General features: G+C 46.4%; 1 protein-coding gene and 1 pseudogene across 1 annotated transcript; both read left to right on the forward strand.

Annotated features, from left to right (window-relative positions):
• The first annotated feature begins 36,579 nt into the window (after positions 1-36,579).
• Positions 36,580-37,889, forward strand: LOC124700844 (histone H1-like). The gene is made up of 2 exons (XM_047232908.1): positions 36,580-36,843; positions 36,937-37,889. Exons 1-2 carry the CDS (start codon positions 36,646-36,648, stop codon positions 37,600-37,602), a joined length of 864 nt encoding a protein of 287 aa, XP_047088864.1. The 5' UTR covers positions 36,580-36,645; the 3' UTR covers positions 37,603-37,889.
• An 8,388-nt stretch (positions 37,890-46,277) lies between these two features.
• Positions 46,278-50,791, forward strand: LOC124697700 (annotated as a pseudogene).
• Positions 50,792-63,592: the final 12,801 nt, after the last annotated feature.

Raw genomic sequence — 63,592 nt, forward strand, 5'->3', positions numbered from 1 at the left:
ATTCATCATCTAGCCCCATGGCATTTCCTACCAAGCAAATCATCCGCCAATCTGTCTTCTAGGCATGTCTACCAAACATAGAGAGGGAGAGAGGGGGAGGAAAGGTTTAACGGAGGAGGAAGCCATGTAGGAGGGCAGCCGGCCGGAGCTCCAGCGACCAGAGGTCGAGGGAGGGATCAGAGCGGTGATGAGCGCAGATTGCACACCGTTGGGGAACCCCAAGAGGAAGGAATGATGAGCATAGTAGCAAGTTTTCCCTTGGTAAGAAACCAATGTTTAATCGACCAGTAGGAGAAAGGCATGACTTCTGAAGGTGTTGCTAGCTGACTTGTGGCAGGGCGCACTATCGGCGTCAGCAACAACGTGGAACCTGCACACAACACAACCAAAAATACTTTGCCCCAACTTACAGTGAGGTTGTCAATATCACTGGTTTTGCTGAAAACAAAGGATTAACCGTATAGTGTGGAGAGAGATGTTTGTATGCAGTGGAATGAAAGAGAACAGTGCTTGCAGTAAGTAAACGAAACAAGATGATTTATCAGTGTAAAAGAAAGGACTGGGGTCCATAGTTCACTAGAGGTGTCTCTCCATAAAGATAAATAACATGTTGGGTGAACAAATTACAGCTGGGCAATTGACAGAATAAAGACCATACATGACAAGATGATTACTATGAGATTCGTTTGGGCATTACAACATAATACATGGACCGTAATCCAACTGCATCTATGACTAATAATACACCTTCCGGTTATCATCCGAACCCCTTCCAGTATTAAGTTGCAAGCAACAGATTATCACATTAAGCAATGTGTGTAAAGTAAACAATAGAATTATCCTTAGACAAAACATTGTTGTTTTCTCCCTAGTAGCAACAACACATCTACAATCTTAGAAGTTATTTACACTCTTCCAGATTACTAGAGGCATGAACCCACTATCGAGCATAAATACTCCCACTTGGAGTTACAAGCATATACTTGGTCAAAGCATCTACTACCAACGGAGAGCATGCAAGATCACAAATAACATATGACAAGTATATAATCGATCTCAATATAGTATTCAATATTCATCGGATCCCAGCAAACACAACATGTAGCATTACATAAAGATGATCTTGATCATGATATGCAGCTCACAAGATCTAAACATGAAGCATAAATTGGAGAAGACAACCATCTAGCTACTGCTATGGACCCGTAGTCCAGAGATGAACTACTCACGCATCACTTCGGAGGCGGGCATGGCGATATAGAGGCCTCCGGTGATGATCTCCCTCTCCGACAGGGTGCCGGGAAGAGCTTCAGAACCCTCCCGAGCTAGGGTCGGCGATGGCGGCCGCGATGGAACTTTACATGGATGGAGGCTCGGGTGTTTAGGTTTTTCCCAAGATCGTGAATAAATAGGCGGAAGGGCGAGGTCGGTGGGTGCCTGGGGGGCCCACACCACCCCATGGCGCGGACAGGGCCTAGGCCGCGCCATGGCCTGTTGTGGCTGCCTCGTGGAACCACTTCGTCTCTGCTCTAGACTCCGTCTTCGTTATAGTAAAATAGAAACTTCGGCTTTTGTTTCGTCCAATTTCGAGAATATTTCTTGTCCGACTTTTCTAAAATACAAAATAGCAGAAAACAGGGAACTGGCACTGTGGCATCTTGTCAATAGGTTAGTGCCGGAAAATGTATAAAAGTGCAACGAAGTGTAAACATAACATATCTAAATTGGTGTAAAACAAGCATGGAGCATCAAAAATTATAGTTACGTTTGCAGCGTATCAGGCGGCAACTTCTGGGCTAGAGCGGCGTCGGCGGCGGCTAGAGCGACGTGTGGGAGGAGAGGAGCACGGGGGGAAAGAGGGAGGTTACCCTAATTTTCCCCTGGCCCTTTCACTTAAGCCCACGCGCCAGCAGCAGTGTCGGCCGACAATAATCGGCACTGCCGGGGTGCAACCACTGGCAGTGCCGGTCAAAACGCCCCAGGCCAAAAATCCTATTTTTCAAACATCTAGTGCATATAGAGTGTGGAATGTTTTCTTTGATGAGATGGGGCTTGGGATAGATGATCCAAACCGTGAGATGATACATGATCACTCATTTTTGCAAAAGTTTGCAAATAAAGACCAAAGACGAGTGATTTCCCATACGAACATGTAGATGGCAAATAAAATCCATTAAGATCCAAATAACACCAACTCTTCACAGAGAAGAGTGTGGTGACCTAGGCCACCATGTATGAGTGTTATGGTATGTCACCGCGAAGATATATCTTAGGTCCAAAACCAATACTCGTCATTTAAGCTCACGTATCAACACATGATATAAAGAGAATGATTTTTATTAGTACTGGCATTATGGGGGAGGGATAGCTCATTAATTTAAACTGTACCCCCTATCTCCATGCCCACATCTAAACCAAATAAAGTTTTCAGAAGAAGGTGTGTTTGCAAGATGGTCAAGCTATACTCCTCGAATCAATGATATTTAGTTCATTTCTCAAATAGCAAAACCTTGCTTCATCAAGAGGCTTCGTGAATATATCGGCGAGTTGGTCTTTGATTGGAACATAGCATAGCTCAATATCATCGCGGGCAACATGATCCCTAATGAAATGATTCCGGATCTCAATATGCTTCATTCTTGAATGTTGCACCGGATTATAGGCAATCTTGATGGCACTTTCATTGTCACATAAAAGAGGAACTTTGTCACAAGTGACACCGAATTCCCTTAAAGTTTGCCTCATCCATAACAATTGAGTGCATCCACTTGCGGCGGCAACATATTTGGCTTTGGCGGTGGAGAGAGATATACAATTTTGCTTCGTAGAAGACCAACATACCAAGGACCTACCAAGAAATTGGCAAACCCCAGAAGTTGATTTCCTATCATCCTTGTCCCCCGCCCAATCCGCATCTGTGTATCCATTAACAAAGAAACTTGAGCCTTTAGGATACCAAAGACCATATCTTGGGGTATCAACCAAATATTGAAAGATTCTTTTGAGAGCAATTATGTGGCTCTCTTTAGGAGAAGCTTGATACCTTGCACACACACCAACACTCAACACTATGTCTGGTCTAGATGCACAAAGGTAAAGCAAGGATCCAATCATGGAGCGATATACCTTTTGATCCACATCTTTACCATTGGGATCTAGTGCAAGATGACATTTGGTAACCATTTGAGTGGCTACACTCTTGATGTCCTTCATCTTTAACCTTTTGAGCATGTCTTGGAGATATTTTTCTTTATTGGTGAAAGTCCCTTATCTCAATTGCTTGATCTCAAAACCAAGAAAGAACCTCATCTCTCCAATCATAGACATCTCAAACCTATCGGTCATAAGCTTTGAGAATTCATCATTGAAATCTTTGTTAGTAGAGCTAACGATAATATCATCAACATATAATTGGCAAACAAAAAGCTCCTCATTGACCCTCTTAGTAAAAAGAGTGGGATCGATTAGCCCAACATCAAACCCACGGTCTAACAACAATTCTTTAAGGTGCTCGTACCAAGCTCTATGAGCTTGTTTGAGACCATAAAGTTTTTTATGAAGCTTATAGACATGGTTAGGAAAGTCGGGATCCTCAAACCCTGGGGGTTGCTTAACATAAACCTCTTCATGCAAAGGACCATTAAGAAATGCACTTTTCACATCCATTTGTTGCAACTTAAATTATGATGTGATGCATATGCAAGAAGGATACGGATGGACTCAAGGCAAGCCATGTGAGCATAAGTTTCACCAAAGTCAATTCCTTCATTTTTTGAGAAACCTTGAGCTACCAATCTTGCCTTGGTCCTCACAATAATTCCATGCTCATCTTGCTTATTCCTGAATATCCATTTAGTGCCTACAACATTGCGGCACTCCTTTGGCTTCTCTACTAAAGTCCATACTTTGTTGCGCTCGAAGTTGTTGAGTTCATCGTGCATAGCATCCAACCAATCCGGATCTTCAAGAGCTTCAAATACTTTCTTTGGTTCCACTAAGGAGATATAAGCATGATGATTGCTAAAGTTAGCCAATTGCCTTCTTGTGGAAACTCTGCCTCTTACATCACTTAGAATCTTCTCATGAGTGTGTTCAAGAATTTCCAGATTCCTATCTCTTCTAGCAAGACGATGGGCCTCGATCTCTTCCTTGGTTCTTCTAGTCCTTGGAGGGATCACTTGATCAACTTGATCATTTGGGTCCCTGTATTGACCATCAACTTGAGCTTCCTCGATTTCTTGAGTTTGCTCAACATCATGTGCTTGATCTTGGACATCATTCGGTGAGTAGCAAATAACAAATGGATACTCATCGGGGCCATCATGAATCCTTGGTTGATCTTGTCCTTGATGTTGCACACTAGAGAGAGGGTCTTGTTCTTGTTCTTAGGTTGGTGCATCATTAGCTTCAAGAGTTGGAGCTTGTTAGGGTTGTGAGGATGAGGGATCCACAATAGTAGAGCATAGTCCTTCCCGAGACGGCATAATGTGTCCCTCAATGGGGCGGAAAAATCGCACACCCATTATTTTTATGGCATCTTGAGGTATTTCATCACATGCACAAACATCAACTTGTCCCACTTGGGAGCCATGATACGTCTCCAACGTATCGATAATTTCTTATGTTCCATGCTACTTTATTGATGATACCTACATGTTTTATGCACATTATATGTCATATTTATGCATTTTCTGGAACTAACCTATTAACAAGATGCCGAAGAGCCAATGTCGTTGTTCTCGCTGTTTTTGGTTTCAGAAATCCTAGTAAGGAAATATTCTCGGAATTGGACGAAATCTTCGCCCGTGGTCCTATTTTTGCACGGAGCTTCCGTAAGACCGAAGAGGGAAGGAAGTGGGGCCACGAGGCGCCGACACCATAGGGCGGCGCGGCCCAGTGCCCCGGCCGCGCCGACCTAGGGTGTGGGGCCCTCGTGTGGCCCCCCGCGTTGCCCTTCCGCCTACTTAAAGCCTCCGTCGCGAAAACCCCGAGCACCGAGAGCCACGATACGGAAAACCTTCCGGAGACGCCGCCGCCGCGAATCCCATCTCGGGGATTCGGGAGATCGCCTCCGGCACCTCGCCGGAGAGGGGATTCATCTCCCGGAGGACTCTTCATCGCCATGATCGCCTCCGGAGTGATGAGTGAGTAGTTCACCCCTGGACCATGGGTCCATAGCAGTAGCTAGATGGTCGTCTTCTCCTTGTTGTGCTTCATTGTTGGATCTTGTGAGCTGCCTAACATGATCAAGATCATCTATCTGTAATACTATATGTTGTGTTTGTCGGGATACGATGGATAGAGAATACTATGTTATGGTGATTATCAATCTATTGTTTATGTGTTGTTTATGATCTTGCATGCTCTCCGTTATTAGTAGAGGCTCGGCCAAGTTTGTACTTTTAACTCCAAGAGGGAGTATTTATGCTCGATAGTGGGTTCATGCCTTCATTGACACTCGGGACAAGTGACGTAAAGTTCTAAGGTTGTGATGTGCTGTTGCCACTAGGGATAAAACATTGATTCTATGTCTAAGGATGTAGTTGTCGATTACATTACGCACCATACTTAATGCAATTGTCTGTTGCTTAGCAACTTAATACCGAATGGGGTTCGGATGATAACTCTGAAGGTGGACTTTTTAGGCATAGATGCAGTTGGATGGCGGTCTATGTACTTTGTCGTAATGCCCGATTAAATCTCACTATATTTATCATATCATGTACATGCATTGTTATGCCCTTCTCTATTTGTCAATTGCCCGACTGTAATTTGTTCACCCAACATGCTTTTATCTTATGGGAGAGACACCTCTAGTGAACTGTGGACCCCGGTCCTATTCTTTACATCGCATACAATCTACTGCAATACTTGTTTTACTGTTTTCTTGCAAACAATCATCTTCCACACAATACGGTTAATCCTTTGTTACAGCAAGCCGGTGAGATTGACAACCTTGGTTTCTTTCTGAGGGAAAACTTGCTACTGTGCGCATCATACCTTCCTCTTGGGGTTCCCAACGAACGTGTGAGTTACACGCCTGTTGGCGTCAGAAACCCACCGGCGGGCAGCGACTGGCCAACACGGTAGAGCCGGGAATGACTAGGGCTGCGGCTGGCCCCAGTCCCTCAGAGCGACGGCCCGCAAAGCCTCCTGGTCGCGCGCCGATGCTGGGTCGCAAGGGCGTGCCACCTGACCTATACCCGGTCGGGAAGGTGTGGATGATGCCTCGCTTAGTTTCCTGCAGGGCACACACGTACACGTTAAATACGAGCCTCGATCGGCTCTCGGGTTGTCTCGTGAATCGGCTCGTGGAGCCGATTCACCCATGATTCGTCCAAGGTGGCCGAATATATGGTGGTCCCGCTTGATCAAGATAAAGCATATGAGATCTACGACGATTTAGGGTTTTCACCGCATAATCGGATCATCCTACTCACGATTGGGCCTAGCGCTCGCGCACGGTGATCGTAAGCCAATCCTAAACAAGGCCTAAAAACCAACACGAAGTTGATCCTCGGAACGTCCCGTCTAGGGCCAGCAGACTACACCCTACACGCCACCGGATCCTCCAACCCTTTGTAAGGCCTAACTATTGCGGATGTTAAACTAATCCTTGATGAATCAAGGAGCAACCGTAACGGATCAGATCTACTAAACTATGATCAAGCGGGGTGCCGCCCCTACACCTAAGATAGGTGTAAGGGCGGCTAGATATGCAAGGGTTGCACTACGATAGCATATTACACGAAGAACAGTGCTAACCCTAACATATCTAAGATAACTACGCTGCTCGCCATCAAAAAGGCTTCAGTACGAGCAACGCATGAACAACGGGGATAGGCATTACGCTGCCTAGATCGCAAGATGCGATCTAGGCAGCATGGTGCTTACTCGGTAGAAACCCTCGAGACGAAGGAGTTGGCGATGCGCCGAGATTTGTTTGTGGTTGAACGTTGGTTGTTGTTTATTCCATAAACCCTAGATACATATTTATAGTCCAGGGGACTTTCTAATTGAGGCGTGCACCTAACCGTGCACGGGTAAAACTCTAACTTCTAAATTAAGATGCGATCTACTATAATACAGATACGGGGGCAATTTAGCCCAAACCTGGGTACACAAGGCCGATTCACGTATTTCTTCCATGTATATTCTTCAAACCCATCTTGATCGCGGCCCACCTCTCGATCCGGTCAAATTCCGGTGATAACACATGCCCCCCTGGTTTTGGAAATGACATTTCCAAAATCATTATGCTTTTCCTTCGTCGGGTCATGTCGTGGCGGAGCAGAAACTGCCGATTGTTAGCTGGATCGATGCCCAATGAGCCGATAGCAACGCATTGGTCTCTCATAATCTGTCCTTCATCTTCTTCGACTGATGACTCTGAGACCTGGTGACACTCCTCTGCAAAATTCATCATCCTCGAAGAAGGTTGCTACACAGGACCAGCCGATGATACTCCAATTGGCTTCTAGAAACAGAACATTTACCAGGTCGGTTGCCCCTCGAGTCTCGGTCAAGGCGAAACGGAGACGAGGATACACAAATTAGCCGAATGGACCCGGGCTTGATCATGTCCGAGGGCACTATCATGCGAGCTAGCCGATTTGAACGAAATCGGCTCTTCGAGGAGAGGACCTTCGGGGTGAGCTGCCCCCGAGTTTCTTCGGTCCAAATGTCATTACTACATATTCAAACAAGCCCATTGAACCCGGTACTCTGAATGCGATCTTGTGTATATCTTCCGGATATTGTCAACATAAAGTAATATAGCAAGTGCAATATGCAAGTATGTAGGAATCAATGCACAGTTAACACAAGTGTTTGCTTTTTAGATAGAAGGAAATGGGTAAACCGACTCAACAATAAAAGTAGAAGAAAGGCCCTTCGCGAGAGGAAGCATGGATTGCTATATTTGTGCTAGAGCTTTTATTTTGAAAACATGAAACAATTTTGTCAACGGTAGTAATAAAGCATATGAGTTATGAAAGTTATATCTTACAAGTTGCAAGCCTCATGCATAGTATACTAATAGTGCCCGCACCTTGCCCTAATTAGCTTGGACTACCGGATCTTTGCAATGCACATGTTTTAACCAAGTGTCACAATGGGGTACCTCCATGCCGCCTGTACAAAGGTCTAAGGAGAAAGCTCACATTTCGGATTTCTCGCTTTTGATTATTCTCAACTTAGACATCCATACCGGGACAACATGGACAACAGATAATGGACTCCTCTTTAATGCATAAGCACGTGGCAACAATTATTATTCTCATATGAGATCGAGGATATATGTCCAAAACTGAAACTTCCACCATGATCATGGCTTTAGTTAGCGGCCCAATGTTCTTCTCTAACAAATGCATGCTCCAACCATTAAGGTGGTAGATCTCTCTTACTTCAGACAAGACGGACATGCATAGCAACTCACATGATATTCAACAAGGAATAGTTGATGGCGTCCCCGAAACATGGTTATCGCACAACAAGCAACTTAATAAGAGATAAAGTGCATAAGTACATATTCAATACCACAATAGTTTTTAAGCTATTTGTCCCATGAGCTATATATTGCGAAGGTGAATGATGGAATTTTAAAGGTAGCACTCAAGCAATTTACTTTGGAATGGCGGATAAATACCATGTAGTAGGTAGGTATGGTGGACACAAATGACATAGTGGTTGGCTCAAGGATTTTGGATGCATGAGAATCATTCCCTCTCGATACAAGGTTTAGGCTAGCAAGGTGTTTAAAGCAAACACAAGTATGAACCGGTACAGCAAAACTCACATAAAAGACATATTGAAAGCATTATAAGACTCTATACCGTCTTCATTGTTGTACCTTTATCATCATATCGAAGCCGATCGCTTGAAACGGCCTCCTCTTTGTCCTTGCCATGGCGGTAAACAGAATGAGCTACCATGTAGCTAACTTCTGGCGCGAGCTGCGGGTCCGTTCTTCGGAGGGGTGGACGGATCTACTTGGTCGAGGGCACCCTCGGCCGTAAAGCCGCTCCACCCGATGCCATGAGAACGGGTCTTCGAGAAAGAGCCGATTAGATCGGCTTCAAAGAGAGCCTTGAGCTCATCGTACTTCTTCTTGTGCTCATCAGGCAGCTCTGCGTACGTGACTGAGTCGCCAGCCATCTCAGCTGTGGATGTCGACATGGTTGCTGAAGAGTGTCTTCCGCCATCTCAGATGTAAATGGCGATGCGGTGGATGTCGAAGATGGTCCCACCGGGCGTGCCAGAATGTGTTGGCGTCAGAAACCCACCGGCGGGCAGCGACTGGCCAACACGGTAGAGCCGGGAATGACTAGGGCTGCGGCTGGCCCCAGTCCCTCAGAGCGACGGCCCGCAAAGCCTCCTCGGTCGCGCGCCGATCGCTGGGTCGCAAGGGCGTGCCACCGACCTATACCCGGTCGGGAAGGTGTGGATGATGCCTCGCTTAGTTTCCTGCAGGGCACACACGTACACGTTAAATACGAGCCTCGATCGGCTCTCAGGTTGTCCTGTGAATCGGCTCAGGGAGCCGATTCACCCATGATTCGTCCAAGGTGGCCGAATATATGGTGGTCCTGCTTGATCAAGATAAAGCATATGAGATCTACGACGATTTAGGGTTTTCACCGCATAATCGGATCATCCTACTCACGATTGGGCCTAGCGCTCGCGCACGGTGATCGTAAGCCAATCCTAAACAAGGCCTAAAAACCAACACGAAGTTGATCCTCGGAACGTCCCGTCTAGGGCCAGCGGACTACACCCTACACGCCACCGGATCCTCCAACCCTTTGTAAGGCCTAACTATTGCGGATGTTAAACTAATCCTTGATGAATCAAGGAGCAACCGTAACGGATCAGATCTACTAAACTATGATCAAGCGGGGTGCCGCCCTACACCTAAGATAGGTGTAAGGGCGGCTAGATATGCAAGGGTTGCACTACGATAGCATATTACACGAAGAACAGTGCTAACCCTAACATATCTAAGATAACTACGCTGCTCGCCATCAAAAAGGCTTCAGTACGAGCAACGCATGAACAACGGGGATAGGCATTACGCTGCCTAGATCGCAAGATGCGATCTAGGCAGCATGGTGCTTACCGGTAGAAACCCTCGAGACGAAGGAGTTGGCGATGCGCCGAGATTTGTTTGTGGTTGAACGTTGGTTGTTGTTTATTCCATAAACCCTAGATACATATTTATAGTCCAGGGGACTTTCTAATTGAGGCGTGCACCTAACCGTGCACGGGTAAAACTCTAACTTCTAAATTAAGATGCGATCTACTATAATACAGATACAGGGGCAATTTAGCCCAAACTGGGTACACAAGGCCGATTCACGTATTTCTTCCATGTATATTCTTCAAACCCATCTTGATCGCGGCCCACCTCTGATCCGGTCAAATTCTGGTGATAACAACGCCATCAAGCTCTTTTTCTGGCGCCGTTGCCGGGGACCTGAAGAAAAGTTATACCACAGAGAATTGCCTCCCACGGCAACAGCTCTTTTTCTGGCGCCGTTGCCGGGGAGATCAAGACACGCTGCAAGGGGAGTCTCCACTTCTCAATCTCTTTACTTTGTTTTTGTCTTGCTTTATTTTATTTACTACTTTGTTTGCTGCACCTAAACAAAACACAAAAAAAATTAGTTGCTAGTTTTACTTTATTTACTGTCTTGCTCTCCATATCAAAAACACAAAAAAAATTAGTTACTTGCATTTACTTTACCTAGTTTGCTTTATTTACTGTTGCTAAAATGAATACCCCTGAAAATACTAAGTTGTGTGACTTCACAAATGCAAATAATAATGATTTCCTATGCACACCTATTGCTCCACCTGCTACTACAACGAGAATTCTTTGAAATTAAACCCGCTTTACTCGAACTCTGGTTATGAGAGATCAATTTTCCGGTGTTAGTTCCGATGATGCTCGCTGCCCATCTCAATAATTTTGTTGAACTTTGTGAAATGCAAAAGTATAAGGATGTAGATGGTGATATTATAGAATTGAAAGTGTTTCCTTTCTCATTAAGAGGAAGAGCTAAAGATTGGTTGCTATCTTTGCCTAAGAATAGTATTGATTCATGGACTAAATGCAAGGATGCTTTTATTGGTAGATATTATCCTCCCGCTAAAATTATATCTTTGAGAAGTAGCATAATGAATTTTAAGCAATTAGATACTGAACATGTTGCTCAAGAATGGGAGAGAATGAAAACTTTGGTAAAGAATTGCCCAACCCATGGACTGACTACTTGGATGATCATCCAAACCTTCTATGCAGGACTAAATTTTTCTTCGCGGAATTTATTGGATTCAGCTGCTGGAGGTACCTTTATGTCCATCACATTGGGGGCGGCTACAAAACTTCTTGATGATATGATGATAAATTACTTCCGAATGGCACACGGAAAGAGCTCCACAAGGTAAGAAGGTAAATTCGTTGAAGAAACCTCTTCCTTGAGTGATAAGATTGATGTGATTATGTCTATGCTTGTGAATGGTAGATCTAATGTTGATCCTAATAATGTTCCTTTAGCTTCATTGGTTGCTCAAGAAGAAAATGTTGATGTGAATTTCATTAAAAATAATAATTTCAACAACAATGCTTATAGGAACAACTCGGTAATAACTATAGGCCATATCCTTCGCTAATGGTAATGGTTATGGTAATTCTTATGGGAATTCTTACAACAATAATAGGAGTGTACCCTCTGGTCTTGAAGCTATGCTTAAAGAATTTATTAGTACACAAACTGCTTTTAACAAATCGTTGAGGAAAAGCTTGATAAAATTGATATTATTGCTTCTAGAGTTGATAGACTTGCCTCTGATGTTAATCTTTTAAAATTGAAAGTTATGCCTAATAATGATATTGATAATAAGATTACTACTACAGCAAATGCCATCCAAGTTAGAATTAATGAGAATATAAGATTAATGGCTGAACTGCGTGCTAGGTGGGATAGAGAAGAAAATGAAAAACTAGCTAAAGAGAATAATGTAGCTAAAGTTTGGACTATTACCACCACTAGTAATGCTAATTCTTCACATGTTGCTGCACCTCCTACTATCAATGGTAAAATAATTGGTGTTGGCAATGTTTCTACTCCTAGTGCAAAGCGAACAAAACTGCTCGAAATTGCTAAAACTGCTGAAACTGCTTGTGATAAAACTGCTGAAATTTTTTCCAACCTTGGGAACAATGGTCCCATTGCTGTAGCTCATAATGATTTAGATTTTGATGATTGCCACATCTCTGAAGTTATAAAGTTCTTACAAAAACTTGCTAAAAGTCCTAATGCTAGTGCTATAAATTTAGCCTTTACAAAACATATTACAAATGCTCTCATAAAAGCTAGAGAAGAGAAACTAAAACTTGAAACTTCTATTCCTAGAAAGTTAGAAGATGGTTGGGAGCCCATCATTAAAATGAAATTCAATGACTTTGAATGTAATGCTTTATGTGATCTTGGTGCAAGTATTTCGTTATGCCTAAAAAGATTTATGATATGCTTGACTTGCCACCATTGAAGAATTGTTATTTGGATGTTAATCTTGCCGATAATGTTAAAAAGAAACCTTTGGGGAGGATTGATAATGTGCACATTACGGTTAACAATAAACTTGTCCCCGTTGATTTTGTTGTCTTGGATATCGAATGCAATGCATCTTGTCCTATTGTGTTGGGAAGACCTTTTCTTCGAACCGTTGGTGCTGTTATTGATATGAGGGAAGGTAATATTAAATATAAATTTTCTCTCAAGAAAGGTATGGAACACTTCCCTAGAAAGAGAATGAAGTTGCCTTTTGATTCTATTATTAGAACAAGTTATGATGTTGATGCTTCTACTCTTGATGTTACTTGATTTGCACTTTCTGCGCCTAGCTGAAAGGCGTTAAAGAAAAGCGCTTATGGGAGACAACCCATGTTTTTACTACAGCAATTTTTTTGTTTTGTTGAGTCTTGGAAGTTGTTTACTACTGTAGCAACCTCTCCTTATCATGTTTTTGTGCCAAGTAAAGTTTCTATGTCAAAGTTGATGTTATATTTGGGATCGCTGCGCAGAAACAGCATTGCTGTCTGTCACGAATCTGGGCACAGTTCTCTGTAGAAAATTCGAAAAAATCTGCCAATTTACGAGCGTGATCTTCAGATATGTACGCAACTTTCATTAGTTTTGAGTTTTTCCATTTGAGCAAGTCTGGTGCCAGCTTTAAATTCGTCTTTACGGACTGTTCTGTTTTTGACAGATTCTGCCTTTTATTTCGCATTGCCTCTTTTGCTATGTTGGATTCATTTCTTTGATCCATTAATGTCCAGTAGCTTTATGCAATGTCCAGAAGTGTAAAGAATGATTGTGTCACCTCTGAACATGCGAATTATTAATTGTGCACTAACCCTCTAATGAGTTTGCTTGAAGTTTGGTGTGAAGGAAGTTTTCAAGGGTCAAGAGAGGAGAATGATATACTATGATCAAGAGGAGTGAAAGATCTAAGCTTGGGGATGCCCCCGTGGTTCACCCCTGCATATTTTAAGAAGACTCAAGCGTCTAAGCTTGGGGATGCCCAAGGCATCCCCTTCTTCATCGACAACATCATCGGGTTCCTCCCCGAAACTATATTTTTATTTCAGTCACATCTTGTGTTCTTTGCTTGGAGCGTCGGTTTGTTTTTGTTTTTGTTTTTGTTTGAATAAAATGGATCCTAGCATTCACCTTGTGGGAGAGAGACACGCTCCGCTGTTGCATATGGACAAATATGTCCTTAGGCTTTACTCATAATGTTCAAGGCGAAGTTTCTTCTTCGTTAAATTGTTATATGGTTGGAATTGGAAAATGCTACATGTAGTAATTCTAAAATGTCTTGGATAATGTGATACTTGGCAATTGTTGTGCTCATGTTTAAGCTCTTGCATCATATGCTTTGCACCCATTAATGAAGAAATACATAGAGCTTGCTAAAATTTGATTTGCATATTTGGTCTCTCTAAGGTCTAGATAATATCTAGTATTGAGTTTTGAACAACAAGGAAGACGGTGTAGAGTCTTATAATGTTTACAATATGTCTTTTATGTGAGTTTTGCTGCACCGGTTCATCCTTGAGTTTGCTTCAAATAACCTTGCTAGCCTAAACCTTGTATCGAGAGGGAATACTTCTCATGCATCCAAAATCCTTGAGCCAACTACTATGCCATTTGTGTCCACCATATCTACCTACTACATGGTATTTCTCCGCCATTCCAAAGTAAATTGCTTGAGTGCTACCTTTAAAATTCCATCATTCACCTTTGCAATATATAGCTCATGGGACAAAATAGCCTTAAAAACTATCGTAGTATTGAATATGTACTTATGCACTTTATCTTTTATTAAGTTGCTTGTTGTGCGATAACCATGCTTCGGGGAACGCCATCAACTATTCTTTGTTGAATATCATGTGAGTTGCTATGCATGTCCGTCTTGTCCGAAGGATCTATCACCTTAATGATTGGAGCATGCAAATTGTTAGAGAAGAACATTGGGCCGCTAACTAAAGCCATGAATCATGGTTGAAGTTTCAGTTTTGGACATATATCCTCAATCTCATATGAGAATAATAATCATTGCTACATGCTTATGCATTTAAGAGGAGTCCATTATCTGTTGTCCATGTTGTCCCGGTATGGATGTCTAAGTTGAGAATAATCAAAAGCGAGAAATCCAAAATGCGAGCTTTCTCCTTAGACCTTTGTACAGGCGACATGGAGGTACCCCTTTGTGACACTTGGTTGAAACATGGCATGCAAAGATCCGGTAGTCCAAGCTAAGTAGGACGAGGTGCGGACACTATTAGTATACTATGCATGAGGCTTGCAACTTGTAAGATATAATTTACATAACTCATATGCTTTATTACTACCGTTGACAAAATTGTTTCATGTTTTCAAAATAAAAGCTCTAGCACAAATACAGCAATCGATGCTTTCCTCTTTGAAGGGCCTTTCTTTTACTTTTATTGTTGAGTCAGTTTACCTATCTCCTTCCACCTTAAGAAGCAAACACTTGTGTGAACTGTGCATTGATTCCTACATACTTGCATATTGCACTTGTTATATTACTTTATGTTGACAATATCCATGAGATATACATGTTATAAGTTGAAAGCAACCGCTGAAACTTAATCTTCCTTTGTGTTGCTTCAACACCTTTACTTTGATTTATTGCTTTATGAGTTAACTCTTATGCAAGACTTATTGATGCTTGTCTTGAAGTACTATTCATGAAAAGTCTTTGTCATATGATTCACTTGTTTACTCATGTCATTACCTTTGTTTTGATCGCTGCATTCATTACATATGTTTACAAATAGTATGATCAAGATTATGATGGCATGTCACTTCAGAAATTATCTTTGTTATCGTTTTACCCGCTCGGGACGAGCGTAACTAAGCTTGGGGATGCCGATACGTCTCCAACGTATCGATAATTTCTTATGTTCCATGCTACTTTATTGATGATACCTACATGTTTTATGCACATTATATGTCATATTTATGCATTTTCCGGAACTAACCTATTAACAAGATGCCGAAGAGCCGATTGTCTGTTTTCTGTTGTTTTTGGTTTCGAAATCCTAGTAAGGAAATATTCTCGGAATTGGACGAAATCTTCGCCCGGGGTCCTATTTTTGCACGGAGCTTCCGGAAGACCGAAGAGGGAAGGAAGTGGGGCCACGAGGCGCCGACACCATAGGGCGGCGCGGCCCGGGCCCCGGCCGCGCCGACCTAGGGTGTGGGGCCCTCGTGTGGCCCCCGCGTTGCCCTTCCGCCTACTTAAAGCCTCCGTCGCGAAAACCCCGATCACCGAGAGCCACGATACGGAAAACCTTCCGGAGACGCCGCCGCCGCGAATCCCATCTCGGGGGATTCGGGAGATCGCCTCCGGCACCCTGCCGGAGAGGGGATTCATCTCCGGGAGGACTCTTCATCGCCATGATCGCCTCCGGAGTGATGAGTGAGTAGTTCACCCCTGGACCATGGGTCCATAGCGAGTAGCTAGATGGTCGTCTTCTCCTTGTTGTGCTTCATTGTTGGATCTTGTGAGCTGCCTAACATGATCAAGATCATCTATCCGTAATACTATATGTTGTGTTTGTCGGGATACGATGGATAGAGAATACTATGTTATGGTGATTATCAATCTATTGTTTATGTGTTGTTTATGATCTTGCATGCTCTCCGTTATTAGTAGAGGCTCTGGCCAAGTTTGTACTTTTAACTCCAAGAGGGAGTATTTATGCTCGATAGTGGGTTCATGCCTTCATTGACACACAGGACGAGTGACGAAAGTTCTAAGGTTGTGATGTGCTTGTTGCCACTAGGGATAAAACATTGATTCTATGTCTAAGGATGTAGTTGTCGATTACATTACGCACCATACTTAATGCAATTGTCCGTTGCTTAGCAACTTAATACCGAATGGGGTTCGGATGATAACTCTGAAGGTGGACTTTTTAGGCATAGATGCGGTTGGATGGCGGTCTATGTACTTTGTCGTAATGCCCGATTAAATCTCACTATATTTATCATATCATGTACATGCATTGTTATGCCCTTCTCTATTTGTCAATTGCCCGACCGTAATTTGTTCACCCAACATGCTTTTATCTTATGGGAGAGACACCTCTAGTGAACTGTGGACCCCGGTCCTATTCTTTACATCGCATACAATCTACTGCAATACTTGTTTTACTTTTTTCTTGCAAACAATCATCTTCCACACAATACGGTTAATCCTTTGTTACAGCAAGCCGGTGAGATTGAGAACCTCACTGTTTCGTTGGGGCAAAGTACTTGGGTTGTGTTGTGCAGGTTCCACGTTGGCGCCGGAATCCATGTTGTTGCGCCGCATCACATTTCGCCACCATCAACCTTCAACGTGCTTCTTGGCTCCTCCTGGTTCGATTAAACCTTGGTTTCTTTCTGAGGGAAAACTTGCTACTGTGCGCATCATACCTTCCTCTTGGGGTTCCCAACGAACGTGTGAGTTACACGCCATCAAGCCATCATTTTCCTCGAACTTCACACTACAAGATTCGATGATAAGCCCGGAGGCTTTGTCAAAGACTCATATTTTTGTGAGATTCGGCACCATAACCAAAAAATATACCCTCCAAAGATTTAGGAGCAAATTTAGATATAAAAAACTCCCTTGATTTTATAGAAGCACTTACACCCGAACACCTTGATGTAGGAGATATTAGGCTCGTTCCCGGTGAGTATTTCATATGGATTCTTGTTCAAGCCCTTACGGAGATAGGGCCGGTTTGAAGAATGACATGCGGTGGAGATGGCTTTGGCCTAAAAAAATAGAGCCATTTTGAAGAATGACATGCAGTGGAGATGGCTTCGGCCTAAAAATTGTAGAGGGATTTGTACTCCGCCATCATCTTGCCATATCCATAAGAGTCTGTTTCTTCCTCTCCACAACACCATTTTGTTGAGGGGTGTATGCAGCGGAATAGTGATGTCTTATCCCCTCGTCACTAAGAAAAACATTGAGTGTGCAGTTCTTGAACTCGGAGCCATTGACACTTCTTATTGCCAATATAGCGAGGTTGTGTTGACGTTGCACCTCGGTGGCAAAGTCGATGAAGATTTGTTGAGTTTCATCTTTCCTCTTGAGGAAATAAACCCATGTATATCTTGAATACTCATCAACAATCACCAAGCAATGTTTCTTCGCACCAAGACTTGCATGAGTGGTAGGACCAAAGAGATCCACAGAGATTTGGGTGGTTGAGGGAGGAGATTTGATGATTTTCGTGTTTCTTGTGGCTCAACAATGGTGGATGAACTCTTGGGGGTATGAGCAACTTTCGAAGGTAGGAGAAGGGTTCCTTAAATACCCCTCAACCATTTCTGCCTGTTGTGGAGGATTCAACGGCAGTGCCGGCCTCCAGACACCGGCAGTGCCGCCTTGTAGAAACCTAGGTCACCTGGTCAAAGGAGTCCAACCAGCAGTGACGGGGTGCATCCACTGGCAGTGCCGAGGTGCGACCATCGGCAGTGCCTACCTCCTGTCACCGGCAGTGCCGGCCTGGGGCAGTTTTAGCTCAACCCTTTTCTTCCTTTTTGGGGGATCGATTTTATCAACGGTGACCATTTACTTTATCTGTCACGCACTTAGCAACATGTTAGATCATCACCGGTGTTGTTATCAAACAAAAAAAAACCCTAGAGATCATGAAATGTTCTTTCACATTGGTCAGCCCATCAACGACACTGAGTTCTCCTCCTACCTCCTCAATGGTCTTGACAAGGAGTACGACAACTTTGTCGTGGTGGTTAATGAGCATGACACACCGCTGCCACCGCACGCTCTTTACTCGCGGCTTCTCGTCACCGAGCAACGCCTTGAGGTGCGTCACTCTCCAGGAGGCCATGTTGACCTTGTTGCACACGCGACGTCTAGGGGTGGATATGTGCCCCCTCCGCCGCTCCTTCACCAGGCTCGGGCAAGATGCCCGCGTCAGCGCCATTCAAGCCAGCTGCTCCCGTGCCGTCCGGTTACTCGGGTGGTGGTCGCCCGCCTCGCGTTTGCCAGCTCTGTGGGCGTGAGGGCCATCTTGCCTCCAAATGCCACCAATGGTTCCAGCACAACTTCCTCGCCCTCGGCAATGACGACAATGGCATCAGGAACAACGAGCGCCAGGCTGCCATGGCTGAGAAGGGCTCGACAGGGTCATACAGAGTCCTACCGTGTTGACCCACGCTAGTACATGGATATTGGGGCTACGGATCGTCTAACAAACGATCTCGACAAGCTTCACAAGCGTGACACCTATCACGGCTCGGACAAGGTTCACACCATGAATGGGGTAGGTATGCACATCTCTCATATTGGTCAAGCATCTCTCTTAACTAGACATGCCACTAGACATCTGTTACCTGCCAAAACCCACCGGCGGGCAATGGTTAAGCAACACGAAGAGCCGGGAGGCTCCCAAGGCCGCTTAGTGGACCCTAGCACCTCGCGTCGTCCCGCAAGTCTTCCAGCCACGTCCTGGCGGTTGCTAGGGTGTGCCACCCGACCTAGACCCGATCGGGAAGGTGTTAGAGTGCTTCGATTGTTCCCGCATGGTAGACACGTAAACATTAAATACGAGCCCTATCGGCTCTCGAGTTGCCTCGTGGATCGGCTCAAAGAGCCGATCGCCCCATGGTTCACGTTGGATTTGCAATGACATGGGGATCCTGCTTGGTCAAAACAAAGCTAAAGTGATCTACGACAGTTTAGGGTTTTCACCGCATAACCGGAACGTCCTACGTGTGATCGGGCCTAGCAGATACGATAGATGATGCAAACTACCCCTACGAGAGGCCTAAAAACCAACATAACGTTGATTCCCGGAACATCCCTTGTAGGGACGGTAAACAACACCTAACGCACTACCGGATCGTCTGACCCCAGCATAAGGCCTAACTATGCAGATATTAAACTAATCCCTGCGGAGCAAGGAGCAACTATAACAGATCGGATCTACAAAGTAACGAACAAGCAAGATGCTGCCCTTACACCCGTATAGGTGTAAGGGCAGCTAGGTGTCGAGGGACGGCATTGCCACGCATGTATGCACGAGAAAGCACCAATGCAAGCCCCTAAACACCTGAGGATAAATAGTGTTGCTCGCCATCAACAACGCTTCAGTACGAGCAGCACAAGGTAGACGAATAAACGTGTACTGCCTAGATCGCGAGATGCGATCTAGGCAGCATGATGCTTACCCGGAAGAGAACCCTCGAAGGAAGGGGTGGCAATGCGCCTGATTTGTGTTTGTTGTGAACGTGATTGTCCTCCTTTTCCGATAACCCTAGATACATATTTATAGTCCAAGGGACTTTCTAATTGAGGCGTGCACCTAACCGTGCACGGTCCAGACTCTATCTGTTAATTCTAAACACGATACGATCTAATAATATTACAGATACACGGGCAATTTAGCCCAAACTCTTAGCGCAAGGCCGCTTCGAAGATGCTCCACGTGTAATCTTCAAAGCCCATCTTCACTTACGGCCCATCTCCTGATTTGGCCAAAATCTGGTGATAACACATGCCCCCCTGGTTTTGGCAATGATAATTTCAAAACCATCTGTTTTTCCTCCGAGGGGTCACGTCGTGGCAGAGCAGAACCGTCGCAGTATTCTTCATCATGACGACTTGCCTTCCCAACTTCTCTGCACGATTTGACAGTTTTGGCACCATGTCCTCAGAAACTGCTTAAGCATTAAAACGCTATATCCCCTTTTATTTAGCCACTTCTTGCAGTTCCCTTCTTCATCCTCCTCGCACTAGCACTTCCAAAAGCCCTCCTCTGCCACCATGCCTTCTTCTTCTTCCTCCTCATCGGATCTTTCTGCGCAGTCCTCCCCCTTCCGCGAGCCGACGCCGGAATGGAACCCGGAAGAGGCCCATGCGGCCAACATCCGCCGCGCCATCGAAGCCGGGGACGAGCCGAGCCACAATTTCTCCATCTGGTCAGAGGACGACCAGTCCCTGACCGATGGGGAGAGCGTCCTCCGTTGCCTCGCCAACGGGGCAGCGGAGGAAGGGAGCGACGACGACCTTCCCTGGGAGGGTGTCACCTCCTCCGAGGAGGTGGAGGAGGAGGAGGAGGAGGAGGACGATAGCTCCTCCGACGAGCCGCCGGCCAAGCGCCACTGCCCCTGGCCCGGGAACCTCAGCGACTTCGACAGCGATGAGGACGACGCTGACGAGGAGGACGAGGACAACGAGGGTCCTGTCGGCGGCCGCTACGGCAGTGATGACGAGCCGGCCGGGAGCAGCGCCGACGATGGCGATGATGGTGACGACGACGACGAGGGCAGCAACGGCCCCTAGATAGGATCTTAGCCTAGGGCCAGTAGTAGTAGATGGGCAATGTATCCCCTAGGACATCCTTTTGAGAGCAATCAGCTCTTCATGTAAGAAATCTCGTTCATCAATGAAGAATTTCCCAATTTGATTTTGCCGATTTCCTTTATGATAATTTAGCCGATCGTCCCTCGTACTGAGTCTGCCGATTGTCAACTCGGTCAATGCTCAACGAGCCGATTTCCATGCATCGGTCCCCCACGATCTATCCTTCACCTTTTCGACCGACGATCTGGAGCCCTGATGGACAGTGAGGCAGGCCAATGCCTTCAAAAGAGTCTTAAAACTGCCTCTCAAACAGCTTGCCGTTGAAACCGAGACCCCTGTAGTACAGATATCCCCTGTTCTGTTCCTTTACAGCAACCAGATAGCCCAGAGTCCATTCTCCATCGGTGATGATGGACCTTTCTTCTGCAAGAACTCATCGCCTTTGAGAGGAATTGCGTTGCAGGACCAACCGATGACTCTCCAATCGGCTTCTAAAAAACAGAGCATCCGCGAGGCCAGCTGTTGCCCCAAGCCTCAGCCGAGGTGAAAACGGTGATGGGGGCACGTAATTCAAACGACTAGACCCAAGCTCAGTCACATCTGAGAGAGCTATCATGCAGGGCCAACCCGCCAATCGCCTTTCCTCCGTTGACAGCCGATACCGTAGCTGACCACCAGCCAATCCAGCAAGCTGGTAACCTGGTTGTGGGCAGGTGTCTTCGATAGAGCTCTGGGCCTGTCGCTGAATCGTCTTGCACTTTGGAACTGATAATTTTGCAGCATCAGCACCATTCCTCAGACAAGTTGTGACGCCGAGCCAGTCGATTCCGACAAGAATCGGCTTCCTACAGCAAAGGATCATTCAGGGCAAACTGCCCCCCGAGCCTCGATCAGGGTGAGGACCATAGTGGGCCAGCCAGATGGGCTTTCATCGGCCTCCAAGTTGTAGGGCAGAATCAGCCGATCCAACCCAATCGGTTCTTCAGAGCGAAAGAAATTTCAGGGCGCGCTGCCCCCCGAGCTTTTTTCAGCTCAGTTCTCGCGCCTTGCTGATCAGATCGGCTCATCCTCTTGGGAGGCTAACGCAACTGCTAGTGGGGGTGTTTGATGAAGCCCTGACGTCCTTCCCAACTCTGGTCGTAACATCCTCTGAAGGTAATGTCTACCAAGTTGCCACCTTGACCAAGTCCTCAGGCAGAAATGCTACAGCCGATTGCTTCATCATCGGCCGTCCTCACGGTCCTAGAGGAAGTATGTTCCCTTCGTCGGGCCCATCCTTAACCTGACTTGCAAGTTTATGCTGCTCTTGTTGTTAGTCAGGGTTGCAATCCTCAATCTTGCAGAAAAACATCAGTGGCTTTAAATGGGCCAAGGTAATGTTGGACGCCACAAGCGATGCTCCTGCCAGTACTGCTGCACCTGATGGCTCGCCAAGGAGGAGTTCCTCCATGTAATTTGATAACTACTCCATCGGGCTTCTTGAGTCGATGACCACGCACCGGCTTTTTATCCTTGAGTCGATGTCTGCGCATCGGCTGCTCTTAAAGGTTTTTTTTGAAATTTGAAATTTTCTACGGCCGATTTACTCATGTAACGGCCCCCACTTTATCAGAGAATACATCCTGAATTGCTCCAAACTCCGTATCCTCGTGTTCTATCCTTCTATGTGCCCCCCGAGCCGATTCTGTCAGGTATTTGATGGTATCGGCTCTTCAGGCATCTGTTGGATCAACGTTGAACACAGACAAAACGCATGTTGAGGATAATTTTGGCCGATTGCGGGAATCGGCCTCCCTCTTCATTGCAATGCTTGACGATGGTTTGCAACTTCTCGGATTTCCAATGTAGCTACGTGGCATGCTGGAGATAAGATCCTTTGCTTTTCATTTTTTGAGGGCCGATCTCAGGGATCGGCCTTGCCACGTACGTCCAATGTCTTGAACTCGCTACTCGTTAGGCCGGTGGATAAAACCAGCCTTACCCCATTTTTCGAAGCTTCGATGCGCTCACAACCCTCTAAAGCTGATTCCAGAGAGCGGCTCTTGGTTATCTGCTTCCCACACGCTCATGGCAGCTAACGATATCTCGATTGAGTCATCCGCCTGAACGACTTCCACTTCATCTCCATCCCACTGTATGATGCATTGGTGCATTGTAGACGGAATGCAACAGTTAGCATGAATCCAATCCCTTCCTAATAGGACGGCGTAATTGCTTTTGCTGTCGACGATGAAGAACGCGGTAGGTATGGTTTTCCGGCCTACAGTAAGCTCTACATTCAGAACACCTTTCGCTTCTGACGCCTGGCCGTTGAAGTCGCTTAATGTGATGTTGGTCTTGATCAGATCATCGTTGGAATGCCCCAAACGTCGTAGCATGGAATACGGCATTATGTTGACTGCCGCTCCGGTGTCAACCAACATCTTGCTGACAGGCTGCCCGTTGATGTAACCCCTCAAGTATAGGGCTTTCAAGTGCCTATAGCTTCTATCTCGTGGCTTCTCAAAGATAACTGGTCGTGGACCGCAGTCGAATTGAGCCACTGATACCTCCTCGTCGTTTGGAGCGCGAAACTTCGGCGGGAGTATGAACACCATGTTTGTGTCAGCCGATGTTTCTACATCGGCATTAGCCGATGCCTGTGCATCGGCTTTCGTCTGTTTAGGGCGCCATACTTTCTTTGGCGGGCGCGCCTTTGTCTCCATTGTTTGCTGAATTTTCGCGGCCAGATCGGGCCACGCTTTTCGCAACGTGTACGAGTGCTGTGCCTCGGCTTCTTCCAGGTTTCGCAGCCGCTGCACCCTACGCTTCTGAGAATGGCTGAGTCCATCAGGGCACCACCTTGGTCGGTGATACCTGTCTTATTCTCCATCTGACTCCTCAAAGTCTTCCTCTTGAGATGACCCAGCTTGTTTCTTATGAGGTGGGAGAGGTCCTAGACGCTCGAACGCTGAAACTTCATTTGCCCTTCTCCTTTGATGTTTGCACTCTGGGCAGTTCTCGATTGTTGGCAATCGGCTCATTCCGGAGTCCCAGCAATGTTTGAAGAAAGGACAGTTCCAGTGTTTATCCATGTTGTCTTGCTCCCTTGACCTCCCTCTAGCGTGAGGCTCGTACCCGTCGTTATTTCTGTCGTGCTGGCGATACCTCCTGTCCGCTGCATCTGACCGACGATATCTTTCGTCGTCTTCGTCGTGGCGTCGACGTCGGTCGTATTGCTGCTCGTATTTGTTGAGGAGATGCACTGAGAGTGGGCGTTGATACCGTATGCTTCTCACCTCCTCCTCGGTTAGGTATCGTCTATCACCATCCTGGGGCCGGTCGCGTGGAACGGCCTCCTTTTTGTCCTTGCCACGAGAGTGGCTGCTTTCTGCTTTGCCCGTGCTATGGCGGATCACAAGCCCTGCCATATTGACACCAAAGGAGAACCCCGGCTCCCTTATAGAGTGGCTGAGATCCACCATATTGACGCCAGGAGACGAACGTGTGCCTCCTTTGACCTTGATGCCGTGCAGACGGGCTTTCGCAAAGGAGCCGATGAGCTCGGCTTCACAGATGGCCTTCAGCTCATCGCATTTCTTCTTGTGTTATGCAGGAAGATCCTTGTATGTGATCTGTTCCTCTGCCATCTCGGGTGTCGGTGTTGACGTGGATGTTGCAGAAGATGTCCCACCGGGCGTGCCAGAATGTGTTACCTGCCAAAACCCACCGGCGGGCAATGGTTAAGCAACACGAAGAGCCCGGAGGCTCCCAAGGCCGCTTAGTGGACCCCGGCACCTCGCGTCGTCCCGCAAGTCTTCCGGCCACGTCCCGGCGGTTGCTAGGGCGTGCCACCCGACCTAGACCCGATCGGGAAGGTGTTAGAGTGCTTCGATTGTTCTGCATGGTAGACACGTAAACATTAAATACGAGCCCTATCGGCTCTCAGGTTGCCCTGTGGATCGGCTCAAAGAGCCGATCGCCCCATGGTTCACATTGGATTTGCAATGACATGGGGATCCTGCTTGGTTAAAACAAAGCTAAAGCGATCTACGACAGTTTAGGGTTTTCACCGCATAACCGGAACGTCCTACGTGTGATCGGGCCTAGCAGATACGAGAGATGATGCAAACTACCCCTACGAGAGGCCTAAAAACCAACATAACGTTGATTCCCGGAACATCCCTTGTAGGGACGGTAAACAACACCTAACGCACTACCGGATCGTCGACCCCGACATAAGGCCTAACTATGCGGATATTAAACTAATCCTGCGGAGCAAGGAGCAACTATAACGGATCGGATCTACAAAGTAACGAACAAGCAAGATGCTGCCCTTACACCCGTATAGGTGTAAGGGCAGCTAGGTGTCGAGGACGGCATTGCCACGCATGTATGCACGAGAAAGCACCAATGCAAGCCCCTAAACACCTGAGGATAAATAGTGCTGCTCGCCATCAACAACGCTTCGGTACGAGCAGCACAAGGTAGACGAATAAACGTGTACTTGCCTAGATCGCGAGATGCGATCTAGGCAGCATGATGCTTACCGGAAGAGAACCCTCGAAGGAAGGGGTGGCGATGCGCCTGATTTGTGTTTGTTGTGAACGTGATTGTCCTCCTTTTCCGATAACCCTAGATACATATTTATAGTCCAAGGGACTTTCTAATTGAGGCGTGCACCTAACCGTGCACGGGCCAGACTCTATCTGTTAATTCTAAACATGATACGATCTAATAATATTACAGATACACGGGCAATTTAGCCCAAACTCTTAGCGCAAGGCCGCTTCGAAGATGCTCCACGTGTAATCTTCAAAGCCCATCTTCACTTACGGCCCATCTCCTGATTTGGCCAAAATCTGGTGATAACAACATCTTCATCTTCGTTATGTTCTTAGAGTTCCTACTATGTTTTGAGAATTTCATCCTTTTGACCTTTTCATGCCACTAGAAATCTCCCTCCCGTTCCAAAACTCACATATGATAATAATGTGTTTTGTGAATTTCACCCTTTTGATCTTTTCATTAAGGGTCAGGCCACGAGGGACGTTCTTCTTAGCGGGTGCCTATGCCATGGTCTCTAACGCTTGGAGTCGCCTGACGCCTCTCGGTTTTTTCAGTGGAGTTCGTGATTCGTCGTTGCAGTGGCATGCTCGTCTCGGTCATCCTGTCGCCGTTATTGTTCGTCATGTTCTACGTCGTCATGAGCTTCCTAGTATGTATAATAATAAAGATTTAGCAGCGTGTGATGTCTGTCACCAAGGCAAGAGCCATTAGCTCCCCTTTTCCGAGTCTAGTCGTGAAGTCAAACATCCTCTAGAACTTGCGTTTTCAGATGTATGGGGTCCAGCCCAGACCTTAGTTAGTGGTCATATTTATTATGTCCGTTTTATTGATGCTTACAGTCGCATTACTTGGCTTTAACTTCTTAAGCGTAAATCTGATGTGTTTAATGTCTTTGTTCAATTTCAAAAACATGTTGAACGCCTTCTCCAACGCCAAATTATTAGTGTTCAGTCTGATTGGGGAGGCAAATATCGCAATCTTAACACCTTCTTTCAGCAGCTTGGGGTTGCTCATCGGGTTGCATGCCCTCATACACATCAGCATAATGGCTCTACCGAACGTAAGCATCGACATATTGTTGAAACTGGTCTCACTCTTATGGCACGTGCATATGTTCCTTTTCGATTATGGTGTGATGCCTTCTCCACTGCATGTTTTCTTATCAATCGTACTCCCACTCGTGTTCTAGACATGAAGAACCCATTGAACTTCTCTTAGATAAATTACCTGATTATACATTTTTCAAAGTGTTTGGGTGTGCTTGTTGGCCACATCTACGCCCATACAATAAGTGTAAGCTAGAATATAGGTCCAAAGAGTGTGTCTTTTTTTGGCTATAGTTCCGTTCATAAAGGCTACAAGTGTCTTCGTGTGTCCCACTAATCGTGTCTATATATCTCTAGATGTTGACTTTGATGAAAACTTGTTTCCCTTTGCCAACCCACCGGCATCATCGGTCGAGTCACCACCTATGCATTCATCCTCTATTCAATTTGATGATGTTGCGTACTCTCCGCTTTTGTTGCCTAACCATGGTGCAGGCACTGGACGTGGTGCTCACCTAGAGATGTTGCATGATACAACTCCGTCTTCTTCCCCTGCAGCTGCGCACGATGATCACGACGCTCACTTGCATGGACTCGTTCCCGCGTGCTGCTGATGTCTACGCACGCTTCTATTCTTGTAGACAGTGTTGGGCCTCCAAGTGCAGAGGTTTGTAGAACAGCAACAAGTTTCCCTTAAGTGGATCACCCAAGGTTTATCGAACTCAAGGAGGTAGAGGTCAAAGATATCCCTCTCAAGCAACCCTGCAATTACGATACAAGAAGTATCTTGTGTTCCCAACACACCTAGTACACTTTTCAGGTGTATAGGTGCACTAGTTTGGCGAAGAGATAGTGAAATACAAGTAATATGGATGATTATGAGTGGTAATTGTAATCTGAAATAAAAATGGCAGCATGCAAACATGTAGCAAAACTAGTTGTAAACGGTGTTTCAATGCTTGTAAATAAGGCCTAGGGATCATACTTTCACTAGTGGACACTCTCAACAATGATACCATAATTGAATACATAGATATTATCACTTCACTATGCTACTCTGAACCACTCTTCGGTTTGATAACAAACACAAATTCACTGCGTAGGGATGCATAAGCACTCCTTAAAGTTCGCATTCCCAATCTATGGACGCCCCACACTATCACCTTAAGCATACAAAGATGGTACTAACTAGTCACAACAATTCATAAGTATTTTTGTAAATTAAGCTTAAGAAACAAACACGGTGTGCACACTGTCACCTTCACACCGTTGGACAAGGTGTCCCCGGAGATCACATAATAAAACCACTTGAGTAACACAATAGTTGAAGAATAGCATCTACTTATTCAACTAGATTACAAAGCTCATGATCACATAAAGATCATACATGGAGAGATAGATAGACCACATAGCTACCGGTAAAGCCCCCAGCCTCGGGGGAGAACTACTCACTCCTCATCATGGGAGTCAGCAACGACGATGGAGATGGCGGTGGAGTCGATGGAGATGGCTCCGGGGGAATTCCCCGTCCCGACAGGGTGCTGGAACAGAGACTTCCGTCCCCCGGATCTTGTTTTCGACGGCGGCGGAGCTACGGAACTTTTCGTGGGCGGAGGTTTATTGATTTAGGGTTCACGCGTCGGGAGGCATTTATAGGCGGAAGTGCAAGGTCAGTGGAGGCCAGGGGCCCCATACCACCCCTAGGCGCGGCTAGGGCCTGGTCTGGCCGCCCTGTGGCGCCTCTTCGTCCCCCCTATGGACTTCGTCTTCGTTACGGAAAAATAAGATCTTCGGCTTTTGTTTCGTCCAATTCCGAGAGTATTTCATGTACAACTTTTCTGAAATACAAAACAATAGAAAACAGAAAACTAACACTGCGGCATCTTGTCAATAGGTTAGTGCCGGAAAATATATAAAAGTGCAACGAAGTGTAAGCAAAACATATATAAATTGGTGTAAAACAAGCATGTAGCATGAAAAATTATAGATACGTTTGCAACGTATCAGCATCAGCATCCCCAAGCTTAACTCCTGCTCGTCCTCGAGTAGGTAAGTGATAACAAAAATAATTTTTGAGGTGACATGTAGCCAACACAATCTTGATCAAGTTATTGTAAAAGCATTGTAAGCTGGGATCAAAGTACTCTAAACATAGTCATGATAGATATAATTCTAACAATAGAACTTAGCAACTATGTTATAACTATGTGCCCCTGTAACTCTTTAGCTATTAAATAATAATAAAAATTGCAGTGGGGATTTTCCCCACTGTTTCACCCTCAAAAAAAATGTTATAACTATGTACTTGCTTAGAACTATTCTTCCCTATCTATAATTCATGGCCTATCAGAAGTAAAAGGTGTTATGTTGCAATCCTTGCCGACAGAAAATGGTTATATTCAGGTTGATAATGACCGAGTTTCATTGCTTCATTGGTTCGAACTAAGGAATCCCTAGACATGTTTTGAAATGCTATACGGTATGCCACATAATTGGTGGTATAGCCCACGCTGGTGATTTTTTTTGCACCCATAGAAAGATTATCTCTTGTAAAGCATGCTTGAATAGGAGGGTGCCATGCTAGAGATTGGGATTTTGTACAATATTCCATGAATTGTAGACTATACACATGTCAATATTGGATTCCTTCATGACACGTGTATTCAATGGCAATCTTTTGTGGCGCATATTTTACCGTGGGCGGCGCATGTTGTGGAATGGTGGTCTAAACTCATATGCATGTAAATATCATACATATAGAAAAACCATATACACCCAATCACTCCCTTGATCACAATCAAGTAGTGAACAAAGAGCTAATTTAGGATAAAAATTAGTAAATGGTCTTCGGGGAACACGAGCCATAGTGGCACAATGTTTAGCAAACATGTGCCAAAGGCTAACATATGGAATACACATTATTGCTTAATACTAGAAATTAATTACTCCTTCTGTCACAAGTGGCGGTAAAGTTTAAAAGAGGGTGTATGCGTGTTGGGGGGGGGGGGGGGGGTTGACAATTTAACGGCTAGGTGCACTAATATAGCGCACACTTAAAAAATACTTGGTGCATGGGTGACATTATACTTAGCCATGGGCAGCCCAACCCAAGATCCGACCTGAAATTTCGGGCCTCGGCTTTAAAATATTGGCCTAATGGCCGGGCCGTGTAGTGCAAAATGACAAAATAAGGAAGCGGCCTAGCCCGCGGCCTACCGTCCCGACGGGTTTTCAGGCTTTTTGGCAGGGCCCATGCCTAGTTTTCCTACCTCGAGCTTTCTTTGGCCTAGCCCGAAGCATGGACCGGCCCGACACATGCCCAGGTATAAGTGACGTTGACCCATATGGACCTAACAATTTGATTATTCTGGTGATTGATGCAAGCTAAAACCATGTAACAAAGTGGATCACTTCTTATGTACTCACTCAATGATTCTGATCTATCTATAGTTCATGGCATATTAGAAGAAGGTTCTCTAATGCAATCCTCGCCAACAAAAAAAATAGATCACAATCAGGTTGATAATAATTGAGTGCCATTACTTCGTCATTTCGAACCAAAGAATCCATTATAAATGTGTTGAAAGGACGTGCATTACTCCACGTAAATAGCTGTATAGCCCATGTGGTGAAGAAAAACTGCACCCACAGAAAGTTTGTCTATTTTCAAGCATGTTTGCGTAGGAGGGGCGCCATGCTTGATACTGGGGGTTTCATACAAAATTACATGAGTTATAGCCTATGCACATGTCAATCATGTCACTCCTCCTTTGTGACACGTATCTTCAATGGCAATATTTTGTGGCACTTATCTTACCGTGGGCGGCGTATGTTGTGGAATGATGGTCTACACATCGTGGAAGACTAGAAGTAATATGCATGTAAATATCCAATATATATATATAACCATCTATAACCAATTACTCTCTTGATCAAAATTAAGTAGTGAACAAAGCTTATATAGGATAGAAATCAATAGATGGTCCTCGGGGAACATGATCCATGGTGGGACAATGTTTCCCAAACATATGGCAACGCCTAACACATAGAAGATGCATTATTGGATAATACTAGAAATTAATTAATACACATGCCACAGGTAGCGGTAAAAGTTAAAAGTTGGTAATGATATATGAACTGTCTCTAGGACACATGTGGCTCCACCTACTTAAATTCTTGCCCAAAGTCGTCAAATTTAATGAGTATATGAGTTGTTGGTGATTTTTCTAGGGGGGGTCAACATTTTAATATTTTGTCATGTTGCATTAATGTACCGCCCTTTTAAGAAAGATAGTGTGCTTGAGTGACATAAACCCATATGGACCTGATAGTGTGATTATCTCGATAATTGATGTGTTCTAAGACCTGCATTCAAGAGTGTACACTCATGTGACAACATATGAAACATGCATGCGGTTTGATTGTTACAGTGTGTATATGAATCATACACCAACCTTATGTCATGTATTACCACATGTCATATGTTGGGCCTTGGAATGAAATTGTGATCTAATTCAGTGGAATATGCATGTAAATATGTGGTACATAGAAAACCATTTATAACCAACCACTCGTGATCACAAGCACGAACAAAACTTGATAGAGGATCGGAATCAATCTATTTTCCGCTACTTCTCGAGTGACCTCGGTCTTTGTGGCACATGAGCCGTGGCGGGACAATGTTTTCCGAGAACTATCCAAAACCTAACCTGTAAAAGGTGTCTAACATGACATGCTGAAAACTAACTGCTCCTCTTGTCACATGCAGCAATACAAAGTAAAAAAGCAAACAACAAACAATTAGTGAATGGTCGGTTAGACGCGACTGAGCCAAGCCGAGCCTCCCTAGGCCAAACGATGCGAAAATTCTGGCTACAAATTACTTAAAATAATGAGTAGGGGGAGATGGAGGGGATGTGCATAGTTCACCATTTTGGGTAGATGTATTTGTTAGAGTAGATATGTGTGTATTATATTTTGCCCATATGTTAGGGGCCCTTTTGCATATTGCACCTGTACATTGTACTATATATTGTGGCCTTTTGGCCTCCAGTAATACAACACAGATTATTCTCCTATCATGGTATCAGAGCCGTAAGGCTTCTTTTTCGCATCGCCGCCGCCGCCGCCGCCCGCCTTGGCATCTCGCCGCCGCGCCCGGACGCCGCCGCCGCCTCTCCTTCACCAGCTCCGGCCGCCGTCGGCCGTTCTCCGCTGTTTCCCGGCCTCCCGTCGGCCGCCTGCTGCTTCCCTGCTCGCCGGCCGCCTCCCGTCGGCCGCCCGCTGCTTCCCTGCTCGCCGGCCGCTGCTCCGGCCGCCCGCCGGCCTGCTCGCCGGCCGCTGCTCCGGCCGCCCGCGCCTCCATGCCGCCCGCTGGTCCGGCCGCCCGCGCCTCCAGGCCGCACGCCAGCCGTTCCCCCTGGTCGTTCTCGATCGGGCGCCGTCCCGATTCGGTCCCTGGTCGTTCTCGATCGATCTGATCGATCTCTCCAGATCGGCTCGATCTGAGCTTCGGCTCGATTTGAACTTCGGCTCGATCTGAGCCTCGGCTCGGCTCGGCTCGGCTCCGTTAGTTCGTAAAAAAAAAAAGCAAAAAAAAAAAACAAAAAAAAAAATTCGACAGAGCCATGTCTTCCTCGTCGGGTTATGTTGCGATTCCTCGCTGCCCGGTGACTTTTGATGGCGTGAATTACCCTGATTTCGCTGCCTTTATGCGCGTCCACATGCGCGGTCTTCGTCTTTGGGGCGTGCTTTCTGGCGAGGTCCCTTGTCCGCCACGCCCCGTTGCTCCTACGGCGCCTACTGCATCGACGCCCGTTTCCCTTGCCCCCGATGCTTCTCAGGAGGACAAGGATGCAGCCAAGAGTGCCGCTGATACTGCTCTGGCTGATTATGACCGGAAAGTTGCGACCTACCGGCTGGATCTGACTGACTACACTCAGTGGATCGATGATGATGCTCGTCGTCTGCTGCTGTTCTCACTTCCGGTGTTACTGCCTCGGTATCTTTGCCGAGTTCATGAGTCTTCCCACCGCTGCTGCTCGGTGGGCTTTTCTTCGTCGGCGCTATCAACCGTACGGGGATGCTCTTTATCCGTACGTGGTTCGTCGGGAGCATGATCTTCGAGCGGGGTGATTCTACTATTGACGAGTTCTATACTCGAGTGCTGCTATTTGGCGTCGGCTTGACTCTCTTCGTACGGTGTGTGTGGCACTTGTCCCTGTTGTCACGTCGTGCGCGCGGATCTGGAGTTTCAGCGTGTTTTTGAGTTCTTGTCGCGGCTCCGCACGGAGTTTGAGCCGCGTCGTGCCCAGCTGCTTGCCCGTGGTCGTGTTCCGCTCTCTGAGGTACTTGCTGAGCTGCGCGCAGAGGAGACTCGTCTTCGTGGTGCTGGTCTTCTTGCGGTTCCCTCTGCACTTGCTGCTCGTGGTTCTCCTGTGCCGTCCGCTTCGTTGCGGTCTCCAGCACCGCCGTTACTCTCTACTCCGCCGGTCCAGGGCCAGAGTCAGTCTCAGCAGCCTCGTGGTCCTCGTCCTCCCTGCGCCTTCTGTGGCAAGGGCGGCCACGCCGTCTCGGCTGCTGGAGGAGGGACCCCGGCTTACGTCGGCGGTACCTTGATAAGCTTGCTCGTCGGCGGGCTGGTTCTTCGAGCTCGTCTGTTGTTGCGTCTGTCCGATCGGGACATTATCCGTGGTCTTCGTGATGCGCTCGTCTGCTACGAGGCTCTTCTTCGACGGATGCTCGCTGGTTCCGTGTCCGGCTCTTCGGCACCGCGCGACCACCACCTTCTACACGGTCGAGTACGTCATCCCCGTGGTATCCGGATTACGGAGCTTCTTTTCATATGACTTCGCGTCTTCTATCCTTTCAGCTCTTCGCTCTCTTATTTCTCCTGTCCGTGTTATCACGGCTGATGGTTCCTCTCTTCCTGTTTCCGGTCGAGGCACCCTTTCTACTTCATCTTTCTACGTTCTCGATGTTTCTCATGTTCCTAACCTTAAGATGAACCTGTTTTACGTTAGTCGGCTTGCGATTCCGGTTGTCGCGTCATTCTTGACGCCGATTCTTGTCTTTGTTCGGGACCGCCGTACACGGGCCCTGGTTGGAGCTGGCCCTCGCAGCCTTGAGTCCCGGGCCTCGGGAGTTAGGCGGCTTCGCGTTCCTTCCGCCGACACTTCATCTGCCGGCTCTCCTGCGATTCTTTGCTACATCCTTGGTTCTTTTCAGCGGTGGCATCATCGAGCTGGGTCACCTTTGTGGCTCCCGTTTATCGTCATTAGTTCGTCGTGGTCTTACGGGGTCTGTCTCAGGAGATGTGTCTTTACATTCGTGTCAGGGTTGTAGGTTAGGCAAACAGATTCAGCTTCCCTATCCTACCAGTGCGTCTGTATCTCAGCGACCTTTTGATTTAGTTCATTCTGATGTTTGGGGTCCGGCTCCCTTTGTATTAACATGGTGCGATTCATAAAAATAATAATACTTGAGTGACAAAGACACGCTGGGACATAATCATTTGATTACCCAGACGATGAAGATCGATGCATGCTAGAAGCACCGTGAAATAGTGATCCAACATATGTGATGCACCATGCCCGGCGCCACTTTTGCTCCCAGCCACTTGCACTCACCACGGTCACCAGCCACGTTGCTAGTTCCTACTCTGTTTCCGGCACAAAACCGAGCTGCAGAGGGTACACAAGTTTTCACCGGGCATGTGTTTCTCCGCTGCAAACTCCAAACTAATTCTGCAAACAATATGTAGTGATGCTACAGATAGCAAGTTGTTTGGGAGGATTACGCTCCGTGACAATTGCATTTTGATATGCTAAAACGAGACAATAAAGATGGATGGCCTAGCACAAGGTGGAGTGATGTGGACGGTACAATTTTCAATCATGGGTTTATAACTGGTGCTCAAGTGAAAGAATGATCTTTACATGGTTAATTACATTGCTGTATGGTAACTCCAATCCCATGAATTAATGAAATGAAATCGATCCATGGCGATCATGAAGCTCACTCATGTGTATGGCCGAGCTGATTCCACACCTGCACAGCCCCTGCCAAGAAGGCCTCCATCCATCATATTGATCTGTATGTGCCGTATGATTTGTTGCTGTTGATAATTCCTGTTCATGATCTGATGATGCAGATTTGGGTTTCATCTCCTTGAATGTTTCAAGATCTCCATGAAACGAGTTGCTGAATTTGCAAATGACATGTCAAGATCTCCACGAAAAGGCAGGCTCATGATGAACCGAGACCATACAGCTGCTTGGTACCCACTCAGTTTGGTGAAAAACAAACTTGCAAATCCTCATTTTCTAGATAGTACCCTTTCACCCGTTCAAACGTTTGATTCTTTGCAAATTAGTGATGCTGCAGATATATAGCAAGTTGTTTGCGGAGATGGATTTGGGATGCCACTAAAACGAGCCAATAAAGATGGGATGCTCTAGCACAAGGGTGGAGTGATGTGGACGGTAGAATTGTCAACTACCGTGTTATAACTGGTGCATCAAGGTGAAATAATGATGTCTGGCGGTTAATCACATGGCTGTGTTAACTCTAATCCCATGAATTCATCAAATGAAATCAATCCATGGTGGTGGTATGGCTGATCGTTGATGGAGCACCTGTACAGCCCGGCCAAGAACCTATCATCCATATATGGACTTGCTGTGAGTTGGTGTGTATGCCGTGTGATTTGTTGCTGTTAGTCAACTTTTCCATGACCAGATGCTGCAGATTGTGTTTCATCTGTTCGAATGTGTTAAGATCATCATGATTCGAGTTTGTAAGTTTGCAAATGAGACGCCAATTCCAGGTTCAAAGGAGCAGGCTCACCATGAACCGAGCCCATGCACCTGACTGGTGATCACTCAGTTTGGTGAAATCAAACTTTCAATTTCTCATCTTCTTGATAGTCTTTCACTCCTTGAAACGTTCGATTGTTCGCAATTTGAATGTTCACAAGTGTTGAATTTACGAATTTGTTGTGCTCGAATTTTGATTTGATCATCTGGTTTGGCACAGAGTAGTATCACACCCAGCGAGCCAACTTTGACCTCTTCCTGGACAAACTTCCTGAATCCGAACAGTGACAAAAACTTTCGAGAATCTCAATCCAATTCATCTTTCCACCAAATACTCGATGCAGATCGCAACATGGTCGAGAAATCATCCGAAATCACGATCAATTTCGGCCGGAGAGGTAGAACAGGCCAGCTCGTATCACACGGTAGACTTTCCCCAATCACAAGAAAAAGCTCCGATCACTCCCGCGCAAACCAATCCGAGCTCCAGCTTCGAAACCCAAATGCAGCAGCCGGGAAGCCTTGCACACGTCCACACCTACCATAGCACGGCGGTGCTCCGGCCAGCCCGCGGCACACGGCGCCGGTGAAGGGAGCAAAGCCGGGGTGAACTCACACACGAACAACAAGAGTGCTCCCAAGTTGTGTCACTTGGGTCGCGTTCAATCGATCCGTAGCCTATCAAAACGGCGATGGATCGGCGTGGTTCCGGTACCGACGGGTAGCTACGTTAGCCTGCTACATGACCATGCCGGAAAATCTCATTGTTCGCCGGTGATCCCCGTGCCGCCGGCCGGAAATGTCCGGCAAACTCACACAAAGGCTCCGTCCGGACCAGTCCCGGTTCTCCGACGCATTTCTCCCAGCATGATCCACCAAATGGAACGAAGTTTATACCATTGGAAAGGTATGATACGCACCTACACGATGCAAAAAATTCCATCACGATCGGTGGAGTACACACGGAGATATTCGATCGGGAATCGGAAGGAGAAGCACACTCTGGAGGCAGGATCGCGAGGTCGAGCGCCGGGCAGGCAACTTGGGGGGGCTCGGATCCGTGGCATCGCATGGGGCGCGCGGAGAGCCGTCGGATGGGAACAGATCCGACGCCTCAGGTCCAATGACGGCTGCGCGGGGTGGCGATCCGTGGCTCGGCGCTCTGGACCAATCAGCGCGCGTCGCCCGTCTTCCCGGCGTCTCCACTATATAACCAGCCACGAGGTCCTCACCCACCACCGCGCACACACACCAGCTCTCTCAGCTCCGGCAAGCAAACCACCGCGCTCTCTCCTCGCTCCCAGCCCAGCATTATGTCGACCGACGTCGCTGCCACCGAGACCCCGGTGCCCACCACGGAGGCGCCCGCCGCCGACCCCGTGGTCGAATCCCCGGCCGAGACCGCCGCCGCCGACCCCAAGCCCGCCAAGGAGACCAAGGCGGCCAAGGCCAAGAAGCCCTCCGCCCCCAGGAAGCCGCGTGCCACCCCCGCCCACCCCACCTACCTCGAGGTACCCTTCTTCCCACCCTCGTCTCTCCTTCTCCTTCGTCGTTCTGCTGTTCGTTCGTGGATCTGACTGGTTTCTGTTCGCGTTTCATTGCAGATGGTGACGGAGGCCATCACAACGCTGAAGGAGCGCACGGGGTCGAGCCAGGTGGCCATCGCCAAGTTCATCGAGGGCAAGCACGCGGCGCACCTCCCGGGCAACTTCCGCAAGATCCTGCTCGTCCAGCTCAAGAAGCTCGTCGCCTCGGGCAAGCTCACCAAGGTCAAGAGCTCCTACAAGCTCGCCGCCAAGGCCCCCGCCGCCGCCAAGCCCAAGAAGGCCAAGCCCGCCACCAAGAAGAAGCCGGCGGCCAAGAAGCCCGCCGCCAAGGCCAAGGCGCCGGCGAAGAAGAAGCCTGCCGCCAAGAAGCCCGCCGCCAAGGCGCCCGCCAAGAAGGCCGCGCCCAAGGCCAAGGCTCCCGCCAAGACCAAGGCCGCCGCCAAGCCCAAGGCTGCCGCTGCCAAGCCCAAGGCCGCCGCCAAGAAGGCCGCGCCCAAGGCCAAAGCTCCGGCGAAGACCAAGGCCGCCGCCAAGCCCAAGGGCCGTCCCGCCAAGGCTGCCAAGACCTCGGCCACCGCCACGCCAGGGAAGAAGGCGCCTGCCGCGGCCGCCGCACCCAAGAAGCCCGCCGGGAGGAAGCCGCCCACCAAGCGGACCGCGCCGGTGAAGAAGGCCCCCGCCGCCGCCAAGAAGACGCCCGCCAAGAAGGCCGCCAAGAAGTAGGGCAGCCCCCGTGCTCGGTTTCCATTAGCGGTTTTTCTTGTTCTGTGTTGTTGCTAGCTGAGGGGGGAGGGGTACTAGGCTGTAAATTTGATGTCGGGGCGGGGGTACAGCGGTCTTCCATCCTCTGGACCCATGGGGATCATCTGTGTGTGTGTGTTCTGTTTGTGAGGAAACGGTGATGATGACGACGAGAGTCTGTATTAGCAAGTCTGAATTCTGTAGCTGATTTAAGGGTTTATTGTAGCAACATCAGTCGAAATCACAGTAATTTAATTCCGAATTATGCAGTTTCTTGTGTTAGCTGATTAAGGTTTTATTGTAGCAACATCAGTCGAAATTATGCAGTATTGTTCTCTGCATCTGACCATTGTTTTGTTGCCTGTTAGTTTTGTTCTCTGCATCTGACTCATACAAATGGAAAATTCACTGCAGGCGTATAGTTTTAGTTCTGAAGAATAAATTTGAGATCTGAAAATGGGTGTTTACGTTGAAATTCAGCAAATTCACTACATCTCTCGTTAGTTCTAGATCTGAACATGGATATGAGATCTGAAATGAGATCGATTCAGTTGGTGAGCGTTTGCTTGTATTTTATGGCAATTCCAATCTTCTCGTCTCCAAGTTGGCTTCCGTCCAACGCCAAGTAGTACGTGGCTGGCTGGCTTTATGAGCTGTAGAAAAAGCTGTTGTATTCTCTCTGTATAAGACCGACCGGTGCGTCGGTTACTAATTCTGAATATTCAATCAATACGTTTCTAAGGCCTCCGTTGATTCTGCATCAGCTGCCACTCCTCTGGGTTAATGGCCGTCTACGTGCATAGTTCTCGATTGCTACAAGTGCCATGAGAGGTATGGATCTGTATATCGAAAGAAACCCGGCCTGGATTGATGTATGGGCTGCGTGTTCTTCATTCTGTGGGCTAGCATTAATGGTAGTACCGTAATGAGATCTTAATGGAGTAATAACTAGCCCGTTAATGGCGAGTGGCCGCCGGCGGTGGATTGTTCGGCTGCGGCGGCGGAGGCGGGAGATAATGAGTTTGGGAAAAGGCAGCCCGGGAACATTGGGCGCAAGATTCACCTGTGGCAGTCAGGCAGGCAAAGACGTTTCGTTTCGGTGGGGCGCGCGCGCGCTCTCGCTTTCAGTTTTTTCCGTTTCCGCGCTTCAGCCAGCCAGCGACGGACCTGCAGATTCGTAGTACAGTACCTGTGGAGCCTGCCGTAGCGAGCACAGATTGGCCAGAAACTGCCATGCGAATGTGTAAACGTATAGATGTAGATGAATCAGTGGCTACTTGCGTGAAAACCAGATGTGAATGACTGGCACAACTCGTGCTCCACCGGCCATAGAATTGGAACAATTTGAGGCCGAGATAGCCATGGGTATCATGGATACATGGATCGGGGTGGTGATGTACCGGCAGTGAGTCTCCGGCTTTGCAAGCTTTTTTTTTTGAGGGCTAGTGACTCATAAACCACAAATGAAGTCCAAACTCTATGGACATTTGTAAGTTTTAGAAAACTCAGAACAAAAATTCTAGGTGCAGATAATGTTGAATTCTACCACCGTGAAAAATTCTCGACTTCTCACGCAGCGCCGGGGGAAACCCTAGCCCCCAAACTCGCGCCCTCCTCCATGTCTATCCGCCGCTGCCGAAGGTGGCGGGGGGTTTCTCTCCCGCGCGACGCTGGTGGCTGGATCTGCCGGGTGAGGCGGCGGCGGCCCCAGGCGAGCCGACGACGCTTCGGTGGCGGAAGGTCGGGTGGTGGCCGCGGTGACGTGCTGCGGCGCGTCCCCGTGGATGGTGGCCGGCAACTTCGCCCGCGGGGGTGGCGTCGTGCGCCGAATGGACCAGGGAGCCTCCTTCGTGGCGGATCTGGAGCTCCAATCTTCAATCCCTGCGTCTGGCCAGGCCGGTGGCTGCGGCGGCTGCGGCATCGTCGATTGGAGAGGTGGTGGCTTGGGTGGTTGTGCTGCTGGCCCAAATCGATCCATCTTGGATCCGTTGGGGCTTGGCAGCGGCAGGGAGGCGGTGTTGTGGAGCTCTTGGTTGCGGATGTGCGGTTGCAGTTTGGGTGGTTCGATATTAAGGATCCTAGGAGAAATCCTTGTCCGGCCTTTGGTCCGGACTGGCGACGGCGACACCTGTGGGTGCCGTTGACTTTCTTGGAAGCGTCGTTCAGAGCTCCTCTCTCGTCACCTTGGAGTTTTGCCTCCGGAGGGAAACCTCAGATCCTTGGGATTAGACGATGGAGGCGCTTCTGCGTCTCTCTCCCCGTTGAGGACATCGTCTCGGAGTGGGCTTCGTCTTGGAGACTCGAGGATGGATGGTTGCTGAGTTGCCTCGCTTGGGGCGCTACGGGCAGTTTGGCAACGATGAGGCGTCAAGCAGAGTTTGGGTCGCAGCTTGGGCTTTGATAGTCGGTAACCGGTGTGTCCGACGGATCTTCTGGTGCTTCGTTGTGGAGTCGTAGCTGCGGTGGAGTGTGCCCCTGCGGCAACGAAGACCAGCAACCGGTGCTGTTGAGGACGATTCGGTCGACGCAAGCCCATCATAGTTCTCTTGTGATGCTCGACGGCCAAGTCGGAGCTGTCTCTCATTGGCGTGTGTGGCCGACTGTTGGCATTTGGCCAGGTCGGTCGGGGGTTTGTGCCCAATCTCGTGTCCCATGACGATATTGGTTCGTTTGTATCGGTTTTTGGCTTGGTTTCCCGTTAATAAATCGGCCGCCTTCTTCTTTATCAATGAAAATGGCAAGTCTTGCCTTGTTTCAAACAAAATAATTCTGGACTAAAATTTCATTCTATTCTGGGCTACACAAAAACGATAAATCTAACTAATTTTCAACTTTTGAAAATTAAGTCCCCCTCTAGGAGCCGTATATGAAAATTTCATATCATATACGGCTCAAGCAGAAATAAACAATTTTTCGTTGAATATTAGAAAAAGTTTCATAACTTCATCGGCAATTGGATTGTATTTATTTGCCTTGAAGATATGAAATAAGAAAATTTGGAAGATATTCTTTGTGATGATAATGACAAAAAAAATATCAAGTTGGCCCATGTGTCTTTCTTCTCCCTTATGCCAGTCATTAGAGGCCTCTTGACTTTTCTCTTCCCTGTTTTAGATTTTTTTGTGCGTAATCGTAATATAGAAATTAACAATTGCAACCTATCTTTGTTTAGTGGGTAAAAAATATCCATGCTACTGCGCCTGGCGTAACAGCTCGTTTCAAACCTATGGAAATTGTTGGTTGTAATAACAAGAAATTTAGTTCACTACTTATGAAACATTTAATCATTCAAATGTATAAGCAGAGTTTTTGGATGAACTCGGTTAATCATCCTAACCAAGATTAATTGTTGGACACGTAATGGATCCTGCAATTAATACTATTTCTGCACCACCTACCAAAACCTCCCACACTAGGATTGTCTGTTAATAGTTGATAAAACTTGATGGATTCCCTCTCTGAAACAAGAACTTCTAGTCCGAGAGGTACCTGACTTGGTTCTGCTTCCCCTCGTTTTTAAGAATACCGAGTTGGTTTTTTTCCTGCTCGATTTAGATCGGGAAAATCGTACAGATTTTATGAAACCATATGCGATGACTCGAACCCACAATCAATCCTATTTTCGATAGGACCATGAATCTAATATTTTTGAAAAAAAATAAATCTCTTCACTTTAGTTTTTGAACTTCAATTTATTACCCTAGACAAAAGAAAAACTTTCTGCCAAGAAAATTTATTATCCTAGAAAAAAGAAAAATCTTCGTGCTTTGAATCCGTGGTATCCTTCCAAATCTTCGCTATCCTTCCTGTCATCGATACGGTCCACAGAACATGTTGATCTTCTGCCAAGGCAAGGACTTCTTTGCAAGCAATAGCTTTTAAAATGCCTTGGACCATAGGTGGAGAAGGTACAACCAGAGGAGCTCTCACCACTTGATCTAAATCCAGTTCGGCTAATTAGTTCTTGACGAACCGAAGGGTGGATAAGTGATGAGGTCTAAGACCCCGTGTGTGGCCCGATCTTGCGGTTGACCCGAAATCCAAGGAGGGAGAGAGGGAGAGCGCGAGGAACACGATGAACACGAAGAACACGAAGAACTCACGCACGCACACCAACCCGATACAATCGATACTTACCCCCGTGGCTCGATGGACCACGCCAATAGAATCAACCCGGGAGAGACGCGCGGTAGAATCCCGGAGTGAGAGATCGGTGAGGGAGATGAATCTAGGAGTGGGAGAGAGAGTGGGTAGCACTAGAATCTCACACTCACAAATCCAATCATCCAACAAGGGTAGCCTTGATACAAAGGGGATGAAACCCTAGGGAGACAAAGCTCAAATCCATATCTAAGCCTAAATCTTGTCTAAAGAGGTAAGGGGGTGACTTGGGTCTATATATAGGCCTACAAGACAACACATGGCGAAAAGGTACATAAGTGGGTAACTTAGGCGAGTTTGGTGGGTAGTTCCCGTCGGATCCGGTCCAGGGCCGGTCGGACCGGACCTGGGACCGGGCGGTCCGGTTGTGGAGCCGGTCGACCGGTCGCCAACCGGGCAGGTCGGTCCGGGGCCCGGTCGGACCGGACTACGGGCCGGCCGGGCCTCCTCCTCCCTCTTCCTTCTTCTCTTCTTTCCTTCTTCTTCTTCCTTCTTCCTTGCACCATGGGAGTTCCTTCTCTCTTGGTCCTTGTCGATGTCGGCACCTATAGACACCATGACGATAGGCATGAGGTAGCATACCATTCGAGTTGGCGTTGAGGTCGACCATAGAGAGGAAGGAGTTCACCTTTACATATATGGCGGGGTTTTGTGTTGTTGGTCCACTTGGGGGACTCCTTGGCCATGGTGTAGCGTCGACGATAGGCGGGGCTGCATCAATAAGGGACTCTCGAATGTATATCTTCATGAATAGATTTATGTCTCGCTGGCCCAAATTGCCCAGAGAGTAACAATTACCTTAATAAATTCCCTATGCTCCGGTTTTTGATAAGGAAAAAAAGATCAAGTCCTTTGCAGTGCAACACTTGATGTTCCGTAAGTTCTTCACGTAGTAGTGCTCAAACACACCTTATCATTGTACAATCCAGCAAGGAATGGCGCCGATTATCATTAGCAGTGGTACAAGTTGGATTTGTCACCATATTGCGGCGATGACATACTCCGCTTGTTGGAAGAGACCGGTGCGCAAACCTCCATAAAAATACTCATATGTAGTTGGGAACTTTGGTCTTCCAAAGAGCAGTCTAAGATTTCTGCTTGGTAGCTGAAGATGAACTAGCAGGCCGACTTTTGAGCCAATCTTTTCTAACTTTCTTCGTTGCAACCAGCAACCGATAAGCAGAACACGAAGAGAAGGTATCCGCTCTCTCAATATGCCACACCCATGTACGGAGTATCATTTTGGTTAATAGTGCTGAACGGGGTTGACTTGATTATCTCAATATTCATGGGAAGGAAATGTTCCTCTAACGCTTGAGATTTCCACTCTCCACAAGTAGAATCAATAAGTTCTGATTTCTGAAACTAACATAGGAGGGTCAATAGTTTCTAGGTATGGCTGGGCAAAACTGAAACCGTGCAAACCCAAGCAACCCGGCTAATGGTGAGGTAGTTCATTTTCCTTCTCCAACGAAATCAAAATGAGGAAACATAACTAGTGTTGGCATCGCAGTTTTCGTGTGTTCGCTGCCAAGAAAGAACACTCCCAGGCACTCTCAATCACCCAAACTGAAAAATCTAGCCGGTGATTATAGCTCTGTTGGTCCTTTCGCGGAAGAACATCCATAAACCTCCGTGCCTATTTTTGTTGTGAAGAAAGAACACTCGGCGTGTTCAACCGTCCTCCTCATCGTCGTCGCCGTGATAGTGCCGGCGGCAGCGCGTGTCGTCGAACACCTTACGCTCATATCCGCGCCATCTAGGTAGGAGAATGTGAGCACGCAGCCGGCTTCGAGGTCGTGGTAGCGCGCGAACTTCTCCCAGCCGGTGTGGAGGCACATCTTGCCGCAACCGTCGAAGAGCACGTCCACCGGCCACCGGCAGCAGTCACAGCCAGCCTCCCGCAGATGCAGCGCGGCCGGCTCGTAGCCGGCGACGAACTCAGCGAACTTGTCTGGCAGCCTCTGGATGTCGAGTGGGTCGCCCTTGAGGACGACGACGAACTTGAACAACGCTTGGTGCTCTTCCTGCAGGTCCGCCGATGAAGACGACGACGACCGTGCAGATCTGCGCGGCCACGACCACGACCACGGCCGCGACCTCGACCTCTGCCTCTACTAGCCATGGCGTTGACTCTTGAGATGGTGGCGGCTAGGGTTGGGAAGAGAGACGCTAGGATTTGTGTGTGTGAGGGATGATGCGAGAGCGCCCCTTTTTATAGGCGGGAGGGAGGCGGTGGTGCTCATTAACGTCGACATGGAGAGCTAGGTGCGATGAAACGTTTCGCCGCGTCTCTGCGGAAACTACACCGTCGCTGCACGCCAATAACTTCGTCGCGATGTAGGCGACAATTAGGTTAAACTTGAATGTGTCGTTGACGGCGTCGGACCCGCGTCTTCTCGCCTCGCATTTCGTTGTATCTGATGTGCCCGGAGCGTTCCCTATGGAACAAGAATGAACTCGAAGCACCGAGCACCGTATTGTGCCGCATCGAACGAAAGAAGGCTTTGAAACACGCGGCTGAAAACAAAATTTTATCCGGCGCGCTCAAATCACTTTATGCGACCCTTTCGGGGGGACGCGGCGGCTCTCAGTCGTGTGCTTCTAGGAACTAGTAGGAAGCTAGTTGGAGGGCCTGTTTGGTTCCCGGCCACACTTTGCCAAGCCAAAGTTTGGCAATTTGGTATGTGTTTGGTTCTTGCCACACTTTAGAGCTGCCACACTTCACTATCCATATGGCCCACTTGTCATAGAGTGAATATGTTGCCAACTTTTGCCACACTTTGTGGCTTCCAAAATCCTAGCCACACTTTTATGGCTGCCACACTTGCCAAAGTTAGACTTGGCAAAGTGTGGCTGAAAACCAAACAGACCCGGAGTGCGCCGCACTGTGGCGTGGAGCCTGTGCTTCTAGGAACTAGTCTGGGCCTCATGGCCATTTGCTTGGGTTCTCCCAAGGTCCGGTCTCCTCCCACAGTTCCCACACAGCCCTCTTGTCAAAGTCCAGCCCAAGGCCCTCCACCACGACCACAGGCCCGCTAGACTACATCCAGTAGTGTTTCGTTGCTAAACTATTGCCATTCTTTTTTTGAGGTAAATGCAAATATATTAAGCTAGTAAGCCGTTTATTAAAAACCTTTCAGTTTCCTTAGGTACACTGGTAAGAAAAATAGTGCGTCTAAAACTTGTTGTTACACAATCAAAGTATGATTATATTATTCAAAAGCTTATCAAGGAGGAGGGGGGATCATCGTCCCAGTTACAGGAAATTTTGTTGATATAACTATATCTAGCTAACTCATGGGCCAATTGATTTGCTTCAAGGGGCAGAATTTGAAACAAACATCTCCAATGTTTGATACTTTGACGATGCAATCTGCATAGATCGATTCCGCCACATGTGCTCTCCAGTACAAGCTTCATTGTTTCCATTAAGTCCAATTCAACAATTACCCGGTTATAGCCCAATCTTTCTGCCAACGTTAGACCTTCTTTCATTGCATGAGCTTCGGATAGAACCACTGAGGAAATATATGGGAGTAACGAGCAGCTTGCCGCAATGAGGCGGCTAAACTATGGCCATTCGCTATTTCAAAAAAAAAAACTATGGCCATTCTTCTTCCACTAGGGAAAAAACTAAGGCTTAACTAGTGTTTAATTCGTCGCTAAACTATGGCCATTCTTCTTCCATTATCAGGAAAAAAAAAACTAAGCCCATCATCTTCTGACAGCTGAGGCTTAATTTGTCAGTAATCTCCGTGGCTGGGACCTGATTGCCTTAATTAAGGAAGCAAAAGTTGCAATTGGATTGCGTGGTAGGATACCATGATGGAACCATTTAGCTTACATAACTACTATACTAAACGCGAACCAACTCGATTTTTCTCATAATTTTGGGATCTGCTTAGGATTAAGTTAGCGTTGACACGTGTGTTCTTTATTAGTTTGGTTTTCTACTACCTTTTTTCTGTGTAAATTTCGGAGCTCTCTAGCAATTTTATGGAACATTTTGAATGCATTCAGTGCTAACGCATTGCTTTGGTACTGCATTATTTTGGTTCTTTCATCGTGTGGCTGTAGCCCTGACGAGCGAACCGGTCAAAGCGGTGGGCATTCATGACCCTACTGATGGGTACTCATGCCACGCACTTACTTTTGTCCCCTACGTTGTATAGTTTCTCTAGAATTTCCACCACTATTCACATTTCTTCAGTCTTATTCTCATCTTCTTCGTCGCCGGCTGAAGCGGAGTCGCCGCCCCCGGCCACCATCCCAGCGCTTTGGCTCTTCCCCTCGCGCGACACGACGTGCTCCTCCCCACTGGACTAGGGCCACAGCGCCGCCCGTTGAGCAAGACCACTACGAGGGTCCTCGCACCCCCACCTTCTCCTCACCTGACCCGCTCACCACCCCGTGCTTCTCCCGAGAACGGCATCCATGGTCTTCCACGCGGGGGTGTGCTCCGGCGACGCCGCCCCCTGTTCTTCCGCTCTCCGATGTGGACCTCCCCGGGCGCCACACCGGCAGGAAGCTTCACCAACGCGCTGCCCCTGACCTTACAAGAACGCCGCGTCCCGCTCGGTGCCTCCATCGAGCGAGGATGTCGATGGGTACCTCCGCGAAAGTTGCCCCAGCTATTCTCTGCCATGGTCTTCTTGCTGCGAGCTCTCCCACGTCTGGCTCGGCGGCCGCGAGTTATGGGTGGTGTCCTTCGTGGCTGGCGCCTGCCTCGGCGTCCACGTCTTGGTGGCGTTCCCGAGGATGTCGCGGGCTGCTTCAGGATGAAGGCGAGCACACGCTCGCGCTGCTGCCGCGGGGATTGCCTATCCGGGTCGATTTGTTGTTGCGATTTGGGTCTAATTTGTTGGGTTGATCTGATTTCTTGGTTTGTTTATTTTGGCCAGGTTAGGGCGTCGTGTGATGTAGGACGTGGAGTCATGGACACCAGTCAACACGGCGAGGATGCGCACGCCGTCTGGCGGTTTCGCGGATGAAGCAGGCGAGAAGAGAGAGGTCTGGTGCTGGTGTGTTACAAGGTCAATTGGGACCCGCAGGCCGCAGGCTCTCCGCGCCGTTGCGCGGTTCAGCCGCCGCCTCCGCGCCCTCACCGAGCGGGTGCTGTGGCGGGAGATCTGCGTCTCACGATGACGAGTCTTTCCTCCGCACCGGGGTCAGGGCGCGTCGGCGGCGGGTGGCCGGCACTGAAGCTGCTCCTGTTGTGCACGCGGCTCGGCGGGCGGCGTCGTCCGGGGCACTTTGTTGCCCCCGTCTCCTGCTTTTGCAAGAGGTCCGGCCGGAGCTTCCTGTCGCGGTGGTGCGGGGTGACCTGCTGTACGTATCGTACCCGTGCGAGCACGCGGCGCCCGCCACCGGTGGTGCCGTCGACGAAGACGTGGACGCGTACCGCGGCGTGTTCCGCGGCTTCATGCACTCCCGCACGCAGGCGTGCCTGGTGGGCGGCGGCGCCCCGCTGGAGCCCTGCGTGCGCTGCCCCTGCTGCGGCAACCGCGTGTGGAGTGTGATGGTTACGGGCCTCGCGCCGCCGCCTCGGCGCGCACGAGGGCCGCCTCGAGTACTTCGTCTGCGTCAGCGGCCATCTCCACGGCAGCTGCTGGCTCGCGCGTGTCTCTGACAGCGACGACGATGGTGAGCGCGATGGCGCCGATTGCTCGGGCTCCCTCTCCGACGACAACGAGTTCGGTGCGGTCGCCTCCAGTGAGGAGTGCTACGGGCGCATGGCTCTATAAAGTTGAGACTTCAGAATTTGTTTTCTTGGCCACATGGAAGGTCAGACTTCAGAATTTTCCTCCGCTTTGTTCTGTTTGCTTAAAAAGCTCATGGTTCGGCTGTACTACGGGCGCGTACCTGCTGCACCGTTGCATTCAGCTGTTCGTTTTTACGACCAGATCGGCACGCTCATCAAGCTCCAGATGTGCGAGCGTAGCGCGAGTCGTAGCCGGCCTATAGTCCAGCTTCACACTTTAAGCTGGGTGCGGGAGTGGCAACCAGATGGATTCATCATCGATCTACACGACGTCGACGTTTTCTTTGGGTACGACCAAATGGATTCTGACAGCAATATTGTTGTCAGGCTCGAGTTACTCCACAGCAGTCGAAAGGGTTTTGCGGCGGGAGCATGGGCTCTTCCCCATCGAGCAGCTTCGGTCTGGCAATGTGAGCGACGGCGCATGAGCGTCTTCAGGCAGCACACCAAATGGCGGCTACCGGGCCACGTTCTTTTGCAGAGCTAGGTATCCACAGCTGCAATTTTTTTCTTACTTCTGGATATCGTAGGAAATTTCTTGTTTTTCTAATTAGTTGACAAATATTGGGGTGTTCTCATCTAGGAGAGCAGGCCTATCTTCTTTAGCGGGAAGAATGCGCATGGCGTTTACCTCTTCCACATCAACAGTTACCCATTTCTTTCCACGGTTAGTATTTTGACGGTGTTTTGAGCCATGGGCCGTGAGATTGAAATGCCCTCCCCTTGCAGCTTGTAGCAAATGACAAGCTGACGAAGTCGCTGTTATTGAGCATTTCTGCATTTCTCTCTCCATCTCTTAAAATTTTCCACCAGTCATGTTCTATGAAGGAGTGGCACATGTGTTTTGTGACTGTGTTAATGTCTCAATGGAGAAGGGACATTTGTGTAGAAAAGTTAAATCGCACCCGGATGAAAAAATTCACCCAAAACAGAATCGTTGCATGTGAGCTCTACTTTTCTATTATTATCTCGACAAGAAGTGAGTTATGTTTTTACGACTCCAAGGCAAGCTCTGTTTCTGGCGAGCTTTCAGTGTTTTGTGCTATTCTGTTACCTGTAGCTTTGTTGGTGCACTATGGTTGGATTGTATGGTAAACTAGTTGATGCCCCGCGCGTTGCTGCGGAAATTTTAGAGTATTTATTTAAAATAAAAGCATACAATATGAATTGACCCCCAAAATGAATTTACATGAATGAACAAAAACTGCAAGTGTTGAAAAGACTAACGTTAACTTATTTAGCATAGAGGAGATCAAGTACCTTTCACGATACAGTCTACACATCAATGTTATGGTACTTGTCTGTTACAGTGATGCACAACAATAAGTTGAAACCGATTAGGGAGGTGGCCACTTAAAGGAGGTCGCATGTCATACCATGGTAAATCGAATGCCGCCAACGAACTATTAGTGAGGAAAAACGAATAGGTGCAATATGTGAGCAACCAATTATATAATCTCTAGCAGTTAGTCTTTCCACCTTAAGTTAGCATTCAGGTACTCCAAAATGCTTGTTGAATTCCATAATCTTCAAGATTAAATCACCCTTTGCGATGGTAGGTCATGATATTCCATTTTGTTTGTTGTTATCAAAGAGAATTTAATACACAAAGAACCTTGGTTTATCTTCTGGTAAAATAGATTGCCTTCTAGTAATACCTGCAGACCATTCAAAAATGAAGCAGTACCTGCAGCACTGAATGATGAAAAGGGCACTGAAAACCATCTTCAGTAGGGAAATGAAAAAAAAGGTGTTCTGTATTGGATCATCAACAAAAGACATGATTTCAACAAATAATTACCCACCCGTTCTGAAATGATAATTTGATTTACTTCAGTGCATCCAAAAATTGCTTTACACTTTTTTTGAAGTATTCATCAGTGGAAAAGCTACTCACAAGTCCTGTTGTCCATAGATTCAAGAAGGATGAAATTTGGGTTCAGTATCATCTGACCTATGCGCCATGCTGTAACAGATAAATGTCAAATAGCTGAAAAATAATAAGAGGATGTGAGAGCATATACACACAAGTCGAGAGAGAGAGAGAGAGAGATTAACAGGAAGGAGAGAAAAATGAGAACCATTGTTACGATTAGACACTTGGAGGCGGATGTAAATCAAGAGAGCTGGAAATGGATTTGGGGGACGCATCCGTAGTTTTTCATCTGCGAAGAAGCCGATCAAGGCGGAGGATAATGAGAGAGCCAAGGTGGAGTTCGGAGCTTAAATGGGGAAAATCTGTGGGAACTCATCGGATACCTCCATCAGTTTCCGTTTCCCACGGGGGTTGTGGGGGGAGAGGAAGAGAGCGCCATCGCTGGGTGGTGGAAGTGGAGCCGAGGCTTGATGGAGAAGAGGGAGCGCCAGTCGATAAATGGCTGTAGGCGCTGAAAAGATTACTTTCATTCGCTGTGTGTAATTATAAATGTCGATGGTGATGGGAAGACAAGCAGAGATGGGCTGATTCACCTTGTTAGCGTGAACGGCTGCATGTGGGCTGAAGCAATTAAATGGGCTCCCTTTGTTGGTGTTTCTTTTGCTAAATCAAAGTCGATCGTGTCCTTTCGTGAGAACGAAAACAACAAATGGAAGCGAATACCTTCCCTAACGGAAGGCTACAGGACGGTTAGATAATTATCTGATGGCTGTAGATAATGTAGATGATGTGGCTTATTGTGGAAAGAGCTTGCAAACATTAAATGAAGATAGTGGGGATCAACTTTATAGATATTATAGATACATCAATAGGACTAATCTACACAGCGGGAAATCTCTTAACGTATGCTTAGAATGCGACAAATCTAGGGCATTTGGGTTGCCTTAGCGTAAGGAAGCTTAGGGTTATAGTGAGACAAGAGAATGAACTGAAGGAAGACAAAGAAAGCACCAGCCTACTGAAGCTTCAGCTGAAGCTTGACGAGACTGAATGCTCAGAAGGTAACCAGAAAATTGCACACATCTGATTACTAAACTGTTGTGTGTATGGTTGTATGATTTATGATTACCCTCACTTTTGATCTATCAGCTCAGATTGCCTGCTGCGAATCTTTGCTCTTTCTTTACGAGATCATTGAAACATGTATCCTAATTCGGTTCAGAGTACATCAGTCCAGAGAAATGAGTCTTTGAAATTTCAGCTTTAGTTGTTTCCTAAATTCTGTTGTATTTCTGCTATATAAAATACTATGTAACATGGTGCGGTGTAATATATTATTATATCAACCAAAATTGTATGCTTCCGTGACTGTTTTTCTTTCATAACTGAAACACGTTGGCTATATGTAGTTTCTGCACATCAGATTGGTTCTATATCAGATGGGCACTACATGTTTTCTGCTAAGTCTAATGTGGAGTATTTGTTAATAATGCTGATAACTATACGGTGAATTGAAATTTCGTACTTATAGCTGGACTTTCTAATTTTTCTTCATTGGAATTAACTCGATAGTAGTAGTTTTGATAATGTATTCTATTAACTGTGGCATCACCTAACAAGACTGTTCGAAATTCTTTGAAAATATCAATATTATACCATGTCACGCAGTAAGCGCGGCGTGCCGCCGCGCCTATTTTTTGCTAGTTTCGCTTAAAGCGTCCCCTTTTGTGCTAACCGAAACGGGTAACCCATCACCAAGGATTAACCCGCACTCTTCTCCATATTTCAAAAAAAAAAAAAACCCGCACTCTTCTCCTTGCAATCCCATGATTAATCCCCTCTACCTTCATGCTTCAGCTTTCAGCCTTCAGGCTCCGAAGGTTCCAAGGGTTAACAGTGACGAGTTATTCGCTGCATAGCATTTTATTGATTAGTTCATGTTTTTCTTTTCTTTTCTAGTGTGACTAGTTCATGCTTTGTCTTTTCAATGTGGCAAGTCTATTATCTATCTATTATATACTAAAAGCAAAATAAGGGTGTTTTTTCGAGGCACCAGGTTAATCCACATATGCTTAAAAAATATAAAGCGATGATCTAAATATTAACGTATAAGATTAGAAGAAAAGAAGTGTTACGTACAATAATATGCGTGTACAAAAACAAACTTATGGCACGTAAAAACCATGGGTCCACATGTATTCTCTTGAAATAAAAGAACATATCTCAAAGAAAAAGGAATAAACATAATTCTCCAAGAAAAAAAATGCAGGTTCAGGCTAGGAAAGTCACGTGAAAGTAGCAAGCGATTTGCTTCAAAAAAAAAATGATTTGATTCTAAAGGATATGTGCCATATATCGTGAAAGATGGAGTTCTACAGTTAGGCATGTGCGTGTAATGCAACCACATGGTAGACTACAGATGAGATAGGATTATACGCATGCAAAACTATATTGTTTAACTATATATATTACTTATCCAACTACAAAAATGATGAGACATATTAAGTGTGACCAAATATCTTAACCGCTACCTCTTCATGTCTGCACGTGACTTCAAAAGACACGAGAAAAAAGACTCGCGTGGAAAATAAATAAATATCGTTGCACCGTGAGAAAAAACTCGATCAAAATACACAAGCTCCCGGTGGGATATAGGAACGACGCTCTGATCAGAAACTTAACTCAGAAAAAGATTGGAAAAGTGATAAGTACTGAATTAAAGATTCAAGGCCAAGGTAATTTCGTGCGTGTCCGTGTCAAGTTAGATGTCAGGAAAGTCCTTGCTAGATTTGTTACTATTTCCAGGGAGGGTCAGCGTGAATTCTACCAAGTGATGTATGAAAAATTTCCGAAATTCTGTGGTGCCTGTGGCTTTCTTGGCCATAGTTATTTGGAGTGCGGATCGGGAGAACACGACATAAATAACCTCAAATGGGGAGATTTTCTCAAGGCCGACTGGTCAACCTGGCATGGCCGAGCAGTTGGCGGAAATAGAGGCCAAGGAAGAGGCAGCCAGGAAGGACATGGGTCTTTTTTTGGAGAGCGAGATGCTCGAATGCGTGATGATGTCCGTGGCCGAGGAAGAGGTAACCCGAGCTGGAGGCATAATGCCCTCCCCTTGGATGATGGTTATGCCCAACCGGATGATGAACTAGAAGACACGCTATCTAGTCCTATCAAGAAAGTGCCTATGGAGACGGAGGATCAAAACAGTACTGACTCAGGTGTTAAAAGAAGATTACTCCTAACGGCAGGTATGAATATTGATGGTCTAGATGATGCTACTATTGCAGATGGAGACATGATGGCCACAGACGGAAGTCCAACAACATCCGCCCCACCAGAAAATGCTGCTGAGTTAGAGAGGAAGAAACGTTCAAAGAAGGCCGGAGCTAACTCCCCTTCACTAGGATCGGCGGGCTCCTGCGAGGAGTCCGTCCGCTCGCAATGAAGATATTAGGCATGAACTGTCAGGGGCTGGGGAACGACCCGACAGTTCGAGCGCTTTCGGATGTCCGAAGGCAATGTGACCCCGAGGTGATTTTTCTTTCAGAAACGCATCTAGATGATTTTCCAGCTGACTGTTTGAGAAGAAGGCTAAATATGGATTTCAAAATTGTTAATCCTAGTACTAGTAGGAGCGGTGGTGTTATCTTGTTACGGAAAAGAGAGGTGATGATTCAACAGCTCTTTTCTGCTCCAAATTATATTGATGTTAAAGTGATAGAAAACACAAATAAAGTTTGGAGACTAACGGGTATATACGGTGAACCGAGATGGCAGGATAAGTACAAAACATGGAACAAAATGAGAGAACTCAAGGCTCAGCATGATTTGCCTTGGGCAATTATTGGTGATTTTAATGAAATTATGTTTTCTCATGAAAAAGATGGGGGCAATCCGAGACCTGAACCATTCATGCAGGCTTTTCGAGCTGCGCTTGATGATTGTGAACTTGAAGATCTCGGCTTCTCAGGAGACCCATTTACTTGGAAAAGGGGGCGGATTAGAGAAAGACTTGACAGGGTCGTCGCTAATAATGAGTGGAACAATATGCATCCAGGCGCCTTGGTTACCCACTTGGGTTATGCACACTCAGATCATCGACCCATCCTCCTAGACACGGAGCATGTAGGTTTGCATGGACAACGGAATTCGAAAAGCCGTAAATTTGAAGCTAAATGGTTTAAAGAGAAAAACTTTCGTGATGTTGTCCAAAAAGCATGGGAAGATGCAAGTGTGGCTGTGTCCGATGGGGGTGTACTGGCCAAACTTGGCCATCTTCATGGGGCGCTCCATGGTCGGGATGCTTCGGTGCTTAAGAAACCGAAGAAAAGACTGCGCCAGGCGCAGCGGGAGTTCGAGAACGCTGTGAGTGGTGTCATCTCGGACGATAGTGAAGCAAAGGCCAAAGAGATGGCAGAAATCATTGAAATGCTTCTTGAACAGGAGGAGATTCGATGGCTGCAAAGGTCTAGAGCGAACTGGCTACAACATGGTGATCGTAATACCTCCTTTTTCCACAACTTTGCTACTGCTCGCCGAAAGAAGAATTTTATTAAGAAATTGAAAAATGATGACGGACTATGGATAGAAGGTACTGCTTTGCTGAAGCCCTTTGTCTTCCAGTATTTTTCTAATCTGTTCACTGCTGAGGTGCAGAATACCGAACCAGCTTTTTTGGATAAAATTCGGCCTAAAGTGACTCAGACCATGAATGAGAAACTCATGGCGCCATTTTCAGCTGAGGATGTTAAAAAGGCTGCTTTTAGTATTGGAGATTATAAGGCTCCAGGCCCAGATGGACTTCACGCGGCTTTCTATAAGAACTTCTGGAACATCTGTGGCAACGATATTACTCAAGAAGTGTTGAATGCGGTAAATTCTCGTCAAATTCCTGAGGGATGGAATGATACTACAGTGGTACTACTTCCAAAGGTTGATGTCCCGGAGTTAATCACTCAGTATCGGCCTATCAGTTTATGCAATGTTATTTACAAGATCATCTCCAAGATGCTTGCTCATCGTTTAAAGGAGATACTACCATATATCATATCACCTATGCAGAGTGCTTTCGTTCCTGGAAGGCTCATTACCGATAATGTGCTTGTGGCTTATGAATGCATTCATGCGATCAAAAATAAGAGATCTGGATCCGATGGTTCGTGTGCTGTCAAGTTGGATATGCACAAAGCCTATGACCGGGTGGAGTGGGTTTTTCTTGAGAACATGATGAGGAAGTTGGGCTTCGATGACCAATGGACCTCGATGATGATGGCTTGTGTTCGTTCTGTGAGGTATCAGGTCCGTTTTAATTCTGAGGAGACGGACATGTTTGTACCTTCTAGGGGTCTTCGCCAGGTGATACGTCTCCGACGTATCGATAATTTCTTATGTTCTATGCCATATTATTGATGATACCTACATGTTTTATGCACACTTTATGTCATATTCGTGCATTTTACGGAACTAACCTATTAACAAGATGCCGAAGTGCCGGTTCTCGTTTTCTCGCTGTTTTTGGTTTCGAAATTCTAGTAACGAAATATTCTCGGAATTGGACGAAACGAAGACCCGGGGGCCTATTTTTCCACGGAGCTTCCGGAAGACCGAAGAACATACGAAGTGGGGCCACGAGGTGGCGACACCACAAGGCGGCGCGGCCTAGGGGCCCGCGCCGCCCTATGGTGTGGCCCCCTCGTCTGGCCCCCGACTCTGCCCTTCCGCCTACTTAAAGCCTCCGTCGCGAAACCCCTGAGGCGAAAAACCACGATACGGAAAACCTTACTGAGCCGCCGCCGCCGCCGATCCCATCTCGGGGATTCTGGAGATCTCCTCCGGCACCCTGCCGGAGAGGGGATTCATCTCCCGGAGGACTCTACACCGCCATGGTCGCCTCCCGGAGTGATGAGTGAGTAGTTCACCCCTGGACTATGGGTCCATAGCGGTAGCTAGATGGTTGTCTTCTCCTCATTGTGCTTCATTGTTGGATCTTGTGAGCTGCCTAACATGATCAAGATCATCTATCTCGTAATACTCTATGTTGTGTTTGTCGGGATCCGATGGATAGAGAATACCATGTCATGTTAATTATCAAGTTATTACATATGTGTTGTTTATGATCTTGCATGCTCTCCGTTACTAGTAGAGGCTCCGGCCAAGTTTTTACTCTTAACTCCAAGAGGGAGTATTTATGCTCGATAGTGGGTTCATGCCCGCATTGACACCCGGGACGATGATGAGAAAGTTCTAAGGTTGTGTTGTGCTTGTTGCCACTAGGGATAAAACATTGGCGCTATGTCCGAGGATGTAGTTGTTGATTACATTACGCACCATACTTAATGCAATTGTCTCGTTGTTAGCAACTTAATACTGGAGGGGTTCGGATGATAACCTCGAAGGTGGACTTTTTAGGCATAGATGCGGTTGGATGGCGGTCTATGTACTTTGTCGTAATGCCCAATTAAATCTCACTATACTTATCATGTCATGTATGTGCATTGTTATGCCCTCTCTATTTGTCAATTGCCCGACCGTAATTTGTTCACCCAACATGCTTTTATCTTATGGGAGAGACACCTCTAGTGAACTGTGGACCCCGGTCCATTCTTTTAATACTGAAATACAAATCTGCTGCAATACTTGTTTTTACTATTTTCTCTGCAAACAATCATCTTCCACACAATACGGTTAATCCTTTGTTACAGCAAGCCGGTGAGATTGACAACCTCACTATTTCGTTGGGGCAAAGTACTTTGGTTGTGTTGTGCAGGTTCCACGTTGGCGCCGGAATCTCTGGTGTTGCGCCGCACTACATCCCGCCGCCATCAACCTTCAACGTGCTTCTTGGCTCCTCCTGGTTCGATAAACCTTGGTTTCTTTCCGAGGGAAAACTTGCTGCTGTGCGCATCATACCTTCCTCTTGGGGTTGCCCAACGAACGTGTGAAATACACGCCATCAAGCATATTTTCTGGCGCCGTTGCCGGGGAGCTGAAGAAAAGCTACACCACAAAGATTTCTAACTCCCACGTCAACTACACACCAGCATATTTTCTGGCGCCGTTGCCGGGGAGATCAAGACACGCTGCAACGGGAGTCTCCACTTCTCAATCTCTTTACTTTGTTTTTGTCTTGCTTTATTTTATTTACTACTTTGTTTGCTGCATTATATCAAAACACAAAAAAATTAGTTGCTAGCTTTACCTTATTTACTGTCTTGTTTGCTATATCAAAAACACAAAAAAATCAGTTTACTTGCATTTACTTTATCTAGTTTGCTATTTACTACCGCTAAAATGAGTAATCCCGAAGTTGAAGTTCGTTCATTTAAGCAACAAGGGGGAGAATGTTTAAAAGATGCTTGGTATAGAATTAGTGATGCCCATAATAGGTGCACTAAGAAACACTCCACTACTATCCTACTCGGGAATTTTTATGTTGGTATCTCTAGTCTGGAATAGATATGTTCTTGATTGTCTCGCGGGAGGTAACTTCCTAGGTGCTCCCGCTTTAGAAGCTAGCTGCATTATTGAGAGTTTATTTGGAACACCACCTGTTAATGAAACTAAAATTGAAACCTCCATTGAGGATGTTATGAAAAAATTGGAAACCATAGAGAAAAATTTTCCGAGTGTTGAAACTAAGTTGGAGATATTACTTGATAAAACTGATGAACTTGATAAATCCTTAGGAGGAATTGATGAAAGAATTAGTGTCCTAGGAACTTGTGTTGACCATGATAATCAAATTAATAGGATTGGCGAACTTGAAAAAGCTATGGGAACCTTGGGTTCAACCTTTTCATCTTTACGGTTTAGAGAGAAAGCTTATGTGGGAAAGGAGCAAAAGTTTATGTATGTCTCTAAAGTGCCTAAACCAAAGAAATATTATTATAGGCCTAAAATTGACAAAGCCCCTAGTACCACTACAAATGGGGGAGCTTATGATATCAATGCTTCATCTCTCGATGTTACTTGAGATACACTTTCTGCGCCTAGCTGAAAGGCGTTAAAGAAAAGCGCTTATGGGAGACAACCCATGTTTTTACTCCAGTATTTTTGTTTTATATTTGTGTCTTGGAAGTTGTTTACTACTGTAGCAACCTCTCCTTATCTTAGTTTTGAGTTTTGTTGTGCCAAGTAAAGTCTTTGATAGAAAAGTAAGTACTAGATTTGGATTACTGCGCAGTTCCGGATTTCTTTGCTGTCACGAATCTGGGTCTATCTCCCCGTAGGTAGCTCAGAAAATTAAGCCAATTTACGAGCATGATCCTCAGATATGTACGCAACTTTCATTCAATTTGAGCATTTTCATTTGAGCAAGTCTGGTGGCCTAATAAAATCCATCTTTACGGACTGTTCTGTTTTGACAGATTCTGTCTTTTATTTCGCATTGCCTCTTTTGCTATGTTGGATGAATTTCTTTGATCCACTAATGTCCAGTAGCTTTATGCAATGTCCGAAGTGTTAAGAATGATTGTGTCACCTCTGAACATGTGAATTTTTATTATGCACTAACTCTCTAATGAGTTGTTTCGAGTTTGGTGTGGAGGAAGTTTTCAAGGATCAAGAGAGGAGTATGATGCAATATGATCAAGGAGAGTGAAAGCTCTAAGCTTGGGGATGCCCGGTGGTTCACCCCTGCATATTATAAGAAGACTCAAGCGTCTAAGCTTGGGGATGCCCAAGGCATCCCCTTCTTCATCGACAACATTATCAGGTTCCTCCCCTGAAACTATATTTTTATTCCGTCACATCTTATGCACTTTGCTTGGAGCGTCGGTTTGTTTTTGTTTTTTTTGTTTTTTTTGAATAAAATGGATCCTAGCATTCACTTTATGGGAGAGAGAGACACGCTCCGCTGTAGCATATGGACAAATATGTCCTTAGGCTCTACTCATAGTATTCATGGCGAAGTTTCTTCTTCGTTAAATTGTTATATGGTTGGAATTGGAAAATGCTACATGTAGTAAATTGCTATAATGTCTTGGATAATGTGATACTTGGCAATTGTTGTGCTCATGTTTAAGCTCTTGTATCATATACTTTGCACCCATTAATGAAGAAATACTTAGAGCTTGCTAATTTGGTTTGCATATTTGGTTTCTCTAAAGTCTAGATAACATCTAGTATTGAGTTTTGAACAACAAGGAAGACGGTATGGAGTCTTATAATGTTTACCATATGTCTTTTATGTGAGTTTTGCTGTACCGTTCATCCTTGTGTTTGTTTCAAATAACCTTGCTAGCCTAAACCTTGTATCGAGAGGGAATACTTCTCATGCATCCAAAATACTTGTGCCAACCACTATGCCATTCGTGTCCACCATACCTACCTACTACATGGTATTTATCCGCCATTCCAAAGTAAATTACTTGAGTGCTACCTTTAAAATTCCATCATTCACCTTTGCAATATATAGCTCATGGGACAAATAGCTTAAAAACTATTGTGGTATTGAATATGTACTTATGCACTTTATCTCTTATTAAGTTGCTTGTTGTGCGATAACCATGTTTACGGGGACGCCATCAACTATTCTTTGTTGGATATCATGTGAGTTGCTATGCATGTCCGTCTTGTCCGAAGTAAGAGAGATCTACCACCTTCATGGTTGGAGCATGCATATTGTTAGAGAAGAACTTTGGGCCGCTAACTAAAGCCATGATTCATGGTGGAAGTTTCAGTTTGGACATATATCCTCAATCTCATATGAGAATAATAATTGTTGCCACATGCTTATGCATTAAAGAGGAGTCCATTATCCGTTGTCCATGTTGTCCCGGTATGGATGTCTAAGTTGAGAATAATCAAAAGCGAGAAATCCAAAATGCGAGCTTTCTCCTTAGACCTTTGTACAGGCGGCATGGAGGTACCTGGTGGTGTGGGGCTCTCATCCATGCAACGCCCGTTATCCGTCCCCGTGCCTACAGTATTTTAATCCTGCTGTTTACTATAATCACTACTGCTGTCTTTGTTACTCTGCTGCTGTTATTTCGCTATCGCTATCTGCTATAAAACCGTTACTACTCGATAAACTCTTGCAAGCAAGTCTCGTTTCCAGTGCAACTGAATTGACAACTCCGTTGTTAAGGCTTCCAAGTGTTCTTTGTCTCCCCTTGTGTCGAATCAATAAATTGGGTAATACTTCCCTCGAAGACTGTTGCGATCCCCTATACTTGTGGGTCATCAAGACTATTTTCTGGCGCCGTTGCCGGGGAAAATAGGGCCTTCTGCATAAATTCCGAGGTTTTTCCCGAAAGTTGGATTTCTGCACAAAAACGAGACACCAGAGCAGTTCTGCTGAAAACAGCGTTAGTCCGTGTTAGTTGCATCCAAAATACACAAATTAGAGGCCAAACGATAGCAAAAGTGTTCGGGAAAGTAGATACGTTTTGGACGTATCAGTACCCCATTGTGACACTTGGTCGAAACATGTGCATTGCAAAGATCCGGTAGTCCAAGTTAATTAGGACAAGGTGCGGGCACTATTAGTATACTATGCATGAGACTTGCAACTTGTAAGATATAATGTACATAACTCATATGCTTTATTACTACCGTTGACAAAATTGTTTCATGTTTTCAAAATAAAAGATCTAGCACAAATATAGCAATCGATGTTTTCCTCTTTGAAGGACCATTCTCTTTACTTTTATGTTGAGTCAGTTCACCTATCTCTCTCCACCTCAAGAAGCAAACACTTGTGTGAACTGTGCATTGATTCCTACATACTTGCATATTGTACTTGTTATATTACTCTATGTTGACTATTATCCATGAGATATACATGTTACAAGTTGAAAGCAACCGCTGAAACTTAATCTTCCTTTGTGTTGCTTCAATACCTTTACTTTGATTTATTGCTTTATGAGTTAACTCTTATGCAAGACTTATTAATACTTGTCTTGAAGTACTATTCATGAAAAGTCTTTGCTTTATGATTCACTTGTTTACTCATGTCATTACCATTGTTTTGATCGCTGCATTCACTACATATGTTTACAAATAGTATGATCAAGGTTATGATGGCATATCACTTCAGAAATTATCTTTGTTATCGTTTTACCGCTCGGGACGAGCGAACTAAGCTTGGGGATGCTTGATACGTCTCCTACGTATCGATAATTTCTTATGTTCTATGCCATATTATTGATGATACCTACATGTTTTATGCACACTTTATGTCATATTCGTGCATTTTCTGGAACTAACCTATTAACAAGATGCCGAAGTGCCGGTTCGCTTTTCTCGCTGTTTTGGTTTCGAAATCCTAGTAACGAAATATTCTCGGAATTGGACGAAACGAAGACCCGGGGGCCTATTTTTCCACGGAGCTTCCGGAAGACCGAAGAACATACGAAGTGGGGCCACGAGGTGGCGACACCACAAGGCGGCGCGGCCTAGGGGGCCCGCGCCGCCTATGGTGTGGCCCCCTCGTCGAGCCCCCGACTCTGCCCTTCCGCCTACTTAAAGCCTCCGTCGCGAAACCCCGAGGCGAAAAACCACGATACGGAAAACCTTACGAGACGCCGCCGCCGCCGATCCCATCTCGGGGGATTCCGGAGATCTCCTCCGGCACCCTGCCGGAGAGGGGATTCATCTCCCGGAGGACTCTACACCGCCATGGTCGCCTCCGGAGTGATGAGTGAGTAGTTCACCCCTGGACTATGGGTCCATAGCGGTAGCTAGATGGTTGTCTTCTCCTCATTGTGCTTCATTGTTGGATCTTGTGAGCTGCCTAACATGATCAAGATCATCTATCCGTAATACTCTATGTTGTGTTTGTCGGGATCCGATGGATAGAGAATACCATGTCATGTTAATTATCAAGTTATTACATATGTGTTGTTTATGATCTTGCATGCTCTCCGTTACTAGTAGAGGCTCCGGCCAAGTTTTTACTCTTAACTCCAAGAGGGAATATTTATGCTCGATAGTGGGTTCATGCACGCATTGACACACGGGAAAGTGACGGAAAGTTCTAAGGTTGTGTTGTGCTGTTGCCACTAGGGATAAAACATTGGCGCTATGTCCGAGGATGTAGTTGTTGATTACATTACGCACCATACTTAATGCAATTGTCTGTTGTTAGCAACTTAATACTGGAGGGGGTGATACGTCTCCAACGTATCGATAATTTCTTGTGTTCCATGCCACATTATTGATGTTATCTACATGTTTTATGCACACTTTATGTCATATTCGTGCATTTTCCGGAACTAACCTATTAACAAGATGCCGAAGTGCCGATTGCTTGTTTTCTCGCTGTTTTTGGTTTCAGAAATCCTAGTAAAGAAATATTCTCGGAATTGGACGAAATAAAAGCCCAGAGGCCTATTTTCTCACGAAGCTTCCGGAAGTCCGAAGGAGAGACGAAGAGGGGCCACAGGGGCGCCAAACCCTAGGGCGGCGCGGCCCCCTTGGCCGCGCCGGCCCGTGGTGTGGGCCCCCGTGCCGCCTCTTGACCTGCCCTTCCGCCTACAAATAGCCTCCGTGACGAAACCCCCGATCGCAGAGGCCACGATACGGAAAACATTGCCGAGACGCCGTCGCCGCCGATCCCATCTCGGGGGATCACGGAGATCGCCTCCGGCACCCTGCCGGAGAGGGGAATCATCTCCCGGAGGACTCTACACCGCCATGGTCGCCTCCGGAGTGATGAGTGAGTAGTCTACCCCTGGACTATGGGTCCATAGCGGTAGCTAGATGGTTGTCTTCTCCCCATTGTGCTATCATTGTCGGATCTTGTGAGCTGCCTATCATGATCAAGATCATCTATATGTAATTCTATATGTTGCGTTTGTTGGGATCCGATGAATAGAGAATACTTGTTATGTTGATTATCAAAGTTATGCTTATGTGTTGTTTATGATCTTGCATGCTCTCCGTTATTAGTAGATGCTCTGGCCAAGTAGATGCTTTTAACTCCAAGAGGGAGTACTTATGCTCGATAGTGGGTTCATGCCTCGCATTGACACACGGGACGAGTGACGAAAAGTTCTAAGGTTGTGTTGTCTCTGTTGCCACTAGGGATAAAACATTGATGCTATGTCTAAGGATGTAGTTGTTGATTACATTACGCACCATACTTAATGCAATTGTCTCGTTGCTTTGCAACTTAATACTTGGAGGGGTTCGGATGATAACTCTGAAGGTGGACTTTTTAGGCATAGATGCGGTTGGATGGCGGTCTATGTACTTTGTCGTAATGCCCAATTAAATCTCACTATACTCATCATGATATGTATGTGCATTGTCATGCTCTCTTTATTTGTCAATTGCCCAACTGTAATTTGTTCACCCAACATGCTTGTTCGTCTTATGGGAGAGACACCTCTAGTGAGCTGTGGACCCCGGTCCAATTCTCTTTACTTGAAATACAATCTACTGCAATACTTGTTCTACTGTTTTCTCTCGCAAACAATCATATTCCACACAATACGGTTAATCCTTTGTTACAGCAAGCCGGTGAGATTGACAACCTCCATCTGTTTCGTTGGGGCAAAGTAGCTTGGTTGTGTTGTGCGGGTTCCACGTTGGCGCCGGAATCTCCGGTGTTGCGCCGCACTACATCTCGCCGCCATCAACCTTCAACGTGCTTCTTGGCTCCTCCTGGTTCGATAAACCTTGGTTTCTTTCGAGGAAAACTTGCTGCTGTGCTCATCATACCTTCCTCTTGGGGTTGCCCAACGAACGTGTGAAATACACGCCATCAAGCATATTTTCACGGCGCCGTTGTCGGGAGATCAAGACACGCTGCAAGGGAGTCTCCACTTCTCAATCTCTTTACTTTGTTTTTGTCTTGCTTTATTTTATTTACTACTTTGTTTGCTGCATTATATCAAAACACAAAAAAATTAGTTGCTAGTTTTACTTTATTTACTGTCTTGCACTCTATATCAAAAACACAAAAAAATTAGTTTACTTGCATTTACGTTATCTAGTTTGCTTTATTTACTACTGTTAAAATGGCCAACGCTGAAAATACTAAGTTGTGTGACTTCACTAGCACAAATAATAATGATTTCTTATGCACACCTATTGCTCCACCTGCTACTACAGCAGAATTCTTTGAAATTAAACCCGCTTTACTCGAATCTTGTCATGAACAATCAATTTTCCGGAATTAGTTCGATGATGCTGCTGCCCATCTTAATAATTTTGTTGAA

Source organism: Lolium rigidum, chromosome 3 (assembly GCF_022539505.1).
Source record: "Lolium rigidum isolate FL_2022 chromosome 3, APGP_CSIRO_Lrig_0.1, whole genome shotgun sequence".
Lineage (NCBI taxonomy): Eukaryota > Viridiplantae > Streptophyta > Magnoliopsida > Poales > Poaceae > Lolium > Lolium rigidum.

What these genes read in the sequence shown, in the direction of transcription:
- LOC124700844 (XM_047232908.1), top strand. Translation starts at nt 36,646, where the DNA reads ATGTCGACCGACGTCGCTGCCACCGAGACCCCGGTGCCCACCACGGAG. An exon ending in CCCACCCCACCTACCTCGAG is followed by an intron (nt 36,844 to 36,936) that starts GTACCCTTCTTC and finishes GTTTCATTGCAG; the next exon opens with ATGGTGACGGAGGCCATCAC.